Source organism: Gymnoscopelus microlampas (genome assembly GCF_963454915.1).
Source record: "Gymnoscopelus microlampas genome assembly, chromosome: 12".
Classification (NCBI taxonomy): domain Eukaryota; kingdom Metazoa; phylum Chordata; class Actinopteri; order Myctophiformes; family Myctophidae; genus Gymnoscopelus; species Gymnoscopelus microlampas.
Window position 1 is genome coordinate 4,952,420 of NC_139949.1, and position 72,089 is coordinate 5,024,508.

Sequence of the window (72,089 nt, forward strand, 5' to 3'; positions counted from 1 at the left end):
AGCACTTTTTCTAGTTGATTAATGGCTTTATTGCAAAAATGCATTTATTGTCTCCGCCTTGGGCACGGTGGCGCAGTCGGTAACGCTGTCGCCTCACAGCAAGAAGGTCCTGGGTTCGATTCCCGCCGGGGACGCTGTGGGCGCTGGGGGCGTGTCTTCTCCTCCGCGTCATCAGCGCCCATACCCTAGGTGGGGTCGGCGAAAGGGCCTACTCTGTGTGGAGTTTGCATGTTCTCCCCGTGTCTCCCAGGGTAGTTAATACCCTCACAAAAACATGTAGTAATCCTGGTCACTATACCGCCTCCCCCATGACAGCCGGGGCGCCTGATGGAGGGGAAGGGAACTGGTTGGAATAACGTGTTCCTTCCACGCACTACGTCCTACCAGGGAAACTCCCCCCTGTCAGGTGACAAGAAGGTCAGTTGGCTCTCATGCACTGAAGGATGCATGAGCTCGGCCCTGGCCTCCCTGGCTGTGGGGGACTGGTGTAGCGCTGGTGTAGGGCTGGTGTAGCGCCCAGGATCACTTAGGAAATTGGCACCGGGTAAAAAAAAAAAAAAAATGGGTTACAAAAATCGCGGGATAATCTTTTTTAGAAATATTGTCTCCGCCAGGCCAAAAGGCATGGCGAGAGTATGGTACACAGTATCTCTATAGTCATTAAACAAAACAGATTTTTCATATTTATCATATTGCATCCTGATTGGCTATGAATGGCTTCCAAAGTTTGCAGGAGTGCTCCGTTTTGAACAAAACGCCTCAAATCATGAACACAGCATGCAATTTCCATGAAATGTTGCACGTACATTCCCACTGGGCCGAGGAAGAAATGCCACTTGACATTTTTCAAATCAGCCCCATGGTGGCGCTATAACAGGCCGATTCGCGTTTTTACCTGTAACTGCACCGATCTGTGTAAAACTGTGTGTGCACTCCCTTGAGGCCAAGGAACAACCTTTGCTCTGCATTTTTCACATTGGCCTATTATAGCAACCACCAGGAGGCCACGATAACCTACCTGACCTGGCGGAGACCTGTGCTCCGAGGAGCACTTTTTCTAGTTTGCCATAAGCCTGAGAGAATGGGTGTCTTTTCAAGGCATCCTTGTTGGAGCATGGCAAATCTCCAGTGGGAGAGAGTTCCACAGGGTGGGGCTGCCACACTGAAGGCACTGTCCCCCAAGGTGAAGGTCCGCTTGCTTGTTTGTGGGATAGAGAGAAGGTCCAAGTCTGTGGACCGCAAGACTGAAAGAACGAGCCCAATCGATGGTCTTCACCGCTGAAGTCAATAACAGACCTCTGTCTAATCAAAGACTCTGCTTGTTTTTGTGCCATATGGCAGCTATGTAAACAAACACACAATGTCAGTTACAGCTAAACATTGCTCTCAAGAATGTTTTTGAAGTGACACAATGCAGTAACCGAATATTGATTCTATTTTATCAACACTTCCCGTTGTTTTCTGAGGCGACCGCGTTGCACTGGACGCACCTGGCATAAATCAATACTGCCCTGCCAAGGCAAAGTGCAGTAACCACAAAAAAATAAAATCACTGAAAAATGGGTTTAAAGGTGTTTCAACTGGTCAGCCAAATGAGATATCGGCATATAAGTGATATTACACTAATTGTACATCTGTTTATCCCCCAAAATCACAAAGGCTAATTTGACCTTTGGGTTACACAAATAAGTCGGTGTGTCCAAAAACGTACACTGTAGTTACTGCACTTTGGCTTGGCAGGGCAGAATGGAATACTTGCATTAATAAGCAATAAAATCTGCAAAACTTTTGGTTAAATGTATTTATTTCTGTATTAAGTAGCCATATAATAAGCGGGATAATCTATGGGGAGCAGGTCATTATTGATAAATAAACCCCTTCAGAGTGATGAAGACCCCTCCGCTATGCATGTATGTATGTATTTATTTATTTAATGAAATAATGAAAAATATTATAAAGTTAATACATGGAGGGTTGAACCATACAGAACTAATACAATACAAAGACCTAGAGCATACATACAAATACAAATACAAAAAAATAAACATACAGGCTTAGAGCCTGCAAAAAATGGCATTAAAGTATACGTAATCTCCATGTGAACTGCGACATGAGAGTTGTTACAGGAAATACGATACAGAATGTGAAACCACTGAATGAGGAACTGTTGTCAACCACAATACATCTGCTGGTTTTAAATCAGCCTCACTGCGCACTGAGATAGACGGAGAGACGGATAGATAGACGGACAAACGAATAGATAGAGACAGACAGAGACAAAAAAGACATCAAAAGAGAGAAGAGGCCTCAGATCAGAATGTCTGGGATCAGATGGATTCCACTGTTGTTATGTCTGCTGCTTGGAGTTGATAACACCCACCTACTCTTCATCTACAGAAACTCTGGAGATACTGTCAATCTGCCATCAAACAACAGGTTACCTGATGATCCTGGCTGTCCTTCAACTAAATGGATTTATGTTGGAAAAGATTCACGGCATCTTGATTATCTTGATACTTTGGCTGAGTGTGGTTTGATTCAAGAAAGTGAATTAAACTCATCTAAAGCAGACAGAATGTGTTTAGAGTCTAACTGCTCTCTGACTATTAAAGATATCACAGCTGAAGATGTTGGTCGTTATACCGTAGGGCAATTTAAAAATAGAACCTTACAAGGACAAGGACAAGTTCAGTTTGAGCTGTTTGTACTGGGGGTGAGTGACATCACCAGAGGTAACAATGGGACACAACAGACAGTCAATTGCTCTTTTTTTCTATTGAACGCATTCTGTGGAATTTCCACTGTAAGCTGGCTAAATGAAGAAGGAACCATGCTAAACTCCAGTTCTCGATGTTCTACCACTCTGACCATCAACAAACATGACATAACAGAGAAGTTCAGATGTCAGGTGACTGTCGACAAAGAAGTGAAGACTTTCATTAGCTTTCCACGAGGTAGGGGAGAGTTGACATAACTGACACAGTGTGACCCTACAATACATTACTACTAGGGGTGTGCCGATACACTAATTTCACGAAACGATACGATACGATATTTGGCTCACAACTTCGATACGATTTCGATACGATACGATACGCACTTTTCTTATTATGAAAATATATGGAGGAGAAAAAAAGAAAATGCAAACAAATAATTCTGTTTTTGCATTATTCAGACATGCAAACTTGTAGCTTTTCAGCTACAATAGCCGTTTTGAATCCAAATAGTATGACACCTGACCCGAAAAAAAAACATGTTGTCACTCTTTTCACTTCGGGGCCGTTTGCATGCCTGATTATTATGACTGTAAAAAAAAAAAAAAAATCAAAAACGATTTTTTTTTTTTCCAAAACGATACATATCGTCGCGAAAACGTATCGCGATATATCGCGGGACGATATATCGGCACACCCCTAATTACTACTGACCATAGATAGATATATCAATTTAAAAAGCTTTTATGTCACTTTATGCAATTGAGATTTAGCCATTTTAATCTCCATCTTGGATGCCATCTTGAAAATGACCCCTTTCAAGGACGTATATTTTCAGAGATTTTTAGTATGTTATTTAGCTTGCCCAATATTACCAAAATCCACTGAAAACCCTTTTGTATCAATTTATTTGGGGTTAAGTGATATTTTTCACATATTGACTCACCTAATGTAACTAGAAAGGTGCGGAGACATGTGCTCCACGGAGCGCATGTCTACGCCAGGCTGGGTCGTCTGGCCAGGGCTAGGATACGAGGAAACTGCAGGGGAAATAGCATTTGTATGACATACAGTGCAACGTTTTGCATTTGTGGTGCGTCCCATGGGCAGAAGTGAAAGTTAATTTGGAGGTGCACCCTATAGAGTCCCCTCAACATGCCATTCCAATTCGGGGTTGATTGGATGTATTTGTGATATGATGTGTCATTTTGGAAGCCAATTACCGACAGTATACAGACCCTCTTTGAAGCTCATTGTCACCTAACTTGGTGAAAAAGAAGAAAACAATAATCCTGCTTCTGCAACAACAGTATTATTTGTAACATTTGTGGTGCCCCCTATGGGTCTAAGTGAAATAACCTTTGACTTTGGTGTTCTTTAGAGGCCCCTCAATGTGTGATTTGGTGTCTATCGGACGACTTGTTCATAATCTTTGGTAAAATAGGCCCCTCTCACAAACTTTGAAACCAATTATAGCCAGTCACTGCGGTTTAAAAAAAGTGCCATGATACATCTCTCACAGGACTTGACAGATAGGTAGAAACTTAAGTGAGTTTTTGAAAATGAATCAGGAGTTGTAGTAGCAAAAAGTGAAGAAAATGAAAATCGAGTTAGGCGTGGCCTATATGGCGAGTTGTGGCATATGATCCAAGGAATCCAGGGCAGAAAAAAAAGTATTACGGTAAATGCATGGTTTTGAATTAAACCGCAAAACGGAAAGCCAGCTAGTATAGTGCTACAGTACCTTGGCCTACTGGCAGCATGCACAAGAAGTTTGACACAATCGGTCAGCAGTTTGCAAGATTATCTCCTGGCTCTCTCTCACACACGCACTGGAAAACATAATCTCTGCCTCCTGGCGTTCCGGCCTGGTGGAGATAAGAATATCAGCATGATAATTTCAGTTTTGTATAAAAGACTAATAACAACTGACCCTGGTCTCTTCTCTGCAGAATCACAACATGAGAAGAACCCCCATGTCATCACCATGGTGATAGTTGTGGTGTTGCTGGTTGTAGTCATAGCAACAGTGTTGGTGATCTTCTTCATTGTCAAGAGGAAGAACACGCCCTCCCACAATGATTCGCTGCCCTCAACCAATCAGAGCACAACAACAGCGAGCCACCCTGGACTACTGGCCAATCGGATCGATCCTGATGGCGATCTGACCTACGCGTCTATCATCCACACCAATCAGACGAAGGATGCTGTGGGAGGAGCCAGTGCACAACGTGATGATGATGATGAAGATAATGTGACCTACGCTACTGTCAAACCTGGCTCTGCAAATGGCCTCTACGTAAAGGTCAAAAAATCCACTAGCAAATGACATGTATGTTACCACAAAGAGAGTGAGGCTAGCCCATCACTGCCATTATAGACACCAGGAGCTCCCAGCTAGAAAACTTGGGCTGTGAGAACCAACACACGGGCATCAATCACGAGGGCGTCCCACTCCTACATAATGTGGACATACTAAAGAAAGATGCAGGGGTCTGGTGAGCTAGTCATGGCTCATATGTATGGAGGATCAAGATGACTGGAGATGCCCCTGGAGAGCTCATCTGAGGACGACCAAGAGAGAGAGACAGAAAGGTTTCGAGATAAAGTAAATCTCCTGTATTCTCCTTTAGGAAATCCTTGCAAAATATTTAGTAGTTAATGCTTCTATCATCATCTATTCATCGATCTCCCTGCATTGTGTATCTGATAGATGTACTGTATGCAGATTTACTGTAATTGTCACACACACGCACGCACGCACACACTTAAATAACCACAATGGAAATAGATAATCTCAAGCTTTGTGTTTTATCCTATTCTGACATATTTACAAATATGTTTAATGCATTTTGTCAAAAATGTATCAATCAGTCAATCAATCAGTCTTTAATTCAGTTGTGGAGCTGTCATTAGTATGAATAGTTGTACTATTTATCTATACCTGTGTTGATAACATGACATCCTAGTTTCTATTCTATCTTATCCTACAGTCTAATCCTGTTAGATTTGTTTCCAGACTTTTTCAGAACCTCCCCGCTTCTGTTTCGTCCTTACAGTTGCACAAATGTATCCACATATAAATCAAATCTTTTTAATCTTCTAGCTTGCCAAGATAGTATTGATGATCTCTTGTATAGTATTGTTTGTCTTTATATGTCTTTGATGAATTGAATAGATGGGACCACAATGGAAACAAGCCATCAGGGCTTTTTGTGTTATCCTTTTAGCATTAGGCTATTGTATAACTGTACTTTTTTCAAACGGTTAATAAAGCATTCAATCAATCAATCAATCAATCAATCAATCAATCAATCAATCAATCAATCATTAAATGCTGGTTGGAATCAAATGTCACACTGGCTGTATCATTAAGCGAAGTTCAGACCAAAGACAGATGAATTCCCTACTTCATCATACAACACTACCACACAAAAGTAGCGAGAATAGCTGATCTACAAGCGCACACATAAGAACATAGCCAATCGACAAGGTTGTGAGCTTGTAGATCTGCTTTTCATGTTTTCATGGTCTATTTGAAGTGGTTAAGTGTGTCTGTGGGTTTCATGAATATTGAACCAATGAAAAGTATTAACACAAGAGTTTGTGACTAAATATAACTCCAATTCATCCATTGGAACAAAAATAACCAAAAGAGAGGAAGTGGTGAGATAAAGAGGAAGAGAGGGGCCACTGTGTGTGTGTGCGTGTGCGTGTGCGTGTGTGTGTGTGTGTGTGTGTGTGTGTGTGTGTGTGTGTGTGTGTGTGTGTGTGTGTGTGTGTGTGTGTGTGTGTGTGTTGCGTAATGTCACAATGTTTGTGCCATCAGAAAAAAACTGTACAGTATGTTGCAATTCGACAAGTAGACATGTGACTCAATCAGCCGGCATCAGACCACTGCCATGTTTCTCCCCAACATTGTAAAACAGGGGTTTTCAACAGGGGGTTCGGGACCCCTAGGGGGTCCTCAGAGTTAGTACAGGGGGTCCCTGCTTCATCTCTCTCTCAGCTAAGGGGTCCTTGGCCTGAAAAATATCTAAGGTTTGGTCTTTGGTCTCAAATGTCATGCATAGACCTGACAGAAAGTATCAAAATCTATCCTACATGTGAAGCAACATGGCTGTTTCCACAGGAAACACAATGCAGAATTAAATGTGATTGCGTGAGGAACTAATGTCACAAGATCTGCCTGTTTCTAGTCAGAATCACGGCACACACACTGAGACAGACGGACAGAGAGCTCAGAGAGTCATATAGAGAGACATTCAGTATAGAGACAGACAGACAGACAGACAGACAGACAGACAGACAGACAGACAGACAGACAGACAGACAGACAGACAGAGAGACAGACAGACAGACAGACAGACAGACAGACAGACAGGCAGGCAGGCAGACAGACAGACAAACAGGCAGAGACAAAGAGGCACCAAAATAATTAAAGTTCAGATCAGAATGTGTGGGATCAGATGGACTCAACTGTTTTTAATTCTGCTGCTTGGAGTCGACAACACCCACCTACTGGATCTTTACACAAACTCTGGAGACGCTGTCACTCTGCCATTTAACAACATGATACCTGATGATCCTGGCTGTGTTTCAACTGAGTGGATTCACAGCGGAAAAGATCACAATAGCGTGACCGTGGCTGAGAACGGTTTGATCCAAGCGAGCGAGTTGAGCTCATCCAGAGCAGACAGAACGTGTCTGGAGTCTGACTGCTCTCTGACTGTTAAAGATGTCAGAGCTGAAGATGCAGGCAGCAGGCTTTTATACCGTTCGACAATTTATAGACGGAGAACAGCACGGAGACGATCAACGGATTTATCTGTTTGTACTGGAGCTGAGTGACGTCACCAGAGTAGACGGTGGGACAGAACAGACATTGCAGTGCTCTCTGTTCGTAATGGATAGAAGCTGTGGAGTTCACACTCTGAGCTGGATAAATGAGGACGGTACCCTGATCGACTCGATGTCTGGGTGTTCTACCATTCTGACCATCAACAAACACCACCTGGCCAAGAAGTTCAGATGTCTACTGATTGTCCACGGAGAATTGAAGACGTTCGTTGTCTTCCCAGAAGAAAAGAAGGAAACGACGGCATCTAATCGTTGCACTGGAACATCGCCTGTAGATTCTACGACCAACCCTACATCTAATGCTTCAACACCTGGTAGGGTGCAGGGTTATTACAGTTAATACTAACTAACAGAATAACTAAAACTAGAATTGGGGGGGGGGGGAATAAACATTTTAGGTAAGGTAGGGTGATTTTCTGTGATTTTCTTTGGTTAACATAAGTGTTAAATAGCTCTATTCTGATACTACTCTGTGTTTGTTCAGTAACAGGAGTCACCATGTCTCTCCAGCTCTTTATCACACAGAAAATGCATTTGCAGGTCGGGATACCAATTGTATCCAATCAGGATAGAGAACTCAGTCAGGATACAGATTGAAATTGGATGACACAAATCAAATATTAATCAAAATTCGAACCGGAACACTATAAATGGGTACTCTCTCCTGATTGGTTGAAATATTGAAATACCTGAAAATGTATTTTCTGTTCAAAGAGCTGGAGAGATGTTACTGAACATTAGAATATGCCTTTTAACAAAACACTTTTTGTTTTAACCCAAAAATATTACTTACCATACCTTCAATTGCAATAGAAACTGCAATTGACACTGTTTTGTTTATTTGCAAAACAAGCCAATTCTAACTAAAATCATAGAGAAAATTGAGACGTTGTTTAATGATGTTTTTAAACCAACCTATTTCTCTCACAGCCTCTGATCTGACAGCGTTCATCATCAAAGTTACAGTCATACTGCTGGTTGTGGTGATACAGTTTGTTGCTCAGTATCATTTCTGGAAGTGGAAGGTAAATATGGGTCTTTATTCACTACGAGACTGAAATGTACATGAACTCATTAGACTGTTGAGACCAGGCTTGGAATTTTATCATTTTATGGTCAAGGCCACTTGACCTTTGGTGTTGTAATTCTTTTGAGGGCATAAGGACATAGAGCACTGCCGCTAGAGGGCGCTATCCCCCGGGTCACGGCGTTATTTTATTTTTTTCTATTGAAATCCCCATACAGAAATCTTAGATCTCTTCATATAAGAACTGTGTTCCAAAAATAAACAAATAAGCCTGGCAATTTCACTCATGGATATGAAGCATCAGCTGACGGTGAAAAAGTACTTATTTATCAAAATATCCAATATATTTTTTCAATCCAAACACAGACATAAATGTATAACTCAATATCATGAACGACACAGAGTTACATAGGATTAACTGACAGAGATGCTGATTTGTTTATTTTTGGAACACAGTTCTTATATGAAGCGATCTAAGTTTTCTCTATGGGGATATGAAAAAAAAGACTTCCGTGACCCAGGAGTAGGGAGTGAGGTCACGACTCTATGCCAGGGCAGCAAGGCCATACAAGGAAACGATGGCTGTAAGTCCACTTTCAGTTAAATACATGAAAAAGAAAATGGATTTAAAATGGATTTACAAAAGGTATTTGCAAATTAACAATATCTGTACAAACTCAAAAGTTCATACACACTCATCCCTAGGCTATAATCAATCAGTCCCTGGACTCATTTGAAGATGGGGATGTAAGGGGGATTTAAGTATGCAGAATCTGAACAAAAGACGCTGGTGTCTAAAACCGGTAATGACAGGAAAGACCCAAAGGAGAAAACGGTGAAATCAGCTGGGGCGGTGTGGTCGAGGCATCAGGGCCTCTGTAGCCTTAGGTTATATTGTTTTTTGAAGGACATAAGGCAGTGGTTCTCAATCTTTTCAGGCTGTGAACCCCAAGAATAATCTTACGTGAACTCGAGACCCCCCACCCTGACAAGCACTTGCATTTAGCTTGTAGATCTGCTATTTTCAAAAATATTTCCTCTTTCTTAGGACATATTTGACAATTGACATTTTTTTATATTGTGAGCTTGTAGATCTGCAATTTTCTAAATGTTTGCCTGTTTCTTAGGAAATATTTGATAATTGACATTTTTTACGTGTATATACAATATTGACATACTGTACAGTATGTATGTCAATACTGTATGACATACTGTAAGGCCCAAGGCGGCCATGGTCTTTGTGGCCGCCTGTGAAATTCTGTGAAATTCCAGGCCTCCTGGTTGAGACCCCTCTGATCCGACTCGTATTTCTCCAGGCGACCACAGGGCGGAAAGCAGGAGTGAGGAACATTGAGATGGATTATGTTAACGTAGCTGGTTCCAGAGCTGAAGCCATGCAGGCTGAGTGAAGAGACCAGGATCTGCAATGATCTCATCTCACATCCATCACATAACTAACTGTACATGTTAAAGTTGCACCATGTAACTTTTTTTAATGAATAAAATGTAAATTGTCCAATCTGTATAGTCTGGCATGGCCAGACTAATATCACTAAGTAGATATTAATCTGGAATCTCTGTGTGGAACCTACATTTCCAGGGGGTGGATACAAAAAAATGCCTTTGGTGATAAACCAGCCCCATATTTGCATACTGGGCCCTGATTGGTGCCCCACAACTTCGGGGGCTCCTTTTTTTTGCAATGGCAGATTCGTCTGGTTTCCAGGCTACAGTCAATACAATATATAACTTTTGATTGTGTTTTGTCTCCCTGCTCTTCTATTGAGACATTTAGATCGTGTCAAAGGTCATGTCTCACATAGACACTGGATCTGACACAAATTCTTCTCACGTTTATATGTATCTACTGAGCAAGCAGGCAGGCTCTATTAGCTCAATGGTAAAAATGTCAGCACTTGCGCATAAAACCAGTTTCAAATCTGCGGTAGAAGAGGAAAGTTAAATAGTGCAGCTTTAACCCCATTAAACTTGGCATACCTATTTTGGGCAAATTTGGCAAGTCTTGAAAAGACAAAAATAGCTAATATGGCTGATCTACAAGCGTACAACGATATGGACAAAATGCAATGCATTGAGCTTGTAGTCATTGGACAAAATATATGGGACTTGGTGTTTACAAATTCAACCCTGCATTATAATTTTATTCTCTCTGTCTTATATGATGTTTAGCTTTTTTATGTTGAATTCTTGCAATCAGTGGTATTTTATCTGACTGGTCACCAGATTAACCATAGTATATGTATGTTTCTACAAATCACAAAATAAAACATTGAAACTGGATTTTTGCATGTCAATGTTAGTACATGCAGATCATGTGAATTAGATTAGTTTTATTTTGAAGTACACTATAACTCAGAATGTATTATTTACTTTTGTGCCAATTCACCTTCCTGGTCAAATAATAATGTCGGGGGGTATGTGGGCGTGGGGAGCCCCATATCAAGGGGGTTTCAAGTCTACCAGTGTTGCCAGGTTTTCCTAAAGTTTACTGTAGCTGCTTATTTGGGATTGCTTCCTAAAGTAGTGGTTCCCAATCTTTTTCATGTCAAGGACCACTAGATTACGATGTAATTGTCCAAGACTTGTTTATTTCTTATTTTTGTATATAAATATTTAGAGATTAGACACGTTGTGAGCGTTTATCTGCTATTTTCAAATAGCCGATGGAAAGTGGTAAAACTTAGCCGGGCCGCTTCTTTTGGGCTTGTTTTCATAGACCTGGCCGCTTGTTTCTCTTGCCAAATCTGGCAACACTGCTGATACCTGCATTACACCTGCAGACTACAAGTGACCAGAAATTGAACTAGAAAAAGTGCTCCTCGGAGGTCAGGTAGGTTGTCGTGGTCCAGCAATGTTCGGAATTCGCCAATCAGGATCGAATATGAATGTAAACATGATGCATGCAATGACAAACAATATGTTGACACAAGTGAAGTGACACACAATGGAACTTAAAGGTCCTGTGTTTTTTTTAAAACGTTACAGTATATCCTGATAGTAACCATTGCTATAGAGTGTTTGTTCAATAACAGGGGTCTCTCTGTCTCTCCAGCAAACAGAAACTACATTTTCAGGTGGACCACCAATTTCATCCAACCAGGAGAGAGCTTTTCAGTTTCCTCTGCTTCAGTCTTATAGTGTTCCCAATACAATTATTTTGGCTCATTCTTATCACTTCCAATTCCACTCGTTGATCCTGTATCTCTCTCCTGACTGGTTCAAATTGGTATCCCGACCTGAAAATGAATTAAAAGTTAAAAGCAACTCATTACTTAAGTTGCTATTAAATGCCTTGATTCGACCATAGGCCTGCACTATATTTCAAAGACAAATATGGTACTTTTGTCTCCACTACATTTCTACAAAGGGAAAAACTACATTATGAATTCACCACTTAAGTCCTATTTCAAATAGTCAAAGTAACAGATGTACAAGCTATCGTATCACAATGTGACGCGTTGCAAACAGCCTGTAGATCTGTTATTTTCACCATTATTGCTATATGAAAATGTCTACATTTCAACACAGTAATGCAGTGATTTTAAAAAGAAAATGTACTTTGTAATTTGTACTTTTGAATACTTTTTAAATTACCGTAATGTACGTTTGAATGCATTGTCCACCACTGTTTACAAATGTCTTTACAATCTTTACAAAAAAATATGTTTGGTGCTATCTCCAGTAGGGGCATCTCGAAAACTAAAGCCCTTTTTGGCTGTTTGTCACTGCCCAATCTTAGCTCATGTTATGACAGAGCAGGGGTGCCCAAAAGGTAGATCACGATCTACCAGTAGATCACAGGGGCAGTGCAAAATTATAATCACAAATCTCATTCTTTTGGCATCTGCTACTTGAATTAAGGTTTTGATTGGCCTTCGCATACAGCACACAAACACACAGGCACACAGGCAGACACACTGCATTGTGCGCAAACAGATTTCTTTTTTTTCTCTCCCACTTTACCCGGGAGTCCGGGACAAACTATGTTGTGTACGGGACACGCCTCTTTTGGCTCAAATACGGGGAGTCCCGGCTAATACGGGACTGTTGGCAACCCTATATGAGACAGAAAGGCTTGTTCAGTGAAGTCTACAGTCTGGATAACAGCACCACAACCAAGTAACTCTCCTTGTAGCTACAGTATAGACAAATATGAATTAAATATGGATAATTACACACACACACACACACACACACACACACACACACACACACACACACACACACACACACACACACACACACACACACACAGCCCTCCTCTGAGACATATAGTGAGTGGACAGAAATGAGTTAGGACCAATCATATGAACATAAGTTGAAAATGGGTGAAGTGGTCCTTTAAAGGCATTGACGGCGAGTCAGAAATAAACAAACACCGCGCCTCCAGCAGTTCTTTCCCCCGACCACCAGGGGATGACGCAGGAGGGACTTCCATAGAGCTAATGGGACTTCTGAAGGGGCCATGCCGAAAATAGGTTGCTTTATTCGGATATAATTCGCGGAACTGCCCGCCCCCTGCTGGTTCTCTGATTTTTTATTTTTAAATAGGCTCTTTCATGATAAATTGACCACATATATGAAGTTAAACAACGAAATTCTATCCAAACGCTATCTTAAAAGTAAATTCTGTGCCTCAAAAACGAAGTTTGAGAGCGTTTTAAAACCGAAAGTAAATAGTTCACACGGACGCGCACGGACGCGCACATGCGTGCGTTAATTTACGACCCGGACAAATATAAACAGTAGGGAAAATACGGATTTCAGAAAGAGGACTGTGTTTCAATGCAGGAAAACACCCCAGCATCATTATATAGTGGCTGATAGAGGGGAAAAAATGCAATATATATATATATATATATATATATATATATATATATATATATATATATATATATATATGTAGTAGGCATGAGTGTGTACATTTCAATATCGGTGGTATTATTAATAACCAAAAATGTAGTGTGAGGACTTCTTAATATCTTAAGGATAATCAAACTAATAACTATAAATTTGGAATTATGAGTATTTAAAATTAAGAGTCAAAATTTAACGAGGCACCATGAAAATCAACTTATGACTAAACACAAGCTTAATTTGTATTTAACCTTAACTTTAAACCACCAATAAAATAATGAAAGATTATGAAATAATCAGTTATTATTTTATTTCAATAAATCTACAAGATCTGAAGGGGAAAACGTTCTTGTCTCGGCAGAGCCTTCTTAAGATGTGTGTCAACATATGTCAAGGTTCTATAAGGAATAATAATTCAACTTGAGCAATGACCAAACTAGATTTGATATTAAAAATATATGAATTTATTCAATCAAACCTAAGCTAGGCATGCAACATTTAATAAAAATGGAAAATCTCAACATTAAATATAATCAAGGTTTTAACTGGATTCAGATGGAGGCTAAACCTAACTTAAAATCCTGTAAGAAAACAACAGTTAAATTAAATAAGAATGATATGCCATGAGCAGCTGAATTGATCTTATTTAAGAGTTGTTCCTGTGTTTACCGCACATCACAGTTGTCATGTGATGTGTCCGATGTCCAGTGATGAACGTTGTTGGTTTGTGACGACGTGGTGGAATTCACGCTGGTTTTAGGGTGAAAACGTGAAGTAGTTGTCGATCCGTCCTATTGTCTCACTCAGTCCTCTGAGGAGCCAGTTGTGGCAGAATGCTGCCCACGTGCTGTACCTATGGTCAGGCAAGAGCACAGTCGTTGTAGCGTTGAGCAGGGGCCAGTCAGGAGCTTTGTGGCAGGCTGTACTATCTTTAGGGATGCCTAGGCCAGGCAGAAGAGAAGCAGCGGAGACACAACTTGGTCAGGGTCAGATCGTCTGGGGGACCCCAAGTTGTTGCGTTTTCAAAGTTAAAGTGGGGGGGTTACACACAGCGCTTATATACGTTGCGATGAGGTAACATGAGGCTGTTGCAACACACATGTTCTTCCAAAATACATATGTTGTTGTTTTGAGGCAAAGACTTGTCCAGAAAGATGTCCTTCTTGGGAAGATGAAGTCATGCACTCGTGCATTGCTCATGGCTTAAATTACACATATTCTGCAAATGTCGTGTTTATTTTATTTACACAGTTATTACAAACCATTGAATCCAGTGCAGTAAACTACGATGAATATGGTGCAAATAATATATGTCATAATTACAATCAAAATCATGATTAATGAATTGGAATGATTACATGAATGAAACATTCAAACATTATGACATGAGTGGTGACATGAATGGTTACTTGTCAATAAGTCAGAGTGTTATCTGTGGGATGATAACATAATCCAATAAAGAGAAACAGTATTATAATCCAAGAATCCTTATCCATTCAGGATTCTGAGTCTGTAGGGTTCCAGTGAGTCTGCTTTGGAGACAAACATCTGAAAATAGGATGGACCAAGTTTCGCAAACCTTCAAAGCGAGTTCTCAATCATTCTTAAAAGTCAAACCTTGCGTTAGTGAAATAAGATGCAAACTTCCATTTGCATCCACGGTCCAGGTCCTGTGGAACATTCCTAAGGGTCAATAGGTCAGTTTGTGCAGCCACGGGTCCTATGACATTGTAGATTGAGCCATCAGTGTCAGACAGTTAGAAATACTTGCTGTGTCCATTTGTTCATTCGATATTGTAAGTGTGGAAACTGTATAAACAGTAATTGTGCTGTTATATCGACCGATAGTTACTACATATATATATTACATTTAGGCTTAATGTTGCCTAGAATCTCTTTAAGCCTTGTTCAGACCAAAGATTTGTAATCGTACAATTGTGAAATTTGTATTCGTACTGTCAATTCAGAGACATTAAAGTCTATTCTATAATGTGAACTGCAATGCGACCTGGACGTTCTGACAGGAAACACCTTGCAGAAAGTGGAAGAGGAAATAACTTCAACCACAATAAGTCTCCAGTCAGCCTCACTGCACGCACACTGAGATAGACGGACGGAGACAAAGAGACACCAAGAGCGAATAAAGTTCAGATCAGAATGTCTGGGATCAAATGGACTCAACTGTTTTTATTCCTGCTGCTCGGAGTCAACACCACCCACTGCGGAACACTCACTTACCTCTACAGAAACTCTGGGGATACTGTCAATCTGCCGTGTAAAATACCTGAGGACCGTGGCTGTGTTTCAACTGAGTGGCACCATAGCGATATAGATTCCAAAAATGTTCGTGTGGCTGAGCATGGTTTGATTCAAACGAGTGGACTAAACCTATCTAAAGCAGACAGACTGAGTTTGGAGTCTAACTGCTCTCTGACTGTTAAAGATATCAGAGCTGAAGACGCTGGTCTTTATGGATGTCAACAAAACAATGGAAAAAAACTATATAATAATCTATGTGTCCTGGAAGTGAGTGACATCACCAGAGGAGACAATGGTACAGAACAGACATTGCTGTGCTCTCTGTTTGTAAAGGCTAGAAGGTGTGGAGTTCACACTCTGAGCTGGATTAATGAGGACGGTTCCCTGATCAATTCGATGTCTGGATGTTCTACCACTCTGACCATCAACAAGCACAACATGACCAAGAAGATCACATGTCAGGTCATTGTCTATGGACAAGTGGAGACATTTGTTGACTTCCTACAAGACATGATGACAACGACATCTAATCCTTCAACACCTGGTAAGGGAGAAACTGACCCCACATTACAACTAACCATACAGTACATTACAATCAGTGGTGGACAGTAACAAAGTACATTTACTTGAGTACTGTAGTAGGTGTTTTGAGATTTTGTATTTTTGGGATACATATGACATTATGACTTTCACTGCACTGTATCTCAAAGACAAATATGGTACTTTTGACTCCACTACATTTCTACAAAGGGAAAAACTACATTATGAATTCACCACTTAAGTCCTATTTCAAATTGTCAAAATAGCAGATGTACAAGCTCACAACGTATCACAATGTGTCGCAAACTAAATTTCAACACAGTAATGCATGGATATTAAAAATAAAATGTACTTTGTAATTTGTACTTATACTTACATCATTTTTTAATTACCGTAATGTACATTTGAATGCATTGTCCACCACTGATTACAAATGACTTTACAATACATTACAACTAACCCTACAATACATTACTACTGACCCCACATCAATTTATATCAAAACATCAGCACCTCAGTTTTGTTTTAAAGTATAACAACTGACTCTAGTCTCCTCTACCCCAGCATCCCAACCTGGCAGTGATGTCATCACCATGGTGATAGTTGTGGTGTTGGTGGTTGTAGTCATAGCAACAGCGTTGGTGATCCTCTTCATTGTCAAGAAGAAGAACACTCCGACCCACAATGATTCCCTGACCTCAACCAATCAGAGCACACCAGCAGCGAGCCACCCTGGACTATCAGCCAATCAGATCCATCCTGATGACAGTGTGACCTACGCGTCTGTCATCATCACCAATCAGATGAAGGCTGCTGTGGGAGGAGTCAAGACACATGATGATGATGATGATGATGAAGATAGGGTGACATACGCTGCCGTCAAACATGGCTCTTCAAATGACCGCTACGCCAAGCTGCCAACAAATGACATGTAATGTTTGTACAGAAAGGCAGGGGTGGGCAGGCCCGGATTAACCCTTCGTGGTGCCCGGTGCTACGTCCCGTTTCGGTGCCCCCCCACCGTTTTGTCAACGGGGGGGGGGGGGCTTGCGGCTTGGAAAATTGACGATTCACCGGTGCGTTTTAGCGCTCATTCAGCAGCTGCTGCTTCTACATTTTGGCGCTTTTCGTCGATAGTTCAGTCTTCTTTCACTCTCTCCCCGCTGTTTGGTGCCCCCCCCCAAGGTTGGTGCCCCCACCCCAAGGTTGGTGCCCTGTGCTTCAGCACCTACAGCCCTTCCGTTAATCCTGCACTGGGGGTGGGGAACGCCAATGTGCAAAAAACAAAATAAAAACAAATTAAGGAACAATCATTTTCAGTGTCCGTTCTACTCTTTTCTTAAGTACATTTTTGAGCTGGTGTGGTAAAATGCATTAATCTGTGGGGCTATTTGCCCTTGTTTAAGGAGAATTAAAGAGTCCAGGCATTCCTTCTCCTCAGTTGATTTTATTAAGGAGAGAAGAGAATTACTTACATGGTTACAGAGGACAGGACATGGCAGTTTTCAGCAGGAAAAGAGACAGAACTCAACTCAAGAGTAGATATTTATACCCAGTGTGTATGCACATGCATGCTGTTTTCTATAGGCTTGTGCATGTGGTGTGTGTGCTCTGATCCAGATGCCTAAATGTGTGTGTGTGTGTGTGTGTGTGTGTGTGTGTGTGTGTGTGTGTGTGTGTGTGTGTGTGTGTGTGTGTGTGTGTGTGTGTGTGTGTGTGTGTGTGTGTGTGTCCATTGTGCAGAAGAACAACACCCCAAGATGCTAGAGGTCAGCTAAGGTCAGATGCCCTCTGGGAAGCATCCTTTGAACTGGACATCTAGTGTTCTCTGGAATGTGCTGTAGACCACTCAGTATCCAAACTTATCTCTGTGTGTGTGTGTGTGTGTGTGTGTGTGTGTGTGTGTGTGTGTGTGTGTGTGTGTGTGTGTGTGTGTGTGTGTGTGTGTGTGTGTGTGTGTGTGTGTGTGTGTTTGTGTGTTCAAATTGGGCTCTATAAGTCCATAAATGTGTTTCATATACCACATTCCCCCCTACGTAGGGCCCTATTGGTCCTACGTAAACAAGGGTACAACGAAGAAAATCAAACTCAAGTAAGAGAAATGTAAGCCATATATTTTTGACCAAAATTTCAATAAAAATAAATTTAACATGAACCCAAAACACTCCTTCAACAAAGGCAAAAACAATGCCCCACAGATGGCAACTATAAACATTAAAAAATAGGTTCTTGTTTTCGAAAACATTTTGAGGGACAAACTATTGAGTCAAAAAACAACACACCTTATTGAAGATTGTCCCTCAAATGAATTAATGAACTCGAGGCTGGTTCGCCATTTGTAGTATTTTTTCACATGACACAAGTAGAAAGGTCCAGACCAGTAATGTTCCTCAAGTCGATTTATTGGACAAAACAGAGTACAGAGCACAGGAGCACATGTCAGCCCTTGCTGCTACATGGTGTGGCCGGAACAGAACAGAGCAAGAAGAAGAAGGGCAAGGAGGCAAGGAGGCAAGAAGGGCCGGTTTCTTTGTCCTCACAGTATTTATAGGCAGACTTCACATGTGTGTGTATGTACAGTACTTGCATACATTGGATGTGCACATCGCTAGGTGTGTGTGTGCTACATCTCTTGTGTGTGTGTGTGTGTGTGTGTGTGTGTGTGTGTGTGTGTGTGTGTGTGTGTGTGTGTGTGTGTGTGTGTGTCCATTGTGCAGAAGAACAACACCCCAAGATGCTAGAGGTCAGCTAAGGTCAGATGCCCTCTGGGAAGCATCCTTTGAACTGGACATCTAGTGTTCTCTGGAATGTGCTGTAGACCACTCAGTATCCAAACTTATCTCTGTGTGTGTGTGTGTGTGTGTGTGTGTGTGTGTGTGTGTGTGTGTGTGTGTGTGTGTGTGTGTGTGTGTGTGTGTGTGTGTGTGTGTGTGTGTGTGTGTGTGTGTGTTCAAATTGGGCTCTATAAGTCCATAAATGTGTTTCATATACCACACTGGTAATCTCATTTTTTACTATACTACATTTCCCATGTATACCTCATCTGCTCTAAATGCGGGAATCAAAGTCTTCGAGAGTTGCACGCAAACATCAGTACCATTACCGTACAAAATCCCCTCCTGCTCAGTCCTGAGTGGGAGGAGCTCTGGACTGGGGATGGACCCAACACAACTGTGCTGATCGTAATAAGCACCACCTGCACCCAATTAAAGGGCAGCCTCCTCGGTGTATGTTTGAGAGAGGCATGTAGTGAGTCGGTTTCCTGCATGTAGTGAGTGTTTGGTTTCCAGCTGTTTCCTTGTACGTTATCCTGAGTTCCATTTGATGCATATTTGAATAAGTTATCTTCCCTTAGTTATTGCTATATGTACTTTGGTTGATTATGTTTTTTCCTTGTTTCCACTATAGCCTAAAATCATCATCGTTTCCATTATCATCATCGTCATGTCCATAACCTGTATGACATTGCCATTGCCAATAAATAAGAACTGCTAACTCCTATCCATCTGATCCTGGCCTACTTTTATCGGTATTCTGGTGGAGTGCTAGCCCACTAACCAGCTAACATAGTCTACAAATTCAACAATTACAAAGTTATATAAAAATGTGCATGGCAAAGAAGCCGAAAGCTACCACTTACAGAATTGGAGGAATATTTATTTTTTCACTATGTCCCATTCCAAGTGTGTTTGCCTAACGCCTGTGTCGCCATGTGTCCGCAATGTGTCCGCAATGGGATAAACATGTTTGGTAGATTTGGTAGAGCTGGTTGTTGAGCTGGTTAAAAGTAGTTCTTAAGTCAAAACACGTGTGGGCACTCCTGTGTTATGACATGCAAAAGAAAGAAAGAAAAAAATGTAATATGAAATAACATTATTGTTGCATTTTATTCCTTTTAATAGTATGCCAGGTCACATTGTGCATCAGTGTAAACAAGTAGTAGCATGAATTGAATTACATTTGGAAATTAACTTCCACAACACTGTGATCATTGTTATTAGCTGTAGGGCTAATTACAAAATGTCTTTATCAATGTTATCCTGTTGTTGAACTTCGTCTTTGTCTCATTGAATAACAATGAACTTCACTCCTGAAGTTGGGGTGTAACATTCATTCATATTCATGCATAGATGCATTAATACCAGCCAATGTGTTCACCTATATGTATGTATATATATAGGTAAGTATGACTCTTCTCATCTCTGCCTAGTGGAAAAGTCAAGATAAAATCGATTGTGGCTATGTTGCTAAAGATGACATTTGTACAGAGTTTCTGCATTTATTTTATTTTCTGTGTGTGTGTGTGTGTGCGTGTGCGTGTGCGTGTGCGTGTGCGCGTGCGTGCGAACATATAAGGTTTTCTGGACAGGAGTAATATTATGTCTTTAAGTTAACTTGCCAATATGATAATTGTTTTATTCATTTGTATTTATTTATATTATTTCATCCATTCATCCATTCTAGACTTCTAAACATCTGTGACTTTAAGGGTAAATTGAAATGGAGCTACAACAATGTTTTCCGCCCCCTCACTCTTGTGGTCAGCTATTCAGACCGTTGTGTGCCTTCTATCTTTTCACACCTTGCACTTTCCTGTCAGTAAGAACACTTTGAAGCTACACAGAAGCCACGTGTGAAAACATGCTATGAGCTATGTGACAGAAAGGCATGTTCAGTGACAGTGAAGTCTACAGTCTGGATAACGGCACCACAACCAAGTAATTCTCCTCGTAGCAATAGACAAATATGAATACATTATGGATAACCATCTCTACCAGGCTGAATGGCCGAAAGCTGGAGATTATGTTTTCTGCCCCTTCCTGTCTGTTTGTCTGTTTGTGACCAGCTAATCTCAGGTCGCTGGACCAATCGGCGCAAACCTTTGCACGCACACACCCAGTAGGCCAGTGTAGAAATACCACCACAAACATTTCAAATCGGCCTCATAGTGGCGCTATAACAAGTAGCTTCACAGATCTTTCATATTCCATTCGGTAATGATTGACTACCAAAGCTTGTTGGCCGTGGATAGCAAACCCGGCCTGGCGGAGATCTGCGCTCAGAGGAACACAATCTTTCAGTGTTTCTTTTGGTCTGGAGCTCAGGTACAATAGGACTCTGTTTTAATGACCCTTGGTGAAAACATTAAGGCAGATAGCTGAGATCATTTTTAAAATATGACATTTAAAGTTTTTGTCATTGCTGGGTGCTTTTACTGCACGTCCATGTTTTTAGAGAAGTCTATGAGTGACCGTGAAATGTAACAGCATCAGAATGAAAATACAAGATACAGTACAAACAGTGGTTCTCAAAATGGGGGCCCGCCCAAATGATTTTGAGATGATTAGCTTAATGTGCAACATTGTTTTCTCACTCAACAGTAAACAAACCGACATACAGTATAAGTGTATACAGGGTATCTGCACATTTATAAAGTGACAATTTAAGGACTGTTTATAGGTCGGGAGTAGCTTATTGTCGGTCCCCGTTACAATACCTCTAAAATGAACTAATAATAAGACCATTATCCATGTAAACACTTTTTTAAATATTAGGTTGGTTTAGGGTTAGGGCTTCATCTTTCAATATATCTCGTTTTCAATTATAAAACTGTTACAATTCACTCATTACATTTCCTACAAGATTGGCTTGGTGTGGGTTTGTGAAAGATTTAGAGATTGTCATGATTCATTTCATAGAAATATGTTAGATGTGGGCTGAACACTATAATATGTCATTTAATGTTGGCTGCAGAAAAACAAACAAAAACGTGTGCGTGCGTGTGTGCGTGCGTGCGTGCGCCTGTGCCTGCGTGACACACACACGCACGCACGCACGCACGCACGCGCGCGCGCGCACACACACACACACACACACACACACACACACACACACACACACAGACACACAGACAGACAGACAGACAGACAGACAGACAGACAGACAACACATTGATGTGTTCTCTGTCTGTGTGATCTAAGTTGCAACATTGCACCGTGCTAGTACGATATATTGTAACTTGATGCTTGCAATTGGACACGTTGAGATATGTGACTCAATCAGCCAAAATCAGCTGACCTGCGCCATGGGGTGATTCAGACTTTGATGCTTATTCTCTGCAACGTTCTAAAATAGTTTAGTCTCTGGCCCATCTTTGGCCTGAACTAGGCTTTACATTTCATTGCAACAGAAGTGGCATTTATTTCCAGTATGAATCCTGCTCTTTGCTTCTTGCTGGCTGCATGGTATCTGTGGTCAGGGGTCTGACCCAAGCATGTGTTGGGTTTATCCAAACATTGCATCAAATTCCATACCTAGACCTGATTGAAAATATCCATTATTGTTCTAGTTGCTGCTGGGTAAAACGTTTTTTTCTGAATTAAAAACTAAATAAATAATAATGACATTGTGAAAATCATGTGGTATTAATAAAAAACAGAATTAAAGGAGGGTTGTAAAGGGGCATGGTGGCGCAGTCGGTAGTGCCGTCGCCTCCTGGGTTCGATTCCCGTCGGGGACACCCTAGGGGCGTGTCTTCTCCTCCGTGTCATCAGTGCCCATACCCTAGGTGGGGTTGGCGAAAGGGCCTACTCTGTGTGGAGTTTGCATGTTCTCCCCGTGTCTCCTAGGGTAGGTAATACCCTCACAAAAACATGTAGTAATCCTGGTCGCTATACCGCCTCCCCCATGACACCCGGGGCGCCTGATGGAGGGGAAGGGAACTGGTTGTAATAACGTGTTCCTTCCACACGCTACCAGGGAAACTCCCCCCTGTCAGGTGACAAGAAGGTCAGTTGGCTCTCATGTATTGAAGGAGGCATGAGCTTGGCCCTGTGCTCCCTAGGCTGGTGGGGGGAGTGTAGTGCCCAGCATCACTTAGATAATTGGCACTGGGTGAAAAAGGGTTACAAAATCGTGGGATAAAAAAAAGAAAAAGAAAATAAGGGTTGTGCCGTGCAGAGACCTATAGAGCAAAACACACGTGTGTTGTTCAGGCTTAAAGGCTATAATAGAGACATCAAAGCCTATTCTGCATGTGAACCACAATGAACCATGAAAGTTTTTACCGGAAACACAATACAGAATAGAAACACAGCATGAGGAAGTAATGACACAATACGGTTTCTAGTCAGCCTCAGTTCACACGCACTGAGATACATGTAGACGGACAGACAAACAGGCGAACAGAGAGACCAAAGAAGCATATAGAGAGACATAAAATATAGAGACAGCTCAGAGAGACATACAGAGACAAAAGTTAGTTAAGTTAAGAGAGTTCAGATCAGAATGTCTGGGATCAGATTGACTCAACTGTTCTTATTTCTGCTACTTTGAGTCGACAACACCCACCTAATGGAGCTTTACAGAAACTCTGGAGATACTGTCAATCTGCCATCTATGCTACCTGGTGATCATGGCTGTGATTCAACTAGTTGGAATCATGTCGGAAGAGATTCTGTTGTTACTTTGGTTTTGTTTGGTTCAATTCAAACACGTCTACAAAACCCAGCAGACAGAATTAGTTTGGAGTCTAACTGCTCTCTGACTGTTAAAGACATCAGAGCTGAAGATGCTGGTCAATATAATGCTCAACAACCAAAAGATGGACAACAGCAAGGAAACAATCGACAGATTCAACTGCTTGTACTGGAAGTGAGTGACATCAACAGAGGAAACAGTGGAGCGGAACAGACATTCCAGTGCTCTCTGTTTGTAGGCCCACAGAACACATTATGTGAAATTTACACTCTGAGCTGGATAAATGAGAATGGAACCCTGATCAATTCTTTACATGGATGTTCTACCACTCTGACCATCAACAAACACGACTTGACAAAGAAGATCAAATGTCAGGTGACTGCCAACGGAAAAGTGAAGTTGTCAACAAAGTTTGTTGACTTACAAGGTAAGGGAGAGGAGTTTTAACTAGCAACTAACTACAATACACAACAACTGACCACATGTTACAACTGGGTCAGTGGTAACTGCTGCTTCTACAAGGAAAATAATATGTGTTATTTAACATAATTTAGAGTGGGGCAATTCACAGAGCTTATATCTCCACCAAGGCAAAAACAAGATTTTGCATTTGTGGCATATTGGATATTGTGTTCAATCGGTGTTGTATAAGCAACAAGTAATAAATATAGGCAAATTGTATGGAATATTAAAAACATATATACATGTATATATCATCAGCAGTTTGGTATAAAAGTGTAACAACTGACCCTGCTCTCCTCTCCCCAGCATCACCACATGAGGAGGGTACCCAATCTGCCCATGTCATCGCCATCGTTGTGGTGGTGTTGGTGGTTGTAGTCATAGCAACAGCGTTGGTGATCTACTTCATTTTCGAGAGGAAGAACACACCAACCAATAACGATTCCCTGACCTCAACCAATATGAGCACAACAACACCGAGCCGTCCCGGTCTATCGGCCAATCAGATCGATCATGATGGCGGTCTGACCTACGCGTCGGTCATCCACACCAATCAGACGAAGGCTGCTGTGGGAGGAGCCAGGACGCATGATGCTGATGATGAAGATAAGGTGACCTACGCTACTGTCAAACCTGGCTCTGCAAATGACCTGTAAACCGAAGTTAACAAATGTCATGTAAGTCAATACAGAGAGGTTTAGTTTACAACATATCTTTTAATCTCCTCTAGGAAATCCTTCCAAAGTATTTAGTAGACAACGCTTCGTAACTTAGGTGATTTTTGTGAAATGTAATCACAGAGCAATCATACCTCCAGGCTATGGAGACAAGTCCGGCAAGGGAAAAATATGTTTTGATTTGATTGGTTTGATTTGTAATACAAATGTATATAAATGCTGGTTTGAAATAAAACTTCATATAAATGCTGATTACATCTGGTTACATCATTGCATTGTGCTGTGACAGAAGTTCCATTCACTCCTTGGAGTTCGCCCGTAGCTACTTATGTGTCCTTCCTTAGTAACTATTTTACTCAGTAAATATTAAGTGACCCATACCCGTCTGTTAAAAGTCAAATAATATGAATGTGAAAGAAAAGACAATAGCTGAATTTATCGTGATTGAAGAACATGATGACATATCGAAACACCAAACACTTTTCTTTTTGTATTGTCTTTGTTGTCCACACTGACAACAATGCTATCAAATTAATGTTTAAATACTTTTTTTTGCATCCAATGAAGTGTAACCATATACTGAAGTGCACATGTGCCGTATTACGACAGTACATACCGTGAAAGCCTTCATCTACAGGCAAACAACCTAAGAGGCCTTATGCAACACTCCTAAATGAACATCTTAGCTTATAGTAGGTATTTGTTTTTAGCGGCGCTAGCCCTGCTCTATACCTGACTTTGTCCGTGTTCACCGTCAACGTTCTGATTGGTCAGACCCGTCAACGCTCTGATTGGTCAGACCCGTCAACAAAGTGATTGGTCAAGCTTCACATGACACGTGTGTTTATAAACACATTATAAACACATATCGATGACAAAATGTATCAAAGGCGCCGCTACCTTCACACAGGGTGTGATTTTTATTTGCATGAGGGGCAAATTTGAGTTTGAACCAGAAGGTTGTTTATTATTGCTTCTTGCAGAATGCATGATATCTGAGGTCAGGGGTCTGAACCAAGCATGTGTTGGGTTTATCCTCAATTTGCATCAGCATTTGATGCATAAACCTGACTGGAAATATCGATATACTGTACCTAATGTGTTAGTTGTTGCTGGGGAGAGGTTTTTAAGAATACCTGAATACCTAAATAAAGGGTTGGTTAGGTAGTGAAGGTTAGGCTGTACGAAGCCTATACAGAACATAAACCTATAGTGCAGTGCAGTAAACAAAACACATTATGTGCACTGTTCAGGCTTAAGGTGGCTACACAGTCCGTCTGAACAGCCAAGGTTTGTTCTACTGACTTTAACTACAAAATGTATTAATTCAGAACGGCGGCGGACTTATTACGGGGCCAGAGCTCAGCTCTGGACCTGTTTTATTATTCCCTGTATTCTTCCGATTCTTCTTCTGCCACTTTTTGCAGTTCTGGATGAACCGTGCTGTCGCTTTTTTCGAAACTCGGCCATATGGTAGATGGTCATGAAAAACGATCAAGAAATAACACTCACACTCATTCATCAAAAGTGGCGCTATAGCACTCAATTGAAAAATGCCAACTTTGAACAGGTACAACTCATGCCCTGTTTGACCTACAGCCATGAAACTTGGATAAACATATGCGTCTCCTCATGCTGAACAACTTTTGACCTCTGACCTTTAGATCTCCCACCATTTTGAATTATATGAAAAACAGTCATTGGCTCCTAACTTCTGCATTTTTTCACTTATGGAAAATCCGCTGCCAAGGTGTTGTCGGCATAGGTCCAAAGTTCAAGTGTTAAACGTTTCGTGCAGATTGCTCAAAAATCCAGGAGGAGATAGATTTTAACTATTACAGTTTTATGACAATTATTCATCTGCCTGCATTCCAAATATCACTGAAACCAATCTTACTCCAATTGGTCAAACGGGGGCGCTATAGCAATTTTTTGAAAATGCAAACTTTAAACAGGCAAAAGTCATGCCTCGTTTGGCCGACAGCCATTAAACCTGCTTACACATGTGCCTTGACTCATGAGGAACACATGTATCACTTTTACCAGTAAGCTCCGCCCTTAGATTGTCCGCAATTTTGAGCAGTTTGAAAAACACTTAAACCCAGGATTTTTCAGCTATTTTCGTGAAATGGTATCATCTGTCTGACCTCTGTTTTCACTAGATCAGGTCTGTTGGTCCAATGGCTTCCCGCTTAAGTGAATGTCTCACAACATAAAGGTAGCCAGTTCAAGCCTCACTTGGTGCAGACTTCATTTAAAGTGCATTGCAAACAACAAGACTGTATCAATGAACACATGTGCAATTGATAAAGATAACATGAAATGCTTATTTGAGAGGGTATGTTTTTGCAATGTATGTCATACTTCATTCTGAAAATAGCCGATCTACAATCTCAAAACTTTTCAGATAGCAACGTGTTTCTGAGCTTGTAGATCGGCTGCTTTCACTGGTTCACTTTTATCTTCAACAGACAACCTCAGCCTGGACAAAGCTATAGCACTATAGGTAGTGTTGCAGCCTGTCAATCCGAAGGTTGAGGGTTCGATTCCTGTTAATGGCAATAGGTTGAGATGTCCAATCAATCCAATCTGCTTCCATCTCTCTTCAATCTGTTCCCCCTCTCTCTCTCGGTGAGAGGTGGCATTGCAAAAAACATGACCTCAAGCTCAGTCTTCTATGGCTTATTGTGCATATTACGTTTTGTCTCTCTTTTAATGTATGATATACTTCATTGTGAAAATAGCCGATCTACAACCTCACAACTTTTCAGATAGCAACGTTTTGTGAGCTTGTAGATCGGCTACTTTCACTAGTTTTCGTTCTGAGGAGACACAAAAATGCCTTTATTGGTAAATGGTTTGTGAACCAGTGATCTAGAGTAGTTCGGGACACAGAGGCCTGGTTCAAAATGAACGGATATACTTATAAATATCAACAGACACTATCAGGAAGGCCATATATCTAGCTCAATGAGAAGAAAGGCAGTCTTGGAGTCCGTAGGTTGCTGGTTCGATCCCTGTCCACGACAATGTATTGAGGTGATCATGATTTGGCATTATTCGGATAACACATAGTGTGTCTTGAGGATAGGCTTAGGCGTTGTTTTACTGAGGTTAGGGTTAGTGAGGGTTTAAAATCCTCATGTTATGCATGGTCTTCTTTCTCTCAAGTTCAGTATTCTATGTTTCAATGGCTTACTGTGCATATTACTTATCATTGCTTCTTTCTTTTTTCTCTCTTCATTCCCTGGCCCCGTATTATCGCTGCTTGCAGCTATATTTTAGTTTTGTTTTCGCATTCAGACCAGAGTTTCAGACTCATTCTGTGAAAGCTGTGATAGTTTTGAAGAGACAATTGTCTGAGGAGGACTTACAAGCCAACCTCCAGGAGGTACAAACACCTCTGTAATCCCTCTCTGAGTGACCATGCATAAACACAACCTGACGCAAGAAATGGCAAAACCTCCGTACCTCTGTGACAAATTTCCCACAGCGTGTCGGAAGGGTATCCAGGTATTAAAACCACTGTTTTCAGCCTTGGCTGTACACAATTCTTCAGTGGCTCGAGAGACAGAGCGAGCCACAGTGTTGCTAATTCATTTAACTATACTAGTCCATACCCCGTCGACGCATCCGTGGGGGGATATGCGCATATGATCTGGCAACCCCGGAGGCAGCCCCGTAACCATGGCAACAGTGTTTTACAGAAAAACCCTAATTAACGGCTTAGATTTGGTGCAAATGGTAATGGTCAATGGCTGTGTGCAATTTCGGATCAATTTCTCTAGTCATGACACCATGACAGAGGTTTGTCAAATTATAGGAGGATGGGCAGATTATTGAGTGGGCGGGGTCTGGTCAGAACTCCAAGAGTTTGGTGGTGGTGGCAGTATACAATGCTTGTGTACCCCCAAAACATTCTTAGGATCGGTAAGCCATTCCGAAGCCATCCCAAAAATACTGTTTTGAACTATGTAAGGTGCAGTAGAGGCTTTCAAATGCAGAGATATTAAAGAAGCACTATATAACTTTATATAGTCTAATAGAGCCGACTTGCTCGGGGAAAACATTTATCTTGACCAAAATGTGTGTCTAGGTGAGACTGTAATAGAACATGAGTGGTTTGTCTTACAGGAAACACCCTGCAACCCTAACCGCACGATGATGCCACATAGTCGGAGAAAAGGTCTGTCGGATTAACGCATGCCTCCCCAGAAGGACATGCCATTGCCCACTATATGAGGAACTGTGAAATTATGACATCAACCACAACATTTCCGCTTGTTTCAAGTCAGCCCCACTGCACACTGAGATAGACGGACAGACAGTCAAAAACACATTTAGAGAGAAAGCTCAGAGTAACATAGACAACAGCACAGAGACAACAAGACACCAAAATAATCAAGATGTCTGGGATCAGATGGACTCAACTGTTTTTATTCCTGCTGCTTGGAGTCGACAACACCCACCCACTGGATCTCTACAGAAACTCTGGAGACACTGTCAATCTGCCATTTAACAACATGATACCTGATGATCCTGGCTGTGTTTCAACTACGTGGACTTATATAGGTTTATTTAATTAATTTCCTGTGTTTGAGTTTGGTTCTATTCAAACTAAAGCAGACAGAATGAATTTGGAGTCTAGCTGCTCTCTGACTGTTAAAGATATCAGAGCTGAAGATGCTGGTTCATATTATGTTAAACAATCAAAAAATGGACAACAGCAGGGAGACAATCAACAGATTCCACTGTCTGTACTGGAAGTGACCAGAGGAAACAATGGAGCAGAACAGACATTGAAGTGCTCTCTGTCTGTAGGTAGCATATTATTATGTCTATTTCACACTGTGAGTTGGATTGATGAGAACAGTACCCTGATCAACTCTAGTTCTGGATGTTCTACCACTCTGACCATCAACAAACAGAACATGACCAAGAAGTTCAGATGTCGGGTGGCTGTCTTCGGAGACGTGAAGTTGTCAACGCCTTTTGTTGACTTCCTACATGGTAAGTGAGGGGAGTTTTAACTGACACAGTGTTACAATTGACTACAATACATAACAACTGACCACGTTACCACGGGGTCAGTGGTAAAATGCTGCTTCTACCAAGAAAAGCTGTGTTCATTTAACATATAACTAGAAACGGGTGTTCCACGGAGTGTATATCTCCACCAGGCTGGGTTGCTTAGCCATGTCTGTGTAAGTTGTGGCTTGCAGCCGTCAGGACCCACGGAAGCTGTTAATAGTAACATTTACAATATACAGTGTCAATTTTCACATTTGTGGCACCCCCTAGAAGCAGAAGTGAAAGTGCTTTGGAGATGCACTCTATAGTGCATCTCATCATTCCACTTCTTTTATTGATTTTATTCCTTAGTCTTAGCCTTTTCTTAGTGGTTTTTGAGTGGTGCCAGCCACTTGACCGTGTGTGTGTGTGTGTGTGTGTGTGTGTGTGTGTGTGTGTGTGTGTGTGTGTGTGTGTGTGTGTGTGTGTGTGTGTGTGTCTGTCCGTCCGTCCGTCCGTCCGTTTTATTTACATGATATATTATCCTACTATCCTACTATAATTCTAGTAACCTCTGTGCGTTTGTAGTGGTGGTGGTGGTGAAGCTACCCGGTTCTCCCCACTGGCTGGACCAATTGCTCTGATTTTGCACACAGCCATTGACCATTACCATCTGAACTTAACTGTGAAGCCCGTTTTTCAATTTCATCAAATCTCAGCTTCTTATTAGCGTTTTTGTGTCAAAGAATGTCGTCCCATAGCTGCGGCTGCCCAGCTATGGGACAAACTGCCTCCCGGGTTGCCAGATCATGTGCGCATATCCCCCCACGGATGCGCTGCGCCGACCGGGTATGGTCTAGTTAGTATTAATATTAGTAGTAGTAGTAGTAGTAGTAGTAGTATGGAGAGCCCTCAAATTCCAATTTGGAGTTGATTGGATGTTTAGCTAATTATATGGTGTTTTAATAGGCGACAAGTAAGCCTATTATAGGCAAATTGTATGAAAAAAATCACACCCTGTGTGAAGTGAGTGGTGCCTTGCTTAGCTTGGCTAACATGTTCAATCAGCCAAGCTAACATGTCCAATGTTAGCTTGGCTGATTGCACTGATGTCACTTTGAAACATGTAAAGAATGTTTCAAAGTGACACACCTATTTATAGGGCTCTATTTCGTCATGCGTCTCGCTAGCCAATCAAAGCACACCCTTTCAACATATTGTCACGTGTCACGTGAAGCTTGACCAATGTTAGCTTGGTGGACACACGGACATACAGACATACATACATACATACATACGGACACACAGACAAAGCCACGTATAGGAGTGGTTGCCTTCGGCACCACTCAAAAAAACCTATATAGTATACTAGAGTCTCGGGGGGCTGCACCCCCCTTGACCCCAGCCGCGCACGGGGCTCTAGGGCTGTGAGGGCGCGCTTATTTTGGGGTACCAAAATGGTGGGATAGAACTGTCCAAAAGTTAAAAAAATAAATAAATAAAATTTGAAAAAAATGTTTATATTTATTTTTTACGTGGTGGTCCGCGGACCCCCTGGTGGTCCGCATCCCCCTGTGAGTGTTGGGACCCCCGGGGACCCCCCTGGAACATGGCGGACCCCTTCGGCGTTTTTTTTTTTTTTTCATGAACGTCCTTGCTTGTTTCTGTCGCTTGTTTTTTAAAACCTGGCATAAACCTGGCATCCCGACTGACATCACTGACGTATCCTTGGTATTTGTACTTCCGGGTTGCATAATGATGACATCACTGTCGAGTCCTTTGGTGTCATGAACCTAGGCTGGTGTGTTTACCAGATTTACCAGGACAACGTGCTGTACTGTGGCCGTCGCCGTTTGTTTTTGTGTTTGGGATGTACATGCCACGTGAAGGACGGACATATTGTGATCGAGACATGAGTGAAGTGAAAGTAACGGCCTGGGTGGAACAAAGGAGGTACGTAAGAAGGGGGGGGGGGGGTTGAAGCGAAGGAGCTGCTTGTGTGTTGTTGTGGAGGAGATGGGCAGAGTTCAATGGCGGCCGCTCGTGTTGTTTCGGCTCAAGCCGTCGCCGTTCGGTGTCGGTGGTGCGCACGGTAAACGGTAGGAAAGTGTTTCACCTTCCGTTTTGTCCGTAATGTGGTGAGTGGAATAAATTCTGTTGCGACGTGGAAACTGTGAAGTGAGCAATGATAGGTGCCCTACGCCACCCGTAAATTATTCGCGTTTGCCGTGGCTACTGTGTTGGCGAGATGTGGTGTGTCGCCGTTGTGTTTACTCGATTACAGAGCTGTGGCTATGGCGTCAGCGGCGCGCGGAAGTGACTTGCCGTTTATATAATTAGATATATATATTATTTTTTTTGATAAAAGTGCAACTGACCCTGCTCTCCTCTCCCCAGCATCACAGCGCGAGAAGGGTCCCCATGTCATCACCATAGTTGTGGTGGTGGTGGTGGTAGTTGTAGTCATAGCAACAGCATTGGTGATGTTCTTCATTGTCAAGAGGAAGAACACACCAATGACTAACGATTCCCTGACCTCAACCAATCAGACCACAACAACACAGAGCCGTCCCGGCCTATCGGCCAATCAGATCGATCCTGATGGCGGTCTGACCTACACATCTGTCGTCTACACCAATCAGATGAAGGCTGCTGTGGGAGGAGCCAGGACATATGATGATGATGATGATGATGATGATGATGAAGATAAGGTGACCTGCGCTACTGTCAAACCTGGCTCTGCAAATGACCTCTAAACAAAAGTTAACAAATGACATTTGGAGGTTTTGGTATTTTGTCCACCTAATGAAAGAGTCCTGCTGGGACAAAACCTGGGCTCTTTAGTTCCAAACGGGAAGTCTTCCGTAAGGAACCTGGGTGTCACCTTCGATCCTGACCTCAGTTTTGAAGGCCTTCCACCACCTCAAAAACATTGTTAAAATCAAGCCCTTCCTGCCCACCCCGGATTTAACTAAAGTAATTCACGCATTAATTGATTCATGCCTTGACTATTGCAACTTCCTGTATTCCTTCAGAAATCTGCAGCCCGGGTCCTGACCGGCGCAAAAAAGTACGATCATATTTCACCAATTCTGGCATCCTTTTGATTTTAAGATTGTATTAATTGCTTTTAAGGCCATCTCTGGTCTGGCCCCATCCTATATCTCCGACTTACTCAAGCCATACGTACCAAAGTGCAATTTGAGGTCCTCAGACAAAGCTCTCCTAAACATCCCATCTTCCTGAAAAAAAAAACATAAGGTGATCGGGCCTTTGCATTCAGAGCTCCGACTCTCTGGAATGCCCTCCCTCTGGAGTTCAGGCTCGCAGAGTCTATGCCCCGGTTCAAATCGCTCCTGAAAACCTGAAAATTCCTTTATTCCGCAAATGTTTTAACCTATTGTGTTCTCCTGCATTTACTGCGTAATGTTTTTTTGCTCTATCTCCTGTTGTGTGTTGTGTTTTTGATTCTATGTGAAGCACTTTGTAACACTGTTTTGAAAGGTGCTGTATAAATAAAGCTTTATTATTATTATGAAGAAGAACAGATGGACTCAAAAATGTTAAAGGGGGGCATTCCTGCCCTGATTTTTGTGAATATTTAATCACAGAGCAATCATACCTCCAAGCTATGGGAGACAAGTCCTGCAAGGGAAACAGGAATGTTGGTTTGTTATAAAAATGTATATAAATGCTGCTTTCAAATAAAACATATTAATATAAATGCTGATTCGTAATAATACATCATTGCATAGCATTGTGCTGTGACAGAAGTTCCATTTACTCCTTGGATATTAAATGAGTTTGCCCGTAGCTACTTATGTCCCCTTATGTTGCTAAGATCCTTAGTAACCATTCTACTCAGTAAATATTCAGGGACCCATACCCGTCTGTTGAAGGTAAAATAATATGAAAGTGAAAGAAAAGACAATAGCTGAATTTATGGTGATTGAAGAACATGATGAAATACCAAAACACCAAACACATTTTTCTCACTTTTTTCTTTTTGTATTGTCTTTGTTGTCCACACTGACAACAATGCTATCACATTAATGTTTAAAGACTTTTTTTTGTTTTCCAATGAAGCGTATTACCGTAGTATGACAGTAACTACTGTGAAATCCTTCATATACACACTAAGGCAAGATAACAACCAAAGAGGCTTTATGCGACACTCCTAAATGAACGTCTTAGCTAGGTACTTATTTTTAGCGGCGCTAGCCGCTCTATACCTTTAGGTATAGAGCGGATATTAGCCCTCTATACCTGGCTTTTGCGTCAACGTTCTGATTGGTCAGGCTCGCCAAGGTTCTGATTGGTCAGGTCCGTCAACGTTCTGATTGGTCAGGCTCGCCAAGGTTCTGATTGGTCAGGTCCGTCAACGTTCTGATTGGTCAGGCTCGCCAAGGTTCTGATTGGTCAGGTCCGTCAACGTTCTGATTGGTCAGGCTCGCCAAGGTTCTGATTGGTCAGGTCCGTCAACGTTCTGATACCTAAAGGTATAGAGCGGCTATTAGCCCTCTATACCTGGCTTTTGCGTCAACGTTCTGATTGGTCAGGCTCGCCAAGGTTCTGATTGGTCAGGTCCGTCAACGTTCTGATTGGTCAGGTCCGTCAACGTTCTGATTGGTCACTATTCATGACATCACTATGTTACTATTCATGACATCACTATGATGTCATGAATATAGAATTAGATGTCTATATAAACAATGACTAAATAAACAATGAGTAATATCTAGAAATATTTAATACTTTCATTTTATTATTCATTTGGCTAAAGTCTCCTTCTAGGTAAGTTATTTAAAGTTAGATCCTCAATTTAACTTTATCTTGGGAATCTTGGGATCTGTCCAAGATTCTTCCCAATATGACGAATAGAAAGAGAAAGATACAAGAACGTAATGTTCAAATACAATCTTTGAATGATGAACAGACGAAGGGTGAAGTAATAGGAAGTCTGAGTTCGGGGATCCAGTCATCCGTTATGCGAGAATGGTTTGACAAAGGAGATCTAGTGTCCAAGAGTCCTTTCATTCGGCAGCCGAAAAACCTTGGAATGCATTTGGTGATTCGCTTCCAATGGCACTATTTAGTGCCACTGGAAGCCTTGAAATAAATTTACAGAGATTTAATATTGTTTCTCTAGTAGAAACACATATCTATGACAAAATATATCAAAGGCGCCGCTACCTTCACACAGGTGTGATTTTTATTTGCATGAGGGGGAAATTTAAGTTTGAACCAGAAGGTAGTTTATTATTGCTTCTTGCAGACTGCATGATATCTGAGGTCAGGGGTCTGAACCAAGCATGTGTTGAGTTTATCCACAAATTGCATCAGCATTTGATGCATAAATCGGACTGGAAATATCAATATACTCTAATGTTGTTGCTGGGGAGAGGTTATTAAGAAATGAATACCTAAATAAAGGGTCGGTTAGGTAGTGAAGGTTAGGCTGTACTAAGCCTATACAGTACATAAACCTATAGTGCAGTGCAGTAAACAAAACACACATTATGTGTTCAGGCTTAAGGCGGCTACACAGTACGTCCGTCTGAACAGCCAAGGTTTGTTCTACTGACTATAACTACAAAATGTATTAATTCAGAATGGCGGCAGACTTATTCTGGTTGTTCTTGCACCTCCTATAATTTCTAGATTTTCCAGATTGGTCAGAAGTTGGTCAAACATTCAAGGTGAGCGAGATTTATTTAGTTTTGTTTCCGCAGTCAGACCAGAGCCTCATTCTGTGAAAGCTGTGATAGTTTTGAAGAGACAATTGTCTGAGGAGGACTTACAAGCCAACCTCCAGGAGGTACAAACACCTCTGTAATCCCTCTCTGAGTGACCATGCATAAACACAACCTGACGCAAGAAATGGCAAAACCTCCGTACCTCTGTGACAAATTTCCCACTGCGTGTCGGAGGGGTATCCAGGTATTAAAACCACTGTTTTTAGCCTTGGCTGTACACAATTCTTCAGTGGCTCGAGAGACAGAGCGAGCCACGGTGTTGCTAGGCAGATTCATTTAACTATACTAGTCCATACCCGGTCGACGCATCCGTGGGGGGATATGCGCATATGATCTGGCAACCCCGGAGGCAGCCCCGTAACCATGGCGACAGTGTTTTAAACAAAAACGCTAATAAACAGCTGAGATTTGGTGATATCGAAAAACGGGCTTCGCTGTTAGGTGCACATGGTAATGTCCCCAAAACTTTCTTAGGATCGGCAAGCCATTCCGAAGCCACCCCAAAAATACTGTTTTGAACTATAAGGTGCAGTAGAGACTTTAAAATGTAGAGATATTAAAGAAGCACTATATAACTTTCTATAGTCTAATAGAGCCGACTTGCTCGGGGAAAACATTTATCTTGACCAAAATTTGTCTCAGATCCTGTGCCTAGGTGAGACATGACCTATATGTCTCAATAGAAGAGCAGGGAGACAACCACTGCAAGTTATATTGTATTAACATAGTCTACCAAACAGATTGGATAAAATTACATTGGAAATGGTGCATTTACAGAATATAGCGCTTTTATCCAAAGCGCCATACATAGATAGTGCATTGCATTCACCCATTCACACACACACATGGCGGAGGAAACCATGCAAGGCATCCTTAGGGTTTCATCGTCTTGCTCAAGGACACTTTGACACTAACTCTGGGGGAGCCCGGGATCTCATCCGGCCGCTCTACCGAACACTCTACCCCTGAGCCACTGCCGCCTTGTATTCATAAAAAAAGGTTACATAGTGAGGCTTTAATGTATATTCTACACAAACTGCAATACAACATGAGTGGTCTGTCTTACAGGAAACACCCTGCAGAATCACGTGCCACTGCCCACTATAAGAGGAACTGTAATTATTATGATATCAACCACAAAAGTTCCGCTTGTTTCAAGTCAGCCCCACCGCACACTGAGATAGACGGACAGACAGTCAAAAACACATTTAGAGAGAAAGCTCAGAGTAACACACAGAGACAACAAGACACCAAAAGAATCAAGATGTCTGGGATTAGATGGACTCAACTGTTTTTATTCCTGCTGCTTGGAGTCAACACCACTCACCAGCAAATGTTCACTTACCTCTACAGAAACGTTGAAAATACTGTCAATCTACCATTTAAGATGTTACCTGATGATCCTGGCTGTGTTTCAACTACGTGGATTTATACCGGAAAGGATACAAAATCTGTTACTGTAGCTCAGCATGGTAAAACTGAAAATAGTGAACTAAAGTCATCTAAAGCAGGCAGAATGAGTTTGGAGTCTAACTGCTCTCTCACTGTTAAAGATATCAGAGCTGAAGATGTTGGTCTTTATGCCGGTCAACCAGGCCCGGATTGGCCGTCGGGAGGACCGGGACTATTCCCGGTGGCCTGCCCTCTAGTGGCCTGCCTGAAAAAACTTAAGCGCGGCGCTTAAGTGATGCAGCAAAAAAAATCTCTCCTAAGCTCAGGCCAGGCCAACCACAGTCAATTTCAATTCAATGCAGTCAGTGTTGCTTGCAGCTCAGTGCAGCTGCGGGCCTCCCCCCTACCTTTAACCCCCAAAAAGGCCCCCCTTTTGTAAGGCCCCCCAAAAAAAGGGCCCCCCAAAAAAAAAGGCGCGCGCTATGCGCGCGCAGGGTGGCCTGGGTGGGCGTGTATCTCCCGGCCAGATTTGGAGTCCCACTCCGGCCCTGCGGTCAACAACCAAATAATGGAAAACAACGTGGACAATTTCAACCGATTTGGCTGTTTGTACTGGAAGTGAGTGACATCACCAGAGGAAACAGTGGAACAGAACAGACATTAAATTGCTCTCTGTTTGTACTGAGTCGATCCTGTGGATATCACACTGTGAGTTGGATGAATGAGGACGGTGACCTGATCAACTCCAGTTCTAGGTGTTCTACCACTCTGACCATCAACAAACACAACCTGACCAAGAAGTTCAGATGTCAGGTGACTGTCCAGGGAGAAGTGAAGACATTTGTCGACTTCCTAGCAGGTAGGGGAGTTATAACTGACCCTACAATACACTATAACTAGGGGTGGGGGAGATATCAATTAATGTAGAAACCATGATTCTTACTTTCTATGATTCTGAATTGAATCACAATTTCCACACACACACACACACACACACACACACACTAGGGGTGTGCCGATACACTAATTTCACGAAACGATACGATACGATATTTGGCTCACAACTTCGATACGATTTCGATACGATACGATACGCACTTTTTTTATTATGAAAATAAATAGGGGAGAAAAAAAGGAAATGCAAACAAATAATTCTGTTTTTGCATTATTCAGACATGCAGACTTGTAGCTTTTCAGCCGTTTTGAATCCAAATAGGGCAATAGTGTGACACCTGAGCCGAAAAAAAACAACATGTTGTCACCCTTTTCACCTCGGGGCTGTTTGCATGCCTGATTATTTTGATTGGTTGAAAAAAAAAAAAAAAAAAAAAAAAAAATTTTTTCAAAACGATATTTTTTTTTTCCAAAACGATACATATCGTCGCGAAAACGTATCGCGATATATCGCGGGACGAGCACACACACACACACACACACACACACACACACACACGCAACAGTTTCGCTGCCGGTAATGATGACTTGCCTTCCCAGCTTCCGCAGCTGTTGCATAACAAGCCATGTGGCTGCTAGTAAGTTCTGTCACCCTGTCAGTCGCTGGCTGCTGAAATGAAGCAGGATGAAACAATGAATTAATTTATTAATTAATTAATAACTGAGTTATTGCAATATAAAAGTAATAGAGAAAGTAAATCTGTGATATTTGTTTCCCTTCAAAACACACAGTGTTTAGTAAGACAAAACAACTTCTTCCATCATTGTAGTCACATAAATGTACTGAAAATAGAATGTGTTCAACAACATTGAAATCAGTCTTTTTAGTTTTACCTGGCTCATAATCTGGAGCAGGCAGCGATAGAAAACTCATGGTAGAAATTGCAAGCGTGTGTGTGTGTGTGTGTGTGTGTGTGTGTGTGTGTGTGTGTGTGTGTGTGTGTGTGTGTGTGTGTGTGTGTATGCGTGCATTTTTCTCAGGATGGCAAAGACAAGACCCACCCAACTCTGCCTCTGATTTCATTTCCCTGATATTTTATCCAACCTTAATGAATCATCACTCCTCATATCTTAACCTAAACCAATGAGAGGCAGACGGGGTAATGTTGGTAATGTCTCTGCCGTTCTAAATGTTTGCGGTGCTGAGGTTAGACTGAGAGTAGATTGCGTTTTATTATCATAAAACGTATAAGCCTCTGAAGTTGTTTATTTTCACAAAAAGTAATGAATCCGATTTAGATTTAGTAACTGAAATTAGGCTATACGTATTCTTTGTTGTATTATTGCTATTGTTGAATTGGAAAAGTAATTACTTACACTAGTTACCGCAAAACGTAGTGTAACTAACTGACCCAGTTGTAACAAGATGCTTCTACAAAGAAAAGCCAGGTTCATATAAAAACATCGGTCAGTTCTGTGTGTAATAAAAGTGTAACAACTGACTCTAGTCTCCTCTCCATCAGACCACGAGTCACCATGGTGATAGTTGTGGTGTTGGTGATTGCAGTCATAGCAACAGCATTGGTGATCTTCTTCATTGTCAAGAGGAAGACCATGCCAAGCCGCAACGAGTCCCGCACCGGTGTATCGGCACATCCGACCGACCCTGATGGCGGTCTGACCTACGTGTCCATCATCCACGCCAATCAGACCAAGGCTGCTGTGGGAGGAGCTAAGACACATAATGATGATAGGGTGACCTACGCTACTGTCAAGCCTGGCTCTGCAAATGACCTCTATGCCAAGGCCAACAAATCCACCAACAAATGACATGTATGTTTGTATACAGAAAGGTTTAGTAAAATAAATCTCCTTTAATATTTCTGTTATCGTCTGTATATAACAGTGTCATTAGATGTAATTGTCTCTACATAATGTCCTATTAAAATTGCGTTGTGTGGGGACGTTGGGTGGATGGTTGGCAGTGGACGTATATGCCCATATATGGGCATATACTGATGACATCAGGGATCCCCATGAATGGGCATATAAGGGCCAAGAACAGACAATTACAGAGATCGCCATAGATGGGAATAAAAGGGACACAGGCAGACAGATATACAGATGCAACGGGTACAATGGGTATTGTATAACCAGGTGGGGCATGCACTCCCAATGTCCCAATCGTTCCGTACTTGCATCGTTCCCGAGCAATCTATGATCTATAATGCTTCTATAACCTTGTTATTGTTAAAACAAAATGTTTTTGTTTAGAAAGTTAAAGCTCTAAAGACGACCCATTTAACAGCTTCAATATTATATTGTTTCAATTCCAAGTTTGTTTGATAATTCTTTTGTTTGTTCATCACCTCCAATTACACGTGTTAATCCTGTATCCTGCTTAGTAAAGAGCTGGAGAGACGGGGGAGACCCCTGTTATTGAATAGACACCCAATAGTCAATAGCAATGATTACTATGAGAATATAGAGTTATTGAAAAAATACAGATAAAAATATATATATATACTGGACACACTGTGCTTAGGGCACCACAGTGCATAGGGGGCGCCAAAATGAGCCAAGCCGATCATCATAATAACTAAATGATGAATTATTTTATTTAAATGTAAGATTAAAAACACAACTACAATCAGGCACCATAGCATTAGACCGTTATAGGCAATAAGCCTATAACCTATACTGATATCTTATTCGCCTAAATAATCACGACGCGCGTGCGACCTCTAGTTGAATGCGTGCCCATGGAGGAGGTGATGGAACTGCTCAGAGCTGAAACTGCCCCTCCTCCCCATGCAAATCAGCTACTTTTGCCATTGTCCTAACTAGAAGCTCGCCCCCGCTACGCGGGGGCTCGCGTCTAGCCCGCGGCCACGCCCACGTAGCGCCCGCGGCCACTTGGCAGCTCATATAAGTGGCGTAGCGTCATGAGGGCCAGTGGGGCCGTGGCTCGGTCAGTGAAGACCCTGTAGGGCGGATGATATGTGGCATAGAGGGGCAGATTGTAAATCCCCAGAGGAAACATCCGTGGGCTACCATTGGTCCACCAATGTGCAGTATTGAGAGCCCTGACGTCACAACAATTGGAGCGATGGGCACTGCACTCTGGTTGGTTGGGGTACACCTAGGGCCCAGGTAGAACCCAGTTAAAGCCTGCATGGGCAAACCCAGTTAGGACCCGCCTTGGTCCCACATAAACATGGCTAGTTGGGGCCCACCTAAGGGCCAGGTAGAAGCTACTTATAGCCTGCATGGGCATCGCAGTTGGGACTGAAGTGGATGCCGCTGACATTGCTGACATGGGGTCCATATGGTTTAGCCCACCTTGAAACCATATGGGAACTACGCTGGCATGCTGGCTGGAATGCAAACGCTGCATCATACCTAGTAGTGTGTATTTTGATGTTGTGTGTGTAACAGATATACCTGCAGTGCGTAGATCAATGTCCATATGAAAGTCAATGCCCAGCAGTGTTTTTTTTTTCTCCAGCAGAGTTTCTAGTGTCTCTGTCTCTCTCTGGAAGAGGTTGCACATGAACTCTGCAGCCGCACTGAGGCGCTCCAACACAAACACTCTGACATTAAGCTGCTTCACACAACAAACATCAGCACCACGCTGTTGTTTGTCCAAAAGACACAATATCTCCTCTCCCACCGACGTCATGTGTTCATTTATCGACAGCCGTACAGACTCCTTTTGACACATTTGACCTTGTTTATCCAGCTCTCACTGACTCTCCACATCGGGCTGTTATAGCGCCACCATGAGGCTGATTAGAGAAATCTCAAGTGGAATTGCTTCCTCGGCATAGTGGGAATGTGGGTGCAAAGTTGCACGGAAAGTGCATGCTGTGTTCATAATGTGAGGCATTTTGGTCCAAACGGAGCAGTCCTGCAGACTGTGGAAGCCATTTTAGCCAATCAGGATGGAATATGAAAAATCGGAAAGAGACGTTTTTTTTAATGACTGTGGAGATACTGTGTACCGATTTGCGTGATGTTTGGGCAAAATATGTAGGAGTACTGTGAGAAAATGTGTTTAACAAAAAGCAGCCTCCTGGTGGCACTGTAACAGGGCCATGTGAAAGAAATAGGGCAGAGGTTCTGAATTGGCATCCAGGGAGTGTGTGTGCACAGTTTCGCTGCGTTCAAGTCAACGATGTGAGAGATTAGCTATCACAGACGGACGGACAGGGGGTGAAACATAGTCTTGCGCCATGCCTTTCGGCCTGGCGGAGACAATGAAAAAACGAAAGTAAAGGAAATGATCATTTCTGCAACAAAAGTAGTCAACAAACTATACTATAAAAACATTGGCCACATTGTCAAATAATCTAAGAAAGAGGCAATCATGTAGAAAATAGCCGATCTACAAGCTTACAAAGCCTCTCAACGTGAGGCGTTTCGAGCTTGTAGATCTGCTATTTTGACAATATTTACTTGTGGAACGGAGTCAAACAAAATGGGGGGTCCCCAGATCAATTACGTTTATTTGTGGGGGGGGGGGGGGGCGGTCGGGGGCGGTCCTGCCATTACGTTAGTTACTGTAGTTGCTGTGGAGCTACATAGTTCTCCAGAAGACACACACAAACATACACCATCTGCAATGGACTAACTGAGCAGCAATATTGACATTCACCACACGAACGTGCATTGTTGACAAAGTGATTGCACAGCCGCTGCAGGCATGACAACCACGTTAGCGTTAGCGACATGGCAGCTATCACAGCGCCCTGTCCGTCGTCGCTGCGACTGACTGTGATGGCTACAGCAAGCTCTCTGCGATGCCATTGTCGGGAAACTGCTCTTAGCGTGACACGACCAATGAGAGTGAGCGCTGTAGTTGTTGCTAAGATACGGTGGCGTCTCTGCCCCATAGCTTGTAGATCTCTCACGCATGATTGGCGTAGGCTGCGTTGCCAGGTCTGACTGTTTGTATAAGCGATTTTGGGCTTATTTGGGTGCACTTTTGGGCTCGTTTCCATAGAGCACGGCAGTGCTTATTTCTTTCCCGTGACCGATGTGGCAAAAAAAGGTGCAAAACGAACCATCCGGAAGTACATTGCGAGATGAAATATATAGCACTTTTTGATTATTAGAGAAGGAGACACATGTGAAGGTGGAAAATTAAATGTAGGAGATTATATAGTTTTTCATGAGCGATTTTTGTAGCAAGTTGTGAGTGAATTGGGCTACTCCTGTGGGCGGGGGGCTCAATAGAACCATTGGGGTTTGAAAGGAGACGCTCTCTGTTTGAGTGGAAAGATGTTAGTGCTAATTATCAGTTGAGCAGAGCAATCACTTTTTTTTCTTTTTCATTTCATTATAACAATACATCAATTACACCACTTTTGCAGTAAAACATTGTTTTCATATAAGGATACACACACACACACACACACACACACACACACACACACACACACACACACACACACACACACACACAGCGGCCCTTCCTCTGTGTGTGCTCATATACTGTAGAGTCCTATCCACAAATCCACCATTTAACTTCCACAATCCACATTATCAAAACCATTGGTGTTGTGTGCTGGATTCGAGCCAACGTCATCTCGGGTCACACACTGAAGAGCTATGAGACAAGAAGGCTTGTCTCGGGTAGCTTCACAGATGTTTCATATCCCATTCCAATTGGCTATATGATTGACAAAGTTTGTTGTGGCCAACCCGGCCTAGGCGGAGATCTGCACTCAGTTTAACACACTTTTGCAGTGTTTCTTTTGGTCTGGAGCTCAGGCACCAGGACTCTGTTTTAATGACACTTGGTGAAAACATCAAGGCAGATAGCCACGCTGAAATGTCAAATATGACTTTTAAATATGTACATTTTTTAAAAGATCAATGCGTTGTGAAACAAAGTCCTTTTGCAAACCTACTGGGTCAGGTGCGTAGGAGCAGGCAGCCAGTGCATGAGACAGGAAGAAATGGAGATCCCGCACACTGTCTGCACAGCAAACAAGTATTTCATTGCGAGTAGGCTACAACGTTTCGGTCCAACTGACCTTCATCAGGTAATCAATGCCCACATTATTTTAAAGGCTATTTCCAATATATCAGGGACACACACAAGGGCTAGTGTAGCTAATTTTAAACTATCTAACCAAAAAGGTAAGGTAGATAGATGCACGTTCCAATACACAGGGGGGCGGGGTGGGGAGTGGAATAAAATCCCAAATAAAATCTGCCCAGTCTTAAATCTGACCGTATTGCGAGTTTATCTCTTGGTTTGTGGTTTTATAACTGTCTTTGTTGTCTACCAATGTTGTGTAATAATGATATTATTGTCTCCGCCAGGCTGAAAGGCATGGCGAGAGAGTATGTCCCCCCCTGTCCGTCCGTCATTCTGTCATTTTGTGTACAGCTAATCTCTGGCACCGTTGGCTTGATCGCAACGCACACTCCCTGGATGCCAGAGCAGAACTTGTGCCCCAAATTTTTAAAATGAGCCTTTTATAGCGCCACCAGGAGGCCGCTTTTTGCAAAACACATTTTTTGACAGTATCCCTACAGATTTAATCCAAACATCACGCAAACCAGTACACAGTATCTCTATAATCATGTGATCAACACGGATCTTTCCAATATTCCATATTTCATCCTGTTTGGCTAAGGTTGGCTTCCAAAGTATGCAGGATTGCTCCGTTTTCAACAAAATGCCTCAAATCATGAAAGCAGCTTGCCATTTCCGTGAGATTTCACACGTACATTCCCACTAGGCCGAGGAACAAATGCCACTTGAAAATGTTCAAATCAGCGCAACTTGCAATGGGCCTGGTTTTCAAGATACTCAAGGGACCAGTGCCCATGTACCTGTCTGATTACTTCAAAAGAGTGAGAGTAACGTCCACGGCCACAACACCAGAGGGAGCTCCACTGATCTCATTCCCCCCAGATTCGGCACAAACATGGGGATGAATTCATTCTACTGCCACCGACATGTGGAATGCCCTACCAACAGCCATCACACAGTGTGACTCCCTACCCTCATTCAATTCCGTCATAAATGAGCACCTGTCTGCAACTGGACCTAGACACGTCTTCCAGCTTACCAAAATACTATTGATGATCTCTTGTATAGTATTGTATGTCTTTATATGTCTTGATGAATTATTGTGTTATCCTTTTTAGCATTGTTCTTTAACTTTTTGCAAACTGTTAACACATTCGGTGCCAGATGTTTTTTTTTAAACAGAGTACATCTAGTGCTGGCATTCTTACAGTTTACGCTGCGCTGTTACGGCTGTAGACTCCACGACGAGGAGTCTACAAAGGCTGCGTGCACGATGGTGGAGGGTCCCGACTATCGCCTGGAACAATAATATTTCTAACATGATCCGCCATTGCAGAGTGATCGCCCATCGAAAACGGCTCGTTTCCACCACGTTAAAAAATAAATGGAGATATGAAGCTTTTTCTCAAGGAGTTATAATGGGTGTGGACGGGAGGAAGGTTTTTTGTCATGCCTTGACTAAAGAGATCATGTGTACTGATGTGCGTGATGTTTGGACAACATTAGTAGGAGTAATATTTAAAAAAATAGTTATGCAAAAATTGGCCTCCTGGTGGCGCTATAATAGGGCAATGTTCAAAGGGTGGCAATGTTCAAAGGGTGGCATTTGTTCCTCAACGTAGTACAAATGTGCGTGCAAAGTTTCACTGCAGTCGGACACTGCTTTCATGATTTGCAACATTTTGTTCAAAACGGGCCACTCCTGCTAACTTTAGATGTCAATCTTAGCCAATCAAGATGGAATATAAAAAATCTAACAGATCCGTCACATGACTATAGAGATCATTTCTACCGATTTGCATGAAATCCTGGCGGCGCTATAAAAGTCAGATGTGAAAAAAGGTTTTTCCTTGGCCTCTAGGGAGTGCGCATACAAAGTTTTACACAGATCGGTGGAGTTATAGGTAAAAACACGAATCGACCTGTTATAGCGCCACCATGAGGCTGATTTGAAAAATGTCAGATGCCATTTCTTTCTCGGCCTAGTTAGAATGTGCGTGCAAAATTTCATGGAAATTGCATGCTGTGTTCATGATTTGAGGCATTTTGTTCAAAACAGAGCACTCCTGCAAACTTTGGAAGGCATTCTTAGCCAATCAGGATGGAATATGAAAAATCTGAAATACCCGTTGGTTTAATGACTATAGAGATACTGTGTACCGATTTGCGTGATGTTTGTCAAAAATGTGTTTTGTAAAAAGTGGCCTCCTGGTGGCTCTATAACAGGCCCATGTGAAGAATTTGGGGCAGAGGTTCGGAATTGGTATCCAGGGAGTGTGTGTGCACAGTTTCACTTCGATCAAGCCCACGGTGCCGGAGATAGCTGATCATAGACGGACAGACACACACACACACACACACGGACGGACACGGACAGATGGACGGACGGACAGGGTGCAAAACATACTCTCTCGCCAGGCCATAAGACAAATATCCAGAAGAGAGGAAGTGGTGAGATAGAGTGGAAAGAGGAAGACAGAGGGGCCACAACCTGTGTGTGTGTGTGTGTGTGTGTGTGTGTGTGTGTGTGTGTGTGTGTGTGTGTGTGTGTGTGTGTGTGTGTGTGTGTGTGTGTGTGTGTGTGAGTGTGAGTGTGAGAGAGAGAGAGAGAGAGAGAGAGAGATGCGTAATGTCACAATGTTTGTGCCATCAGAAAAAACGGTATGTTACGATTCGACAAGTAGTCATGTTTGATTGATTGATTGATGTACTTTATTTAGTAAGACATGAGAACAACAGTACATGGAAGTACAAATTCACAATACAAGGTCTACTAAACTGGAAGACTCATAAAAGCACTGAGCTTGTTTCAAATGAGTTCCCCACGCACACAAATCATGATGACATATAAGAGACAGACAGATATACACAACTACTATAGAATGTCATACAATCAGTTTACAGGTTACTGGTATGAAGAGTGAGAAATATGTACAAAAGAAGAAGGAGAGGGGGTGGGGGGGGTAGGGGGGTAGGTTAGGTTAGGACTTAGACAGGGGCCATTTTCCAATTGCAGCCTCCTGAAGGTGTATCTTTAGGGCAGTTTTGAAAGAGAGTAGGGTTTTACACTCCTTTACTCCTTTTGGTAGGGCGTTCCACATTTTTGATGAATAGCATGTGAACGAGTTACTTCCTTTTGTTGAGCCAAAAAAGGGTTGGACAAGGTTTGTGGAGCTGCCTCTGGTATTGTGACCATGGACATCATTAACATTTTGGAAGTATTTTGACAAATACAGGGGGATCCCAATGTTGTGGTATATCTTGAAGACCAGGCCCATAGCAAGTTGCTGTACTCTGTCCTCAACCCTAAGCCATCCAATCCTATCAAAATGATCAGGGGTTAGATGGGTTTTGTAATTGAGGCCAAGAAGTAGCCTTACAAGTTTGTTTTGGGATGTTTGGAGCCTTGTTTTTAAGGCCTTGGAGGTGTTGTGATACCACGAGGTGCATGCATAATCGTAATGACCTTGTATGAGGGCCACTGCAAGAGTCTTCAGAGTATTCTTACTGACTAGACGATCAATCCTCCCCAAATAGCGTGTTTTTTTGTGGACCGTTTTGATCGTTTTTTCAGGATGTAACTCAATCATCCGGCATCAGCCAACCTGCAGCAGGGTGATACAGACCACTACTATGTTTCTCCGCAACATTCTAAAACAGGGGTCTTCAACAGGGTGTCCAGGACCCCTAGGGGGTCCTCAGAGTTAGTACAGGGGGTCCGCCAAATCTATTTGAGATAAATTAACCACTTGAACCCCATAGCATCCTTATTGTGGGGGGAACATTCAGCCGATCTACAAGTTTGGTAAAAACAACTAAAAACAAGTACAGAGCCAAATGTCAAGTTTACTAAGTGACAAGGGTTTATAAGTGGTTAAATGTCTGGAAAATAAGCAATTGTAAATAAACAAAAACAAACATGAATTTACACAACACTGATGATAGTGCTGTCAATCTATGCAATATATGAAAAAGTTTAATTTGCAACATATGTATTAGGGGGGTCCCTGCTTCATCTCTCTCTCAGCTAAGGGGTCCTTGGCCTGAAAAACATCTAAGGGCTTTGGTCTGCTCTGGACTAGTCTTTACATTGCATTGTGTTGCAACAGAAGTCGTATTCATACCTAAATTCATGCTTCTTGCAGACTGCCTGGTGTCTGAGGTCAGGTGTCTGAACCAAGAAGCATACATTGTTTGTCAAGCGATTTAATCAAATGTCATGCATAGACCTGACAGAAAGTATCAAAAATATACATAATGTAATTGTTGTTGCTAGGTAGAAATTATATTAGTGAAAATTAAGTGAAATTAGTAATAAAGTCTAAGACCTATAGAGCCTACATGTGAAGCAACATGGCTGTTTTCACAGGAAACACAATTTGCATTGCATGAGGAACTAATGTCACAAGATATGCAGGTTTCTATAGTCAGAATTACTGCACACACTCAATGTGTGTCAGACGGACAGACGGACAGAGAGCTTAGAGAGTCATATAGAGAGACATACAGTATAGAGAGACCTCTCAGAGAGACAGACATACAGACAGACAGACAGACAGACAGACAGACAGACAGACAGACAGACAGACAGACAGACAGACAGACAGACAAACAAAGAGGCACCAAAGTAATTACAGTTCAGATCAGAATGTGTGGGATCAGATGGACTCAACTGTTGTTATTTCTGCTGCTTGGAGTCAACAACACCCACCTACTGGAGCTCTACAGAAGCTCTGGAGACGCTGTCACTCTGCCATTTAACAACATGATACCTGATGATCCTGGCTGTGTTTCAACTGAGTGGATTCATAGCGGAAAAGATTATAATAGTGTGACTGTGGCTGAGAACGGTTTGATCCAAGCAAGCGAGTTAAGCTCATCCAGAGCAGACAGAATGTGTCTGGAGTCTAACTGCTCTCTGACTGTTAAAGATGTCAGAGCTGAAGATGCAGGCTTTTATACCGTTCGACAATTTATAGACGGAGAACAGCACGGAGACGATCAACGGATTTATCTGTTTGTACTGGAGTTGAGTGACGTCACCAGAGTAGACGGTGGGACAGAACACACACTGCAGTGCTCTCTGTTTGTAATGGATAGAAGCTGTGGAGTTCACACTCTGAGCTGGATAAATGAGGACGGTACCCTGATCGACTCGATGTCTGGATGTTCTACCACTCTGACCATCAACAAACACAACATGACCAAGAAGTTCAGATGTCTGCTGATTGTCCACGGAGAAATGAAGACATTCGTTGTCTTCCCAGGAGAAAAGAAGAAAACGACGGCATCTAATCTTTCCACTGGAACATCGCCTGTAGATTCTACGACCAACCCTAAATCTAATGCTTCAACACCTGGTAGGGGGCAGGGGTATTGCAGTTATTACTAAATAACGAACTAACAGAATAACTAAAACTAGAAAAGAAAAACTAGAAAAAAAATTACATTTTAGGTAAAGGTAGGGTAAGTGATTTTCTTTGGTTAAAATAAGTGTTAAATAGCTCTATATTCTGATAGTACCATATTGCTATAGAGTGTTTGTTCAGTAACTGGGGTCTCCATGTCTCTCCAGCTCTATATTAAACAGAAAACGCATTTTCAGGTCGGGATACCGTTTTTTTTTAATTGGAAGTGATGACACAAATAAATTAGTAATCAAAATTGGAACTGGAACACTATAAAAATGAAGCTGATGAATGTGTACTCTCTCCTGATTGGCTGAACATTTGAAATACCTGTATTTTCTGTTTATCAAAGCGCTGGAGAGATGGGGAGACCCCTGTTACTGAACAAATGGTCTATAGCAATGATTACTATTAGAATAGTAATCCGCAATGGGAGAATCATGTTTTGATTGGTAGATCTTGTTGAGCTGGTTGTTGAGCTGGTTAAAAGTGAAAAATCAAGTCAAAAAAGTGTGGGCACTCCTGTGTTATGACATGCAATTGAAAGATTGATATGAAATAACATTATTGTTGCATTTTATTCCTTTTAATAGTATGCCAGGTCACATTGTGCGTCATTGTAAAGATACAAACGTAATGCAATAAATTATACATTACTTGAACGTACAGTAATATTTCAAAAATGTATATTCACGGAAAGTAGTAGGCTAGTATAAATTGAATTATATTTTGAAATGAACTTCCACAACACTGTGATAATTGTTATTAGCTGTAGGGCTGATTACAAAATGTCTTTATCAATGTTATCCTGTTGGGGTCTAACATTCATTCATATTTACGCATAGATGCATTAATACCAGCCAATGTGTTCACCTACTATATGACTCTTCTCATCTCTGCCTAGTGGAAAAGTCAAGAACAAAAAAAAAAAGCATCTTTCTCACTTTGCAGCGACACACTGTTACCCACAAGTAGCGGCCCTGCCTCTCATAGCTCTCATGGACTACTAGTTTGTGTCTCATCACGGTGTTACAAATAGATTGTGGCTATGTTGCTAAAGATGACATTTGTACAGAGCTTCTGCATTTATTACATTTTCTGTGTGTGTGCATGTGTGCGTGTGCGTGCATGTGAAAATATGAGGCTTTCTGGACAGGAGTCATATTAATATTAAGTCTTTAAGTTGACCTGCCAATATGATAATTGTTTTGTTAATGTTTATTTGTATTATTTTTTATTATTTTATCCATTCATTCATTCATTCATCCATTCTAGACTTCTAAACATCTGTGACTTTAGGGTTAAATTGAAATGGAGCTACAACAATGTTTTCCGCCCCCTTCCTCTTGTGGTCAGCTATTCAGATCGTTGTGTGCCTTCTGTCTTTTCACACCTTGCACCTTCCTGCCAGTAAGAACACTGTGAAGCTACACAGAAACCCCGTGTGAAAACATGTCAAAAGAGCTATGAGACAGAAAGGCTTGTTCAGTGAAGTTTACAATCTGGATAACAGCACCACAACCAGAAGTAGCTGTCCTCATAGCAATAGACACATATGAATAAATTATGGATAATCATCTCTGCCAGGCTGGATGGCCGAAAGCTGCCTATTATGTATTTGCCGCTTTCTGTCTGTTTGTCCGTTTGTGAACAGCTAATCTCAGGCCGCTGGGCCGTAAACCTTTGCACGCACACTCCCAGTAGGCCAATGAAGAAACTCCACCCACAATCTTTCAAATCGGCATTCCATTTGGCTATGATTGACTACCAAAGTCTATAGGACATGGAACCCAGCCTGGTGGAGGACTAGACACAATGACAACATACAATGACAGACTGCAGTACCCACTCAGGCCTTTTGTTTAAGGTTCAGTGTTGTGTACCGGCACAGTTGCTTTTCTCTAACTGGCTCTTTCTAATCTTTGAGGGTTAATGCATAATGTGGGGTGCTCCTTCCATTCCGACATCTCACCACTCCGACTAGTGGCTTCCGCGTGCGGTTAAGGTTAGGGTTAGGGTTAGGTATAGGGTTAGTCAACGTCGGAAAGGCGACATGTCGGAAAGGAGAAATGCACCCGCATAATGTACAGGCGGACTGCAGACTGAACACTCTTTCAACAGAGGAGATTATCCTCTCTCCACCATCAGTACAATATTTACAGTACATTAAGTGCTGCTCTCTACAGAGAGAACAATCTCACCACAAAGAGCATCAGTTTGTGTGTGAGAGACAGACAGACAGAAAGACAGAGAGGGACAACATTGATGTGTAGCATTAAGTTGCAACGTGTTAGCACGATCAGAAATATGTTGTTACTTTGTACTTGTTACTGTTGCGCAGGTCAGCTGATGTTGCCATCAGCTGACCTGCGCGATGGGGTGATTCAGACCATGGTGATTTTTCCCGGCAACGTTCTAAAATAGTTTGGTCTCGTCCCCGTCTTTGGCCTGAACTAGGCTTTACTTTTCATTGTGTTGCAACAGAAGTGGTATTTATTTCCAGTATAAATCCTGCTCCACTGCATGTTATCTGTGGTCAGAGAGACAGCTCAGAGAGACATACCGAGACAAAGATTCACCAAAAGATAGTTAGAGAGTTCAGATCAGAATGTCTGGGATCAGATTGACTTAAGTGTTTCTATTTCTGCTGCTTGGGGTCGATAACACCCACCTACTGGATCTCTACACAAACTCTGGAGATACTGTCAACCTGCCATTTAACATGCTACCTGGTGATCCTGGCTGTAATTTAACTACATGGAGTTATATCGGTAAAGGTTATTTTGTTCCTGCTTTGGCTCAGTTTGGTTTGATTCAAACAAATCAGTGCTCTCTGTTTGTAGGCCCACTGAACACATTATGTGGATTTCACTCTCTGAGCTGGATAAATGAGGACGGTACCCTGATCAACTCTAGATCTAGGGTACCGTCAGCCACATGTGAAAGTGCTATGAACTCAGAAATCCTCAGGGAATTCAATCAAAGAAACATGTTTTCTTTTTAATTGAAGGACTTCTTTAATGATGTTGTTCTCTCACAGACTCTGTTCTGGCAGCTGACATCACCACAGCCTCTGATCTGACAGCGTTCATCATCAAAGTTACAGTCATACTGCTGGTTGTGTTGCTACAGTTCATTGCCCAGTATCATTTCTGGAAGTGGAAGGTAAATATGTGTCTTTTTCAATACAAGACTGAAATGCACATGAACTCATTAGACTGTTGAGACACATCTGATCAACTAAGTTACATGCGGGTGCTGCTGTGTTTCTCCAGGCCACCAGAGGGCAGAATGCAGGAGAGGAGAACGTTGAGATGGATTACGTCAACGTTGCTGGTTCAAGAGCTGAAGCCAGGAGGAAGAGACAGGAGACCAGTACATAGACCATATAAACACGGCGGCCATATTGCTATTAACACATCGGGTGCCAGCATTTTTTCATAACAACTTACGATGGGTGCCAGCATTCTCCCCATTGACTGCGCTTTACTGTTTAAATCTGTAGACTCCGCGATGAGCAAATCCACGTAAAAAAAAGGCTACAGCCTGGAACCATAACATTTCACTTGCGAGTTACAACGGGGGGGGGGGGGGGGGGGATCGCGCATCGCGCATGACCGGTTTTCACCACCGGAAACGGATTCGGAGATATAGGCGCTTTAAAGAAGGAAATAGACAGGAAGCGGATGGAAGCCATGTTTTTGTTTCCGGTGATCCATTTGGCCTATCCTTCTTAGGATCACAATGGGTACTCCCAGGGCTGCTCTAGCACCGCCCATGCGGAGAAAAACGAAAAAAACAAAAAGACTGAAATCACGGTTCAGACCTTGAACGGCACCAGAGCGCTACTATGTAAACACACGGTTTAGACCGTGATCGGCACCCGATGTGTTAAGTTAATGAAGTGCCACCCCGGTTGCCACGGCAACGGGGTGGCACTTTCAATGTAAAATTCCAAAATGGCCACCGTGTGAATATGGTCAATAGATGTATTGCTTGTAGCCTATGCATAATATAGAGTGTGTTTGCCAGCGGGCCATCTCAGCCAGAGGGACTGACTTGCATCAGTGTCCGTGCCGCGGTATTAATTTGTAAAGCCTACTGTTAGGCTACTGTATATTGATCACATGAACGCCACACACAACAGCCTAATAAATATTACCATCTGATGAGGAAAAATAAAGTGGATGAAAGCTGTGTCCAGAACCATTCCCCATTCCGACGTAGGACAGTGATATCCAAAATTAACTAATTTAATCAATAAGCTCTTCTGGTCCATAATCAGATAGAAGCGTTCCACTTGTATGCCCTGGATTTATTTCAACATCATCTTTAAGGTGCGCAATGTTCATTAGAAAAGGCTTATAATATCCTTTCCACGTTTTATTAGCCTTTTATTTGGTAATGGGGTTAAACCTTGTAAACTTCTTTATTCTCATTACACATGAGAGCATTTATTACGTGATCCGCTTCCAGACAGAACAGTAAGTTGTCAAGGCGATGCGACACCGCATGTTATCTTTAGACGAGAGACGGCAGAGTTGAACTTGCATCAGCGTTGCCAGATGTTGTGAGAGAAATAAGCAACCAGGTCTAGGAAAACAAGCCCAAAAGAAGCAACTGGCACTTAGGCCATTATAAGCACTTTAATTAAACGGTTGTGAGCTTGTAGATCTGCTATTTAAAAAAAAATCCCACCCTGTGTGAAGGTAGCGGCGCCTTTGATACATTTTGTCATCGATATGTGTTTATAATGTGTTTATAGCCACGTGTCACGTGAAGCTTGACCAATCACTTTGTTGACGTACGCACCTGACCAATCAGAACGTTGACGTACACACACGGACAAAGTCAGGTATAGAGCAGGATCCGCTCTATACCTAAAGGTATAGAGCGGCTAGCGCCGCTATAAATCGTGTAATAAAATGTGGAAGATTTTGAATTTTTTTTAAACATTCCAACAACACAAATCTGCCTCCAGCTGGCACAAAACATTTTCAGATGGGGCTTATAGGGTTAAATTAGCATACATATTAACTTGGGGGTCCATGACATGAAAATATTTGAGAACCACCGGTTAAAACAATTAAACAATTGTGAAGCAAGCCCAAATAACCAACTACACTTTAGAAACAAGCCCAAAAAAACGCATCCCACAGCTCCCAATATTTACAAGCAACTTTACAGAAAAATAAGTCCAAATTCGCTTATAATAAGCGGACATGGCAACACTGTTTAGCACGGTTCAGCACGATGACGTTGAAGTTGGATGCTGTTGGATGCAGCCTTCCAGAGAGTAATCATCACACCTGGTCATACGCACTGGTCATACGCACGTCTCTGTATACGAACCCCTTTATGAATTGCACGTCGGTTTGTGAGTACCAAAAATACGACCTCCTTTACGAACTTTATTTACACCATATTTACGACCCTCTTTATGAGGGGGGGCCATTGTCTCTTGACGAGGGAGATGACATTAATGCTATGTAAATGACAGGGCGGCACCTGTCAGCAGGGAGTGATGGGTGGGAGGAGTAGGATGGAAGCTCTACGTCCTCCCAGTGGGGGCTCCTCACTGGTAGATTACAACAGCAGTGACAACACACAGAAATGTGTGCGGCTAGGAATACATTGATATACAGTAACTACATTTGGGAGAAAAAGGTGTAGGTAAATAATTAAATAAAAACATCTGATATACAGAAGTATTGATCTGCTTGGCTTTTAACAGCTTTCTATTGAACTTGCTTTTTTAAATATTTCACATTATTATTCAAATACGCTTCTTATGTTTTAGCTGATTCAGCCTGGTCACTAGAGAAAACTGTCACGGTATGTTTCTGCAAATCATTTATTTTGTTTAACCCCCCCAAAAACACACTCTCTCTCTCTCTCTCTCTCTCTCTCTCTCTCTCTCTCTCTCTCTCTCTCTCTCTCTCTCTCTCTCTCTCTCTCTCTCTCTCTCTCTCTCTCTCTCTCTCTCTCAATGACTGTTTTGTCAAGCATTTTGAATTGCCTTGTTATTGAAATGTACTGTACAAATGATGTGCTATGCCAATAAACTTGCCTTGCGTTGCCCTGCCTTTCCTTGTTATGTCTAACCTTGGAGTCATATAGATATTAACCACTTTCAACCTTTCGTCACTATTTTTGGGGCATTTCAAAAGAGAGGAGCTACAATCTCATACTCACCATGTGCTACAATGCAATGTGTTTGTCAGCTTGCTGACTAATCTAAGTAGATGAATATAGCTCTTTAGAAAATAACAGTATATTCTTCAATAGAAAACCTACAATAGAAGAAATCAGAACGTGGGTGATGTGACCATTTATCTCTCACCTCATCTAGTTTTGGATGCTGTCATATTATTTGTGCTATTTATTTCTCTCACATGTAATGTATCTTTGTTGATAACATGATCTGAATGTAATCTATCCTATCCGAAAGGCTATCCTAGTTTCCTAGTAACCTTGAATATCCGTTTTCAAAGGATTTCGCATTTTTAACCAGACACCACCCTGTATCCACTCCATACGCACACACGCACGCTCACACACACGCACGCACGCACGCACGCACGCACGCACACGCAGACACACACACACACACACACACACACACACACACACACACACACACACACACACACACACACACACACACACACACACACACACTCACTCACGCAGGCTGCTCTGACTCAATGTTAACTTTAGTTCGAGCAAATACATATAATAAATACAATTTTATAAATGTTTTCCGGGACAGCTTCAACACCTTGTATTGTCCTGCGCATAATATTGGCCGCGTTTCCCAAACGAATTTGAGCTCCTGCGTAGCCTAGAAGCTGCGTAGGTGCCTCCACGCATCTGCGCAGTAGCAACCCCGCTGCACACTATCTTCGTTAGTAGCAGCTGTGTGTGCCCAACGTCTCATCTAAATTGGCTTCAGGAGACACCATCGTCGTAGGTTCCGTTTCGTCTGTGCTAAAACTACATTCGTGAGACAGCATGCATGTGAAGAGATCCTGGACGTAGCCTACGTAAAGCCTACGTCAACTACGTAGTGCTATCCTACTATAGTTTAAACACCCTTTGCATACATATATCTATATATACAGAATTTTGCAAATATACTAAGATAAAGTCGCACCTTTATCTAACTTACCTTTATATGTATTGGACACTTACATTTTTATAGGTACATTCTGTAATGTATTAAAATGCATTTTAAGGTGACATTTCAATGATCTTAAATGAACACTGCGGCCATTGTTCGCCGTTCAAAAAAAATCAGAGGATAGAGGGGGCGTCCCCCTGCATGATTTACAGCTTTTAGCACCAATGGGGGGAATTTACTTTAGGAAAGTTTAGGAATATATATATATATATATATATATATATATATATATATATTAGAGGTGGGCATAGATTATTTTTTTTAATCTAGATTAATCTATCTGCAATCCTGGAGTTAATCTAGATTAATCTAGATTAAAATGGCTCATTTGAAGTCTGCCGAAGGCATTCAAAATATGTGTGTTCTACCCAAATAATGACCAGAAGTAAGGCCTTGCTTTTACGTTTCTCAGGCCAGGTAGCCCATTACACCATGAGTCCATCAAATATTGCGATATCGATACGATATACGATATTACCGTTAAAATGTCATATTCTATATTTTAAGTGTTGCAACGTCAAATTATAAAAAAAAAAAAACTGTCAATATCACTATTTAAGTGCTATTGGGTTCCCACACTTGTTATTTGATATTCTAAGTGTAGCAACATTGAAAACTAAGCATTCTTCAAAAAACTTCTATAACAAGTCAGTATCACTCTTAACTTTAAGTATCCTATTTTTTTGGTTCACACTTTTTTTTTGATATTCTAAGTGTAGCAACAATGAAAACTGAGCATTCTTCTTCTTTAAAAAAAAAAGCAAGTCAGTGCACTCTTATTTTGAATTTCTCTGACCTAAAGTAAAACGGGACAGACTCTCTTATTTTGAAGGCCAACCGTCCGGAATCAAGTGTTACTCTCGTTTGGCTTGACGGACATGTGATTCTAACGGTGCGTTTTAACAGCGGGCGATACTGGGCGACATCGTCCAAAAAGATAAAGAAAATCCATCTTTCATCGCCCCCCCGCCCACTTCGCCCGATCGCCGGCTCTCATAGACTTTAATTATATTTTGGGCGATGTTGCCCGGCATCGCCCGAGAGTTGCCCGCTGTTAAAACGCAGGGTCAGTGAAAGACAAGTCGCGGAAAATCACTGAGTTCAATAAAACGAACGTCAATCCGACGAATGGACATAAACAGTCAAGCTTTTCATGCAGAAGGCTTTAGGCAGCTTGTTACATTAAGGACATTCATTTTCAATGAGAGGCGAGCGAGTGCAGCTCCTCTAACTAAGCAGCAGGTAGGAGGAGCAGTCTGACACACGCATGTATGCTCGTCACACAAAACACATCGCTCGCGCGCGCACACACACCCACACCTACTTTCAACGCTACATGCAGTCCCCCCCCCCCCCCCCCCCCCCCCCCGGGCGCGGACACACACACACACACACACACACACACACACAGAGTAAAGCTAATGTACTTGGCTCCCAGACCCAACTTTGAGAATAGATTAACGGCGGTATTTTTTTTATCGCGCGATAAGAGTCCGCCGTTAACTTAGCCCGGTAACGGCGTTAACGGCCCGGCCTTACTATATATAGATACAGATATATATAGATACTAGCTACGCGGCCCGAACGTCTAGCGTGACGCGTCGTTCACTTTGCAGTGCCACCTTACAGGCACCTCACAGTGTGAGAGAGAGTTTTGTGCTCTCCTAAATCCACGGCAGGCTTTGAAAGTACCCACTTCAGAAAGTGCATCACCTCTCCAATGACCAAAACCCACTATGGAAGCCGTCGAACTGGTGCGATCTGACGGCATCCTAGAATTTATAGGTAGGATGTGATGTCATGCGTGATGTCATGCTGTCGTGAGATTACGTCACACTGGCGTGATGTCAGATTACGTCACACTGGCTACATACATACATACAGACAACCGACATGGCGCAGGATTCAAATTGTATATATAGATATATAGATATATATATAACGGCGCGTAACGGGCGACGCCTCCCCAAAAAAACAGACGTATATACAACAAACACACTGCGACATGCCGTGTTGATAGCTTGCAGATCTGTTATTTTGGGGCGAGCGGCTGTTAGGAGGAACAGCTGCGCTGTGTAGCCCCCACACTCAAATTAGCGAGAAGTGGCGTGCAAAAGACCTAACTATCGGGCTCAGTCTTATTGGCATGACTGGTAACGCGTTGGGCTGGCGAGTGGGAGCCTTGGGTTCGATCTCAGAACGTCCCATTTCCCTAGTCTACTATGCATAAAATCTTTTGAAAATAGCAGATCTACAAGCTTGTGACACGTTGTGAGCTTGTAGATCTGCTATTTTCAAAAGATGTTTTAACCATTCATAAACATGGCGAGCGCAACAGCTGTCACTTTGTGAGAGGAACTGCACTTTCATCATAACGTTTAACTATAAAACTTCGAAATTAAGGAAACATATTTAGCTCAGCATCATTTATATACCTTTAGTTAACTTGGCATGTGCTTAATATTTTTATTAGATGATCGGATCATCCGTGAGAGTACGATTTGTAAACTTCGGGTTCATGCATAGAGGACGAAGCACTGCAGCCGCTCGCCCTACCCAAAAGAACAGATCTGCAAGCTATCGACACGGCATGTCGCAGTGCGTTGACAGCTTGTATGTCTGTTTTTTTTTGGGGCACGTTACGCACCGGCCCGGCCGTAATATATATATGTGTGTGTGCGTGTGTGTGTGTGTGTGTGTGTGTGTGTGTGTGTGTGTGTGTGTGTGTGTGTGTGTGTGTGTGTGTGTGTGTGTGTGTGTGTGTGTCGGTCTTTTCATAGATTTCATAGAACGATGGGTGTTACAGGCGGCCCAGGGCGCTCGTTACAAAGTGCTTCGTAGGACAGTTTTTACTCCCCTCCTACTGTGGGCGGGGAGTATGCTGCGCGCATTCTGTCTCACGAATGTACTTTTACCACACACGCAGCCAGTGTAGATGGCACGCAGGGGCACAACCACCTGCTACTAATGAGGGTAGAGCGTAGGTTTGGCCGAGTCCCAGCTGCGTAGGAGACGCTTGCGCAAGCTGCGTACGGCCACGCATGACCTGAAATCTACGTGCCTGCTATGGTACTGCGAAGCATGTGACGTCACACGTTAGACCCGTCGTCGGACCTGCGACGATGCTCTACGCACAAGCTCTTTGGGAAACCCGGCCATTGTCCATGTCTCTCTATCTACAATATATACATTATAATTTGATGGTAACTCTTCCTATGCGCCCCATGTCTATAATGCATTTTATAAGCATATTATACTTCTAATGCATTATAATATACTTATGACACTGTATAATTATAGTTATAAGAACTCATGAACACTCATAATTGTTTATAACAATAATCATAACGCATTTTGTAATGATGGCTTAGGCTTAGAGGGTCAAGTATTATAACACTTCATCTGCTGGACTCTCACGGACATTATTTTGGCAAGGATCATAGTGTAGGGTTGGTTTTATTTATTTTTTTATGTTATTATTACTATACATTTTTATGTTTTATTTGAACATGCGGTGTAAATGTTTGGGTTTTGTATAACATTGTGATAATTACCAGTTAATAGAGTTTGCATTGGCAAAAGGGTGTTAGGAGTTTGTAAGTTTACACTTCATCCTACTCCTTTTCGAACATTGTTGTTGCTATGCTTGATTTTTTTTCTGTTTTGTATTTTATTTGTATTTAAGTTTGAAATACATTCATTCATATTTCTCCAGGCGACCAACTTTGTTGGCTAATTGTTGTTTGCAAATCCTATGATGTCCTATAATGTTTATTATTGTGTTTGGGCTTCTTGCCTCCTCCTGGCACTCTTCCCTCTGATATGTTGTGTACTGTTTTTGTATTGTTTTCATTCAACTCCAAATCAAATGTATACTTCTGTGTGTGTGCCGACTTGTCATTCAGAACAGAGTAGACTATTGTTATTGTTATACAAGGCTCAGAGCCTATAAAATACAGAGACATTAAAGACGATTCTACATGATAACTGCAATGCAACATTAGCGTTATGACAGGAAACACAACGCGGAATGACGTGTTCCTTTATGAGGAAATAACAACGACAATATTTCACAACGGTCTCCAGTCAGCCTCACAGCACACACCGAGACAGACGGACAGACACGAAGACACACCAAAAGAGAAGAAAGTTAAGATCAGAATGTCTGGGATCAGATGGACACAATTGTTTGTATTTCTGCTGCTTGGAGTTGACACCACCCACTGCGGAACACTCACTTACCTCTACAGAAACTCTGGAGATACTGTCAATCTGCCATTTAACAAAATGGTTTGTGATGATCCTGGCTGTGATTCAACTCAGTGGCTTCATAACGGAATAGATTCCAAAAGTATTCATGTTGCTGAGCATGGTTTGATCCAAACGAGTGGACTAAATCCATCTAAAGCAGACAGACTGAGTTTGGAGTCTAACTGCTCTCTGACTGTTAAAGATATCAGAGCTGAAGATGCTGGGCTTTATGGCTGTCGACAAAAACATGGGATCGAACAAGATAAATATCAATGGATCGTATTGTCTGTACTGGAGGTGAGTGACATCACCAGAGGAGACAGTGGGACAGAACAGACATTGCAGTGCTCTCTGTTTGTAAAGAGTAGACCGTGTGAAAGTCACACTCTGAGCTGGATAAATGAGGACGGTACCCTGATGAGCTCCAGTTCTGGATGTTCTACCACTCTGACCATCAACAAACACCACCTGACCAAGAAGATCAGATGTCAGGTGACTTTCTTCAGAACAATTCAGGCATTTGTTGACTTCCTACGAGACATGAAGACTACATCTAATCCTTCAACACCAGGTAGGGGAGGGGAGTTGCAACTGACCCCACATTACAACTAACCCTACGATACATTATAACCAGTGGTGGACAGTAACTAAGTACTTGAGTAAATGTACTGAGTACTAACCAGGGCCACGTGTGATGCCCAGCGGCCACATAAGGGGCCCCTGGGTGCCAAAGGTTGCTCCAATCCACACCAAACTTGGCACAAACACTGTTCAGGGATCTGCCGTGACAATAGTCACACCAAAAAACTAAACTGCACACATATGGGGCACTACAACAGTGTTACAGCAGTGTCTAACATTTCAAATTACCATTGCTCTGACCAGTGCAATATAAGACTGGATTTGAAGGCTGCATAGCGGCCTGAAACTTTAGTATAGTAAAAAGAGCAGATGTACAGGCTCACAACGTGTCACAAAGAAAACATAATATGAGCTATTGATATGATAATATTTATGATATATATAAATATATGATATTTTCACTATTGATATTTTACGAAAGATTCTGGAAAATCGCTGAATTGTTTTGGAATGTCTAAATTGTATGTATTGATATTAAAAGAAAATGTATTTCTGAATGCTTTCGTATTTTTAAAAGCAAACATTTGGATACTTAACATTGGGTGCCACGTTTTTTTTAAAATAGAGTACACTGAGTGCCAGGATTTTAACCATTTTTGAGGAGCCGAGATACAGGCTTTTGAAGTCATAAGTTAACCAGGAAGTGGATTGGAGTCTAAATCTTCGGAAAATGATATCTCCTGGTGCTGTTAAGAAAATTATTGTTTTTCAAAAAACGTATATATACGGTTTTGGCACTCAACGTGACTTTTTGAAAAACTGTATATATACGGTTTTGGCACCCAATGTGTTAAGTAAATATTTTTTAAGCAAGTTTATCCGATTTGACAGAGCAACTTTCACTAAAAGTAACTTATTCAAAGTAATTTTGACCCGGAGTGTCTATACTTTGACTCAAGTACTGAGGTTGAGTACATGGTCCACCACTGACTTTACAATACATTAAAACTAACCCTACAATGCATTACAACTGACCCCACATGCATTTATATTTAAAAAATCAGCACCTCAATTATGTAAAGTGTAACAACTGACTCTAGTCTCCTCTCCCCAGCATCGGATCATGAGAGAAGTCCCCATGTCATCACCATGGTGATAGGTGTGGTGTTGCTGGTTGTAATCATAGCAACAGCGTTGGTGATCGTCTTCATTGTCAAGAAGAAGACCACACCGACCCATAATGATTCCCTGACCTCAACCAATCAGAGCAAAACAACAGCGAGCCACCTTGGACTATCAGCCAATCAGATCGATCCTGATGGCGGTCTGACCTACGCATCTGTCGTCTACACCAATCAGGTGAAGGCTGCTGTAGGAGGAGCCAGGACTCATGATGATGATGAAGATGATGATGAAGAAAAAGATGATAATGTGACCTATGCTACTGTCAAACCAGGCTCTTCAAATGACCTCTAAGCCAAGGTCAACAAAGCTGTCAACAAATGACATGTAATGTTTGTACAGAAAGGCAGGTGTGGGGAACGGGGACAGTATGTAAGTCCGACATCCCATTACTCCGACTACGTGGCTTCCGCGTGCGGTTAAGGTTAGGGTTAGGGTTAGGTATAGGGTTAGTATAGTAAACGTCGGAGGAATGGGCTGTCGGAGGAATGGTCTGTCGGACTAATGTAGTGCACCCGTGGGGAACACCCATGTGCAAAAAATAAAAATAAAAAATAAATTAAGGAACAATCACTTTTTGTGTTCCTTTTTCTAAATGTACTACTACTCTCCATGTGCGTGTGTGTGCGTGCATGTGTGCGTGTGTGTGTGCGTGCGTGTGTGTGTTTATGTATTTAATAATTAATCCATTCATCCATTCATCCATTCTAGACTTCTAAACTAAATGTTTTCCGCCCCCTGCCTCTTGTGGTCAGCTATTCAGATCATTATGTGTCTCCTGTCTTTTCACCTTCCTGTCAGTAAGAACACTGTGAAGCTGCACAGAAACCATGTGTGAAAACATGTCAAAACTAAAGAGCTATGAGACAGAAAGGCTTGTTCAGTGAAGTCTACATTCTGGATAATGGCAACACAACCAAGTAACTGTCCGCGTAACTATAGACAAATAAGAATACATTATGGATAATCATCTCTGCCAGGCTGAATGGCCGAAAGCTGGAGATTATGTATTTGCCGCTTTCTGTCCGTTTGTCTGTTTGTGAACAGCTAATCTCAGGCCGCTGGACCGATCGACGTGAACCTTTGCACTCAAACACCCAGTAGGCCAGTGAAGAAACACCACCACAAACCTTGCAAATCGGCCTCATAGTGGCGCTATAACAAGTATCTTCACATATCCTTCATATTCCATTCCATTTGGCTATGATTGACTACCAAAGCTTGTTGGCTGTCGGTAGCAAACCCGGCCTGGCGGAGATCTGCGCTCAGAGGAACACAATTTTTCAGTGTTTCTTTTGGTGTGGAGCTCAGGTACAATAGGGCTCTGTTTTAATGACCCTTGGTGAAAACATTAAGGCAGATAGCCAAGATGAAATTTAAAACATGACATTTAACGTTTAATTTTCATTGCTGGGTGCTTTTACTGCACGTCTATGTTTTTAGAAAAGACTGTGATATTTAACGGCATCAGAAAGAGAATACAAGATACAGTACAATAGTGGTTCTCAAACTGGGGCCCCAAATAATTTTGGGGGGTCCCCAGATGATCAGCTTAATGTTCAACATTGTTTTCTCACTCAGCAGTAAACAAACCAACATACAGTATAAGTGTATACAGGGTATCTGCACATTTATAAAGTGACAATTTAAGGACTTTTAAGACCATTTTAGTCCCAGTTACAATACCTCTAAAATGAACTAATAATAAGACCATTACTACGTCAAAGGTAACCAACAAACTATGCTATAAAAAAAGGTCAAACATTGGCCAAAGAAAGAGGCAACATTGTAGTTCGGCTATTTTCACGATATTTATCTGTGGAACCGAGTCAAACTACATTTAACGCCTCAACTCCTACATTTGTAAGTGCTTGTCAGGGTGGGGGGTCCCCTCCCCAGTTCAAATATGATTATTTTGGGGGGTCACGGCCTGAAAAGTTTAGGAACCCTTGCAATAGAAGAGAAGACACACTGACAGCATACAATGACAGACTGCAGTACACACTCAAGGCCTATTGTTCAAGGTTCAGTGTTGTGTACCTGTACACTACAGTATACTTTTCTCTAACTGGCTCTTTCTAATGTTTGAGAGTCAGTGCATAATGTACAGGTGGAGTGCAGACTCAACACTCTATCAACAGAGGAGATTATCCTCTCTCCGCCATATTTATCTTACCATGAAGTGCTGAGAACAATCTCACCACAAAGAGCATCAGTTCGCTTTTACTCCTACAGTGCCTACTCTCATATGAGCCAGGAGCGTCTCTCTCAGCTTGCTCTCTTCTTAATCCAGAGAAAAGTAAACGCAACAATATTCATCAAGAATACATTGATGAACAAGATTGGCTTGGGACTGTAAAAGATTTAGAGATTGTCATGATTATTGTGGTGTATTCAAGACTGAAGGCCGCAGTAATTATGATATCAATGCATTATAAACCCAGGAACTGTTAAAGAGATTTCAGCTGTGGCTGTCTGCTACAGTCGAGTTGGTCAAGATAACACTTCTAAGTATCCTGTCTATTGTTATAGGTGTGAATCTAAAACACCGCACCCGCCCCCCCCCCCCCCCCACCGGATATGGATGGAAATGAAACTGAAACCGAAACGAAAATGCATTTTCTGTTTTATAAAGAGCTGGCGAGACAAGGAGACTCCTTTTACTGAACAAACACTCTATAGCAATGAGTACTCTCAGAATATACAGCTATTTAACACTTATTTTAACCAAAGAAAATAACTAACCCTACCTTTAATGTTGGCTGCAGAAAAAAACAAACAAACAACCAAACAAAAACAAACAAGACAAGGCAAGCCAACGGAACAACGGGCCCACCAGGAATAATCCATAACTTCCTGATGGCCAGTGTGCGCCTGATTGAGTATGTTTGATTTTGATTGAATGTGAAGCTTTAGTGTGTGTTTAGTTTCTACTGCCAATACCCATTCCAGTAGTATTCAAGCATTCAAGTACTATATTATATCACACATGTGTTGGTTGTTGGTGGTTTCCTATGAATGTGAATAGACAGGTGGATGTTTGGAGAGTACATCCAGTGTATGTGTGTTTCTGGCTGTGTCTCTGGCATAAATGTGTGTGTTATGAGGTTGTGTAGGTTGGGGGCCTTGAGGCAGCCGCAGGCCCAGGTCCCATGGCCTGTGTGTGTGTGTGTGTGTGTGTGTGTGTGTGTGTGTGTGTGTGTGTGTGTGTGTGTGTGTGTGTGTGTGTGTGTGTGTGTGTGTGTGTGTGTTTGTGTGTGTGCGCGCGCGCGCGTGTGTCAGACCGACAGACCGACAGACCGACAGACAGACAGACAGACAGACAGACAGACAGACAGACAGACAGACAGACAGACAGGCATACAGACAGACAGACAGACAGACAGACAGACAGACAACACATTGATGTGTAGCATTAAGTTGCAACATGTTGATATGATATGATATGTTGTAACTTGTTGCTTGCAATTGGACACGTTGAGTTATGTGACTCAATCAGCCGACATCAGCTGACCTGCAACGGGGTGATTCAGACTTTGATGCTTATTCTCTGTAACATTCTAAAATAGTTTAGTCTCTCGCCCATCTTTGGCCTGAACTAGGCTTTACATTTCATTGTGTTGCAACAGAATTGGCATTTATTTCCAGTATGGTGTAATGTTATTACCTGGTTTTGAACAGGTTAATGTTGATGTCATGTTATGGGAGGTCCGGGCTTTAGTGAGACGAATAAGGAGCTAGCTTACCCGACCAGGAAGACTTTGCAAATAAGCTAGACCAGGGATGGGCAACTGGCGGCCCGCCGTCACTCAATGCGGCCCTAGGCCAAAATCCAAAACTTTTGAAATCACAAAGAAAAACAAAGTAATCTAAACATATCCGAAATGGTGAACTATTGCCTTCAGCTGTTCCAAACATGCAACTTTTCATGAACCATTTTAATTACAACAGTCCACCAGTAGAGAGCGATCTACTGATCTACTGATCTACTGATCTGCTGAATAAACTCGTTTATTTTAATAGAAGCCTTATTAACTATAATTCTAGTGCTCATTTTTGTATATTTTTAAGCCAAGGTTACAGCAATACTCTGAAAGGCATACTCAGGAATGTGAAGTTTTTGCGATAAACAATGCGGCCCCCCAGAGTGAGTGTGGAAATTTTGTGGCCCTCACCATCTACAAAGTTGCCCACCCCTGAGCTACACTATTGTGGACACGCTGTATTGTATGGCTTGAGATTAATGTTCAGTAAACAGTCTAACGCAAGCTCTTATAGTTTCCATTGCCTCTAAACAAGAACCCAACAGTGAATCCTGCTCCATACTTCTTGCAGACTGCCTGGTACCTGTGGTCAGGGTTCTGAACCAAGCATGTGTTGGGTTTTGTCCAAAAATGTCATCAAATTCCTTACCTGGCATGATTTAAAATATCAAAATATTCAATATTGTGCTAGCTGTTGCTGGGTAGAAAGTATTTTCTCAATTAAAAACGAAATAAATAATAATGAGATAGTGAAAATCATGTGGTATTAATAATAAACAGAATAAAAGGAGGGTTGTGCCGGGCAAAGACCTATAGAGCAAAACACACACATGTGTTGTTCAGGCTTAAAGGTTGTAACAGAGACATCAAAGACTATACTGCATGTGAACTGCAATGCAGCATTTACTGGAAACACAATGCAGAAACATCCCATGAGGAAAATTTCCCCATGGGGTGTTTCTGCATTGGGTTGCATTGTGACATTATTTAATAATGTCACAATACGGTTTCTAGTCAGCCTCACTTAACACACACTGAGACAGACGGACAGACAGACAGACAGACAGACGAACGGACAGGCCAAACAGGCGAGAGACATACAATAGAGACAGCTCAGAGGCACATACAGAGACAACAGATAGTTAAGTTAAGAGAGTTCAGATCAGAATGTCTGGGATCAGATTGACTCAACTGTTCTTATTTCTGCTGCTTGGAGTCGACAACACCCACCTAATGGAGCTTTACAGAACATCTGGAGATACAGTCAATCTGCCATCTATGCTACCTGGTGATCCTGGCTGTGATTCAACTAGTTGGTATCATGTCGGAAAAGGTTCTGTTGTTACTTTGGTTTGGTTAGGCTTGATTCAAACACGTCTACAAAACCCAGCAGACAGAATTAGTTTGGAGTCCAACTGCTCTCTGACTGTTAAAGACATCAGAGCTGAAGATGCTGGTCTATATAATGTTCAACAACCAAAATATGGAAAACGGCAAGGAAACATTCAACAGATTCAACTGCTTGTACTGGGAGTGAGTGACATCACCAAAGGAAACAGTGGAGCAGAACAGAAATTCCAGTGCTCTCTGTTTGCAGGCAGACAGAAATTCTGTGTAATTTACACTCTGAGCTGGATAAATGACAATGGAACTCTGGTCAATTCGATTTCTGGATGTTCTACCACTCTGACCATCAACAAACACGACGTGACAAAGAAGATCAGATGTCAGGTGACTGTCAACAGAGTAGTGAAGTTGTCAACAAAGTTTGTTGACTTACAAGGTAAGGGAGAGGAGTTTTAACTAGCAACTGACTGCAATACCCAACAACTGACCACATGTTACAACTGGGTCAGTGGTAGCTGCTGTTTCTGCAAAGAAAAGATGTGTTTATAAACATAATTTAGAATGGGGCGCTCCACAGAGCGTTTATCTCCACCAGGCTGGGTTGCTTAGGCAGGTCTGTTTAAGTCGTGGAAGCTGTAGGTTTTAACAACATTTTTTGGCATTTGTGGCACCCCCATTTGTGGCACCCCCTAGGTGCAGGAGTTAAAGTGTTTTGGAGAGGCGCTCTATAGAAACCCCTCAACTTGCGATTTCAATTTGGGGGTGCATTGGATTCTGCGTTCATTATGGTGTTTTAATAAGCAACAAGTAATAAATAAGCCAATTATAGGCACATTGTATGGAATATAAACAAATACTGTATATACATGTATATATCAGCACCTCAGTTTTGTATAGAAGTGTAACAACTGACCCTGCTCTCCTCTCCCCAGCATCACCACATGAGGAGGGTACCCATGAGGGCGTTGACCATGAGGAGGGTACCCATGAGGAGGGTACCCATGAGGGCGTTGACCATGAGGAGGGTACCCATGAGGGGGGTACCCATGAGGAGGGTACCCATGAGGAGGGTACCCATGAGGGCGTTACCCATGAGGAGGGTACCCATGAGGGCGTTACCCATGAGGAGGGTACCCATGAGGGCGTTGACCATGAGGAGGGTACCCATGAGGGGGGTACCCATGAGGAGGGTACCCATGAGGAGGGTACCCATGAGGGCGTTACCCATGAGGAGGGTACCCATGAGGGCGTTACCCATGAGGAGGGTACCCATGAGGAGGGTACCCATGAGGGGGGTACCCAATCTACCCATGTCATCATTATAGTTGTGGTGGTGGTGGTTGTAATCATAGCAACAGCGTTGGTGATCTTCTTCCTTGTCAAGAGGAAGAACACACCAACCAATAATGATTCCCTGACCTCAACCAATCAGAGCACAACAACACAGAGCCGTTCCGGTCTATCGGCCAATCAGATCGATCCTGATGGCGGTCTGACCTACGCATCTCTTGTCATCACCAATCAGATGAAGGCTGCTGTGGGAGGAGCCAGGATACATGGTGATGAAGATAAGGTGACCTACGCTACAATCAAACCTGGCTCTGCAAATGACCTCTAATCCAAAGTTAACAAATGACATGAAGAAGAACAGATTATCCGGGCACTCCAACATTTTAAAGAGGAGAACTGTATTAGTGAAATGTCAACATGTTTCGACCAACACAGGTCTTCTTCAGAGCATTCCTGCCCTGATTAACGATCCAGGAGCACCACTGACACTTTAAGTAGGGATGTCCGATATTATCGGCCTCCCGATATTATCGGCCGATATTAGCATAAAAATTGATATCGGGAAAATATCGGTATCGGTTTTTGAAAAAAAAAGTTTTTTTTTTTTTTTTTTTTTTTTTTTTTTGCTTTATAAATAAGTTACAGGAGTTCTTACTGTATATGGTGTGTGTGATATGAAATTTGAGCTTACCCTAATCACAATAATCCCCGCATATATCGGTATCGGTTGATATCGGTATCGGTAATTAAGAGTTGGACAATATCGGTATATCGGTTATCGGTAAAAAAGCCAATATCGGACAACCCTAACTTTAAGTACCACCTTTTCTTCTGTGAGCACCAGGTCATTCTGCTTTCTTCGTTAACAAAATGATTTGTATGTTAGTACAGAGAGGTTTGCTTTAAACGCTTCGTAACTAGGTGATGTTTGAGAATTTGTAATCACAGAGCAATCATACCTCCAGGCTATGGGAGGCTATGTCCTGCAGGGGAAACATGAATGTTGGTTTATGATAAAAATGTATATAAATGCTAATTTGTAATACAACATCCCACTGGTTGTCTCCGCCAGGAGACTATGTTTTCACTTCCCCCCCCCCCCCCCCCTCGGCCAAGCTAACATTGGTCAAGCCTCACGTGACATGTGACAATACATTGAAAGAGTGTGCTCTAATTGGCTAGTGAGACACATGACGTATAGCGGCCTATAAATAGATGTGTCACTTTGAAAGAGTCTGAGTCTCTTTCAAAGTGAGGTAAGACAGGAATAATCACGAAATGGCTGAGAAATGGCGGAGCAATACATTATGTAGACACACTGGTGTCATCACAATATGTAATATAAATAGCTTAGACAGGATTAATCAAGAACAGTACATTCCAGTACAAACTGAGATCACAGTTGATGACACAGTGCAACTAACTCTTATTATGCAAACTGAAGAAGCTAATCATTGTCTGCAAACCGATGAAGAAGCAAAGGCGCAACGCCAACAGGAGAAGGACAAAGCTAAGAAACAAAGACGAAGAACACTCGCATCTGAAAATGAGAAAGAACGAAGACTGCAGGATTTGCACCCGTTAGAGGAAAGGTTGATAAGTCAACGTATTGCCTTCATGAAACTTGTTTGCTTGCCAAGAAGTTGCCAACAAGTTCAAGGCAATCCACGGTAATGCAGTCAATGTGCCATCTGACGTACACACTATCATCAAAGTTCCAATCTTGAGCAAATATTGGAATAAATTCCAATATTTGCTGGCGGAGACTTGTGCTCCGAGGAGCACATTTTCTATTTATATCATTGTATTGCACTGTGCTGCGACATAAGTTCCATTTACTCCTTGGATATCAAATGAGTTTGCCCTTAGCTATTTATATTTCCCATCATGTTGCTTAGTACGGTCCTTAGTAACCATTTTACTCAGAAAATATTCAGGGACCCATCCCTGTCTGTTAATGGTAAAATAATATCAATGTGGAAGAAAAGACATTTGCTGAATGTATGGTGATTGAAGAACATGATAAAATACCAAAACACCAAACACGTTTTTAACAACAATGCTATCACATTAATGTATAAAGACTTTTTGTTTTCCAATGAAGCGTAACCCTGGTAACTGAAGTGCACATTTCGTACACTTCAGTTACGACACAGTATTACGACACTGTATTACAACAGTAACTACCGTGAAATCCTTCATAACAGGCAAGATGACACCATAAGAGTCTTTTTGCAACCTACAGATGGCTGTAATTTGTAACGGGCCCCCGTAAAAAGTCAAAGCTTATGATAGGAAATGACCCCCCCCCCAACTTTACTGTACACATCTTTATTTTGTATTACTACTTGTATATAATATGTTTTGCATATTATTGTTTGTGTTTAAATGTCTTGATGAATTGAACACAGGACCTCAATGGAAACAAGCCCTGTGCTTAATGGGTCATCCTTTTAGCATTATTATATAGATCTTTGCCACTATGTCTTTTTTGCAAACTGTTAATAAAGTATTCAATCAATCAATCAATGAATCAGTCAATCAAAAACACTCCAAAATGAACATCTTAGCTTCTACTAGGTACTTTTTATTTCATTAACCCATTAAAACCAAAAAGCATCTGTGTCATTTTAGATTTTAGCTATATACAGTATATGTCACATTGGTTGGCTATTCAAAACAAACTCATAGCAAGCTCATAGCGCGTCACTTCGTGCTGCGCTATGAGCTTGTCGATCTGCTATTTTTGAAAAATCGTGAACATTTGTGAAAATCTTTGAATACATATTTTTTTAAGTAAACATTTTGGACTCAGATCATTGCTTCTGGGGGTCCATGGAACAAAAATATGGGGATGGGGGTTGGCGGCCAAATACATATAATGTTGGAGGCCCTTGACATGAAAAGGTTTGAGAACCACTGATATAACAACATAAGTTCTTCAGAAAAGGAAGGATTTAGAAGATTTTTTTTGGAATCGGCCGGAGACAAACTCAAGTTTGAACCAGAAGGTAGTTTATTATTGCTTCTTGCAGATTGCATGATAGGCCTATCTGTGGTCAGGGGTCTGAACCAAGCATGTGTT

The 72,089-nt window shown here is 42.0% G+C and overlaps 1 protein-coding gene across 1 annotated transcript; it reads left to right on the forward strand.

Moving 5' to 3' along the window:
- Nucleotides 1-2,714: 2,714 nt before the first annotated feature.
- LOC311056788 (uncharacterized protein) lies at nt 2,715-52,788 on the forward strand (the record flags this gene model as incomplete). The annotated part of the gene is made up of 3 exons (XM_084073594.1): nt 2,715-2,954; nt 52,461-52,570; nt 52,681-52,788. The coding sequence occupies exons 1-3, from the start codon at nt 2,831-2,833 to the stop codon at nt 52,786-52,788; spliced, it is 342 nt and encodes a 113-aa protein (XP_083929720.1). The 5' UTR covers nt 2,715-2,830.
- Between the last annotated feature and the right edge of the window lie 19,301 nt (nt 52,789-72,089).